Source organism: Hyperoodon ampullatus (genome assembly GCF_949752795.1).
Source record: "Hyperoodon ampullatus genome assembly, chromosome: 9".
Classification (NCBI taxonomy): Eukaryota; Metazoa; Chordata; class Mammalia; order Artiodactyla; family Ziphiidae; genus Hyperoodon; species Hyperoodon ampullatus.
This window is the reverse complement of record NC_136922.1, coordinates 58,992,219-59,063,407: the sequence shown is the minus strand read 5'-3', so window position 1 is coordinate 59,063,407 and position 71,189 is coordinate 58,992,219. Positions and strand designations below refer to the sequence as shown.

Sequence of the window (71,189 nt, the reverse complement as noted above, 5' to 3'; positions counted from 1 at the left end):
AACCTGGTTTCTTCTTAGCAACCCTCCCTTTCCAATCACTAGTTAAAAAATTAAAGGAAAAACACACCGAGATGTTCCAGTCCCATTTTATGCCACTTTTGAAACCAAATCACTTCTTTTCTGCACTTTCATCCGCTCCCCTTAAGCCCCTGCCCCACCCGGCTTAACAAGGCCTTAGCGCCCGGCCCCCGCCCCGCCCCCTCCCCCCCACGGGAGCGCGGGCCTCGTGGTCAGCGCATCCGCGGGGAGAAACAAAGGCCGCGGCGTGGGGGCTCAAGGGCACTGCGCCACGGGGCCCGCGCCTCCCCCGACCAGGCGGCGGCCACGTAACGAAGCGCCCGCCGCAGCCTCCGGACATCGGGCCGCGCGGATACGGGAGAATGCACCGCCCTCCCTGGAGGCCCAAGTCGCCGACCGAGGCCGGGAGGGGAAGGAGAGCCCCTCTTCTTGATCCGGGATGGGGGAGGGGAGAAAGAAATGCGCTTTGTCTAGAAATAAGGCAGTTGTCGCCACAGCTTTCAACCTTGGGGAGAAGAGTCTCGTCCCGTAAACCAACTACAGACGCCGGCCCAGCGCCAGGCCCGCCGCGGGGTCTCTGTTCGTCTCTCCTTTCCTTCCCACCAGCTCCTGATTCAGGGTCGGGCGGGGAAGGGATGGGAAGCGGGGAACTGGGGGCCTCTGGGGCGCATGTGGTATCTTAAGCAACACCACCGAGTGAAAGCTAGAGAAAAAGAAAGACACCGACTTCACCGCCTCCGAGCTGCTCCGGGTCCCGGGTCTGCACCGTCTCCGGCCCTGCGCGCCTCAAGCTCCAGCCACATCCGAAGGGGAGGGGGCTGGGGAGCTGCGCGCGGGGCCGCCGCTGGGGGGAGGGGAAGGTGGCACCGCCCACGCCCGGCGGCCGCGAGGGGCGGGGTGGGCGCGCGCCCCGCGGCTGGGAGGGATCGTGCGCCGCGCAGTGCCCGCCGGGAGCCCGAGCCCGGGAGGGAGAGGGAGAGCGGGCGGCGACGGTGGCGCTTACCGTTCGTGGTGTGGCGCCTGGTGGTCCTCGGAGGGGAGGGGAGGGAGAGGGAAGGGGTGGGTGAGGGCCGTGACCGAAGTCTCTTCGGCGGAGGTTTTTCCTGCTTTGCAGCAGTAGTGGCTGGCGCCAAAACAGGACTCCGCCCACTTCCTTGCCCCTGGGGTTGGGTGCCTCCGAACGCTGGGGGTAGGTGTGTGTGGGGGGGAATCGGGAAATAAAAACGAGCGCCCCTTTCGACTACCCGCGAGGTCGACCCCAAAAGCGTTGGCCAGGGTTAGGTTGGTGGAGCGTGAAGTGTTAATTTTTTGACTAGAAGTTGCTTCGGGTGTTTCCGGAAGGGGCCGAGTTGGTCCTCCGCGCAGAGGAGGAAGGGTGGGGGAAGGAAAAGGCAGTAGAGAAAGCTACTAGGTCTTTTTAAGACGGGGGTGGGGTGAGATTATCAAAGCGTTGCTATAAGGACCACCTCCGGGGTTGAGGGGGCTGGACCTCTGGGCTGAAGATTAAGCTCCTCCCAACAGCGTTAATTTTAAAATGCGCGACCGTTTCTCACCTGCCCTGCGCTAAGGCGGGGGCTGGACCCAGTTCCGAGAGTCAAATACGCAGAACTCGAGCCTTCCACATTCACAGAGCCCTTTTACGCAACTGACGTCAAGCACCACTACTGGCCGCAAGGGGGAGGGGCACGTACTTGGCGCAAGGAGGTCGTAGAGCGTTCCCGCCATTGGCGGCGGTTAGGGCGTTTACGCAACGGCCTGACGTAGGGGCGGACGCGTTAGTCGGGGGGAAGGTTCTAGAAAAGCGGCGGCAGCGGCTCTAGCGGCAGTAGCAGCAGCGCCGGGTCCAGAGTGGAGGTGCTCCTAGCGGTGTTGTTTCTCGACCAGCGGCAGTTTTCACTACAGCGCCAGGACGAGTCCGGTTCGTGTTCGTCCGCGGAGATCTCTCTCATCTCGCTCGGCTGCGGGAAATCGGGCTGAAGCGACTGAGTCCGCGATGGAGGTAACGGGTTTGAAATCAATGAGTTGTTGGAAAGGGCATGGCGAGGCCGTTGGCTTCTCATTGGAAGTCGGCCATCCGCCTCCGTGGGAGAGCGGCAGCGAAATTGGGCCACTTCAGAAGCGGCTGGTCTCAGGATATTTTTGAAGAGGGGTCGTTTAGTGTAGGCCTGAAGGTACAGCGCTTTCCCCACCCTCAGTCTCCCGGCGCCATTTCCCTTTGCTGGGGGTGGGGGATGGGGAGCTTCCACATGGCGGACGCAGCCCCACTTTAGTGAAAATGGGGCGCGGAGGCAGGAATTCCTACTCCCTTTTTACAGCACGCTGGTTTGGGGACCCCGGCGTCTCCGCGCTTGAGCATTTCGGCGGGCTTCGGGTCCTCGCGAGCGGGACTGCGGAGCTTCCCCTCCCCCCTCCCGGGAACCGGATTTGGCGGCCGCCATTTTCATTTCTCTCCTTCCTCGCAGTGTTTTCCTTTTAACTCTCTAAGTTCAACTAGTTTTACTCTTTTAACAAAGAATAGAAGTGGTTAACTTTTTTTTTTCGGACTGTTTTCATGCCGTTTCGAGGTGGACTCCGAGTGTCTTGTGAGCTCGGGTCTTTAAAGTCTTGCGCACCTCATTAGAGGCTCGCTCCCTTCCCCTCGATGAAATGGCGCCATTGCGTTCTGGAGCCGCACCGAAGGGCGGGGGGAGGGGGCGGCGTTCTCCAGGGCGGGTTCGCACGGCTTAGGAGGAGGTAAAACCGTATAGGGTGTCGGGCCCGGTTTAAGGCGAGCGGTAGTATGAAGACCACATTTTGTTTTCCAGCCTTTGTTTATTTGAGTAACGGTTTTATCTGGGTCTGCGGTAATTTTAAAAATGAAGTTGAATCGTAGGAAAGTTTAGAAGATTTAGAGCCATCGGCTTACTACCGACTATGTGGGAGGCCGTGGGGGAAGGAGGTCTGTGGGGGGGCGGCATTCCGGTTCAGAATCCTTTATTTTCCTGAAGGATTCTCTTTGAAACGTAGTATTTGTATTTTAAATATTATTTTTACTGGGAAATTTAATCTTTACTGGGCAAGACCACAGGTATTTATTAGTGATAAGCTAGAAATCATGATGAAAATGAAATAAAAATGACTTTATAGTTGTACACTGGTTAAAACATGGCTCAGTCCTTCAATGCGTGTATTGCTATATACAAAACTTGTAGGCTGGTCCGCTGTGTGTTTGAACTTTGTCACTTGCTTTTCTCGTTTATGTTTGCAATCATGGTTGATGATTACATTGATAAGCATAAGGTCTCAAGCGAAGGGGGTCTACCTGGGTATTTTCCTTGACCCTAAGCACGCTTATAAAATAACTTTGTTTGTAATCGATAGTGGACAGCGGGTAAGTTTGGAAAATGAGGTAAGTAATGAGTTTTTGCCTTTGTTAGTGATTTGTAAAAGTTGTTGTCGATGCATTTTTTAATCTATTTAATTTATTTCGGTTTTAAAAGGCCTATTAACTGACAATATTTGGAGTAAATAAAATTTGCTTAAGAGTCCAAATATTAGTATGCTAAGTAACCTCTATAATTGTTTTTTAATTGTCTCAGGAGCTAGTTTGATAATTTTTTCAAAATTTTCAGAATCCTGAGAAGTTAACTGTATAGGGGAAAAACTGAATTGCTTATCGCTGTATTTTCTGAGTTGGGAGAATGTCATGCATGGAGAGAGGAACTTCATAGAACTATGGGTTGAGAGTTGTAATGCTGTTTGATAAGTTGGTCACGGACATTGTGACTAACTTTCGTTTCTGAATATTCTTAGTTTTTTAACCTAGTCAACTGAAAACAATGACCCAGCCTGCTTTAACTCATAGCCCAAAATACAGAGCTGTTAATGCAACTTATTTGTTTGTAAGGATCGAGGTTTCAGCCCAGGCTCTTTTTCTTTTCACATGTGAAAGTTGTTTATGCTGTGTAATTTGCCAGAAGACCACTAAGTTCAACATGGTGAAGTGTAAATTGTAGTACTTTGTAGCTACGGGATAGTCACAGTGGTCATTTAAATATTTTTATGGTTTTGAAAAGTGAGATGATCACAGTGTCTTACTATGTTTCTGCTTTAATGCTCAGTAACGGTTCAGATTGTTTCTGTGTTGTCTACATGTCAAAAACTAGCTATGTTAAAACTTTTTAAAGTTTTATACCGTTAATTATGAAAGTTATTCTGCCTTGATCAGAAGAGAGGTAAATTTTAAGGATATTTTGGTACATATATTGAACACAATGTTTTCTGTAATGGAGAGTTGATATATGGGGAGAGAATACTAGGTTTTTGAAAATTGCGTTACATTAGAATCACCACCAGAGGGAGCAATGAAGGGAAACTCACTTTTCAAATAACTGAATCCTGAAATAAATGGCAACTCTTGGTTATAAAAAGGCAACAATTTTTATATTTTAAAATTTTATATTTAAACGGAATATTTTAAAGTTCTCTGTTCTGGGTTATAGGATTGGATTCAGATTTTGATAAGAATGTTAGCTTTTCAGTCACCAGGGAGTAGATTTGCTCCTTTTTCTTCAGAAAGTTTTTTTTTAACTAAGTTATGCTAGATTTGTTTAAAATAATTTAATGTGAAGTAAATTTAGATCAAGCGTTAATGATTTTGAAACGTGTGTAGTTCAGCTGAGGCAATTTTTTTGGTGTAACACAACTAATGCAGTTTAACATATGGTTTAAATTTGATGTAAGTTTTTTTTTTCCCCCCCCAGAAAACTTTAGAAACTGTTCCTTTGGAGAGGAAAAAGGTACTCTGCCAGCAGGTCACCTCATATTTAAGAATTTAATTTCCTGCATACAAAGAGAAAATGTAAATAAAAATTGAAATGATGTTTTCCTTTCCAGAGAGAAAAGGAACAATTCCGTAAACTCTTTATTGGTGGCTTGAGCTTTGAAACTACAGAAGAAAGTTTGAGGAACTACTACGAGCAATGGGGAAAACTTACAGATTGTGTGGTACGTTAAGTGTGGAAGTGCTTAGGGATAGTAGTCCTTTAAGTGTTGGGTTTCTCTGTTTAAAATGAGTGAATCATGGAGAAAATCACTTTAAAATTCATGTTCATTATTTTAAAATGCTGTAAGTGATGAGATTAAATAGTAACATCACTCCTTTGGATTTAAAGGTAATGAGGGATCCTGCAAGCAAAAGATCAAGAGGATTTGGTTTTGTAACTTTTTCATCCATGGCTGAGGTTGATGCTGCCATGGCTGCAAGACCTCATTCAATTGATGGGAGAGTGGTTGAGCCAAAACGTGCTGTTGCAAGAGAGGTGAGCAAATACATAACTTGTTTGTTCAAACAGTTTTGAGGAAAATTCCATTTCGCTCTTGCTCAAGATTAGAAAGTAACTTTTGAAAGAACAAAGTTATCTGTATTTAGCTCAAAGTGGTTTTGTTTCTTTATCAGAGCTTCGTTGGGTTTCTGTACTTATAATTTCTTAGGCTAAGTTGTTTCAAAGACTAGGTTCTTATTCATAAGGTGCCTTAGTATTTGGTCATAGGATAAGGAGCCATGTATGTTACTCAGGTAGTGTGCCTTCGTTCATGTTTGTGGTTTCTTCAGTCAGGATGATTTTTTCTGTTTCAGGAATCTGGAAAGCCAGGGGCTCATGTAACTGTGAAGAAGCTGTTTGTAGGTGGAATTAAAGAAGATACTGAGGAACATCATCTTAGAGATTACTTTGAGGAATATGGAAAAATTGATACCATTGAGATAATTACCGATAGGCAGTCTGGAAAGAAAAGAGGCTTTGGGTTTGTTACTTTTGATGACCATGATCCTGTGGATAAGATTGTGTGTAAGTGTCCATAAGTGCTAGGGGTGTGGCTCTTTCACATTTTAAGTTTTGAGTATGTTAACACCTAAAACTTTGTTAAAAAGTAAAGTTTAACTTGTAACTTAGTTAATATTATAGGATGCTGACTTAATGGATTCTGAACTTTTCATTACAGTGCAGAAATACCATACTATCAATGGTCATAATGCAGAAGTAAGGAAGGCTTTATCTAGACAAGAAATGCAGGAAGTCCAAAGTTCTAGAAGTGGAAGAGGAGGTAACTTCAATTCCATTTTTTTCTTAAGATTTATTTGTATAAGTGTTTGTTATTAACCAGGGTATTTATTGTAGGCAACTTTGGTTTTGGAGATTCTCGTGGTGGTGGTGGAAATTTTGGACCAGGACCAGGAAGTAACTTCAGAGGAGGATCTGGTAAGTCTGCCTTCTAAGTTTAGAAGGGTGAATGTGCTTGAAAACTATGAGTGAGTTTTAATTAGAATCTAGGAAATCCAGCCTAATTTTTACAAAGTTATTCTTAAGATCTAATGTAGGTTCTGTCCTGATGGGATATTCTGATTTGGCTAGGCAAGAGGTAACATTTTAAAAGTCCTGTAGTTACAGTCAAGGACAAATAATTGCATAGATCCTTTATGGTTTTCAGTTTCTGGAAAAGTTAAGATAGTGCAGCCATCTTAAATTTATGAGGTATTCCTGAATAGTTGGTGGAAATATTGTAGAGGCTTATATGTGTAAGTTTGAGGAGGTCTGTGTCTTTGTTTTTTTGCTTTGGGCTTTATATGTAGGTTAATCTGAATTAATGTAGTGTGGTGCCGGCAGGAAAACTGCCTTTGTCCATTGTCATTCCTTTTTATAAATTAATATCTTAAGTGGAGGTTTGCCAAGTCCAAGCCCCAAATCAGGCAGTTATCCTGATGATGAAATTGAATCACATACTTTAGTGTATTTTTAACACTAAAATACAGCATAAAATACACAGTAACACCAGTGTACAGCATAAAGGGAATGAGTTCCTAATAACTCTTATTCATAGATACTAATAGATAATGTGGAGGAAGGGAGGGTAAGGAATTGAGTGGCATGAACCACAGGAATATAATCTTTTTTTTTTTTTTCCTGCCCTTAACAGATGGATATGGAAGTGGTCGTGGATTTGGGGATGGCTATAATGGGTATGGAGGAGGACCTGGAGGTCAGTTTCTTCTACGCGTCTTAAGATTTAATCCCACTGTGTGTTGTCCGTTTTTGAGTGTATACATGAAATTTTTCTTAATGTTTTACCTTTTGCAAAGGGATTAGGTGATAATGGTTCAGTTATTTGGATTTTTATTCTGATGTGCATCTTACCTGTTGTAAATTATAAAAGGAAAAATATGGTTGTAGGTGTTTGTGTACTCTGGCAAAATCAGTTGGGTAGATTTTAAATGAGAATTTAAAAATGCCATTTAAAGCTGTCCTGTTGTTTTTCAAGCAAGAGGATTGAAGATAGATGTGATATTTTGTATACTGTTTTCCTGAAAAAGTATAGAAAAGTGGTTATGAGCAAGATCAACATGTAAGGGGAATGTATATAAGAGCCCTGTGTTATCTTAGCTCTTACCAAGATGAGTCCAGGAGGATAATGTTCCAAAAGTCCCCGAAGGAACTTTTCCAAAACATACACAAGTGTGCTCCTGTGTCTACCTAAGGTGGTGAGCCACTGTTAAATATCAAGTGATATGTTTTGTTGAGGTACGGAAAAGAGTGATACTTGCTGACAAATGTCTTAATAGAAAGGAACAAGACATTTAAAACTGATCTAAATAATAGGCCTTATTTCTGGTTTTGCCCTCTTTAGGCATGACTTAGGAGTCACATAAGTCTCACTATTTCCAATATTGCTTTGAAATCCAAATATTGATTTGATTTGAGAAAGATGAGTTTTTGTACTTACTGTGCAAGCAATCTGAGAATACCAATTTAAGTTTAACTACATGCAAGTTTGCTAATTTCTGGTCCTCCCCCCATTTCTACTCAGGAGAAGGGTGGTGGGCATTTTATTTAAGAGACATGGTAATTCACAAGGAAACATGAGTTGGGAACTTAATCTTTTGGACCAGCAGGAAGATGTGGTACTTCTACTTTGTTCTATTAGTCTACACATCTTGTCTGCCCCACCCCACCTACATCCTTACACAAAACATAAAAAGGATTTCAGGATACCTTCCAGAGAATCCATGATGTGTCTTTAGTTTTAGGGGAGACTTGTGGCATTACAGGTATTTGTTTCTAAAGGTTTTATCCAGTTGTTAGTGGGTAGGCATTCCCCACCCCCAACCGTTTACAAAGTTTGGATATCAGAATGTGCCCTTGAGGATTTTAGAGATTTTGTAGAACGAATATCTTACTTAAAAAATACGTGTTTTGGAAAGCTGGAAGTGGGTGTTCAAATGGCATTGAAAATATTAAGTAATTACTTAAAGGCTTATTTTATAATAGGTGGCAATTTTGGAGGTAGCCCTGGTTATGGAGGAGGAAGAGGAGGATATGGTGGTGGAGGACCTGGATATGGCAACCAGGGTGGGGGCTACGGAGGTGGTTATGACAACTATGGAGGAGGTAATAAATTCACCTGCATCTTTATGTGGGAATATGGATTGGAATTAATGATTTTCAACACGTGAGATTTTTCATTTCATTGTTGTTGATGGTTGTCTTTTTTTTTAAAAAAAATGTAGAATTGTAGATAGGTGTTTTGCATTTATTCTGATTTGTGGGGAATTTTAAGTACTTAGCATGTATCACTGGTTTAATATTTGGTTGTGTTATGGGGTTTATTGTACAGAAATTTACAAATTTTTTACAGGAAATTATGGAAGTGGAAATTATAATGATTTTGGAAATTATAACCAGCAACCTTCTAACTATGGTCCAATGAAGAGTGGAAACTTTGGTGGTAGCAGAAACATGGGAGGACCATATGGTGGAGGTAATTTATTCGATTTTTCAAATTTGTGATGAAAATATTAAGTGTTGCATGACTTCAAAGAAAGATAACTTTCAAGTTTATTTATGCTTTGGTAACACTTCCCATCAAATACAGTGTTATTAAGAGTAAAAATTTTGGGAAAATAAAAATGTAACATCACTGGGGGGGATTGTTGTGGTGGGGGTGGGATGTTCAGTGATATAAAATATTTTGGGGTTAGTGAAGTGGATTAGATGTTTTCAGTGGCTTTGGCTGATTAAGAAAAAGCCAGATAAAATTGCTGAGCATATTGCAAGTGGTATAAATTTTGTATGACTCTCAGAAAGCTAATTTAGTAAATCTCAACTTTTTGTTCAGATCATTGTTGAGAGTCGTTAGTGGGACAGAAGTATAGATTCTTTGTGTTTCTTATGCTGGGTATACTTCCTTGAAACATCTTTTAAATGATCATGGAAGAGAGCTCTCTAAAGGAGTAACAGTAGTAAAATGTTTTCAAGTTTAAAGGAAAAAAATTGAAAAATCTGTGAATCTGGATAATTTAATCTTCTGAGTTAACGAGGCTAAGGAGAAACAAGTAATGGTCTCTGATCTGCATGTTTTAAGGAGTGTATGGCTGTAAAATAAAATCAGCTGTAGAACTTGGGAAATCAAAATAAGTTTGCTTTCTCTTGTTCCAATAATTCTAGGAAACTATGGTCCAGGAGGCAGTGGAGGAAGTGGGGGTTATGGAGGGAGAAGCCGATATTGAGCTTCTTCCTATTTACCATGGGTAAGTAGCTTTTAAGTTTCACGTTATTAATGTCTTGGGAGACCTAGCTGCCAGGAGTTAAAGCTTTTTAGGATCATGTTATCTTTCCTTAAAATCTGGTTAGATGGATAATTTCATAACCTATTTTTTTTTTACTCTTTACTTCTGTTGAAACAGGCTTCACTGTATAAATAGGAGAGGATGAGAGCCCAGAGGTAACAGAACAGCTTCAGGTTATCGAAATAACAATGTTAAGGAAACTCTTATCTCAGTCATGCATAAATATGCAGTGATATGGCAGAAGACACCAGAGCAGATGCAGAGAGCCATTTTGTGAATGGATTGGATTATTTAATAACATTACCTTACTGTGGAGGAAGGATTGTAAAAAAAAAAAAAAAAAATGCCTTTGAGACAGTTTCTTAGCTTTTTAATTGTTGTTTCTTTCTAGTGGTCTTTGTAAGAGTGTAGAAGCATTCCTTCTTTGATAATGTTAAATTTGTAAGTTTCAGGTGACATGTGAAACCTTTTTTAAGATTTTTCTCAAAGTTTTGAAAAGCTATTAGCCAGGATCATGGTGTAATAAGACTTAACGTTTTTCCTTTAAAAAAAATTTAAGTGCGTGTGTAGAGTTAAGAAGCTGTTGTACATTTATGATTTAATAAAATAATTCTAAAGGAAATTGTGTAATTATAGACTTTTTATTTTAAATAAGTTAAGGAGTGGGTAGTATAATTAAGGTCCGTTGCAAAGCTGTTGTTATATTTGTGTAAGATAAATGCTGGTCAGATATAAGTGTGTTGTCTGCAATTCATCAGGATTAAATTATCTAGATAACTTAAGGGATATCTCTGCAAGGAGAAACACCTTTTTAGATCTTTTAGATGCTGCTTCTTCAATGCAAGGAAAGGAAATAACCCCAGCGAGGTACTCTTCAGGGATACAGGTCTAGTACAAGAGAACTCTTGACGGCTACTAAGTTCAGCCAGTCTTAAGAAACTGTGCTGTTTCTACAAAGCTTTAACTACAGTAGTTTATAAGGATGCCAACGAAAGCTGAGGGTGTAGAGCAAAATAGTTCTAAGCTTCAGTTAAACTTCTTTAGGTAAGATCTCATTTACTTTTCCTTTCTTAATTTTCCTCCCCAAAAGATAAACTAATACTCTTTAATGGTCTTTCAGTATAGTGGTTCTCATGTAGTTTAACATAGCTATAAATTGAGTTTAACAATTTATAAACTCAAGAGAATAATTTTATAAACCCTGTTTTCCAATCTGTCATTTACTTAAATTATTTTGGTTGTTTTTTTCCCCCTTTTTTTCCTTCTTTCCCATCCCCCTCCCCCTCCATGAAGATTCAGGTGCTTAACATATCATTTTTTTCCCTGCTGGAATTTTAGCATTGATATGAACCATGGACAAGTATATTCTGCTGCCACAAAGACTGTAAAGTGCTTCATTTCAACAGCTGAGGCAAGCCAAGTGATCATTAATAAAGCTTTTCTTGGTTCCTTCAGTGGTGTTGGTAGTGAAATGGTAGGTAAAAGTTAGGCTGCAAGTTGAATGAATCATGAAATTTCCCATCGTTACACCCTTGTGTATTCACATTTCTTGGATCAAGTGTTTTGAGTGAAGTAGGGGTTTTTTTTTTATTAAAAATAAAGACGTGTTGTTCTGTTATTTTGATACGGTTCTAGCTTTACATGCTTATCAGGATCAGGCTAAGGAGAAGGTAGGGCAAGATGGTTAAATCTACTTTCAGATAATTTATATTTATGAATAAAAGTGTCTACATTATAAATCTTGTATGTATCCAATTCTAAATACTTAGGTTTAAATGTGGTAATTCTTTCCCAATCCTTAACCTATAGGAGAGACATAGGTTGGCTGCTGAAGTTTCATTTCTTAGATGTCATCAGAGATTGATTGCCTGGCTTTATTGCCTTTTCAGGAATGTGATAATCAGGGCATATTCTACTGTATGCACCTGTGAGTCTTCTTTGATCCTAAGACCACCACTGAAATTATTTAGGTTCTTTGGACAAACATGATAAACTTCTTCAGATACTTTTTTTTTCCTTTGGCAGGAAGGTGTCTTGCTGCAGGTAACTAATGAAGAAGTGGTCAACCACAGAATCTTCAAGAAATAAGAAATTCTGTACCATCTGAAAGTAGTTCTTGTTGGTGCCTTCATTTTAAAAAGCACTCTTTAAGATTAAAGGGAAATGTTTTCTGATAAAATAACAGACTTCATTTAGTACAGGTTCTTAATATAAAACAATTACAAATTGAGTATTGTTTGTAACGGAGTAACATCAGATCAGCTAGAGAGAGAAATGTATCGTGTTTTGAATTAGGTTTTGTGAGTAGACAGATTAAAATTCTATTTTAAATATAAAGTTTATTAAAATAAATACTTTTGTATTCAAATACTTGGTGTAATGTTTACACATAAAATGTGAATCTTGTTCTATGAACATTAAGTTGTCTAAAGGATTGCCATCCACTAGATTTCTAAAGCAGTTTCACAAAGCAATGCATATTGCCATTTTCCTTTCAATATGGATAGACAAACGAGAAAAGCACTGTGGACATTATTGGCTGTCCCTAATAAAATGCCATTCTTTATACACTGTATATTCAGCGTTTGAATAATGCTACAGATTTCTGGCTTTGCCTTGTATGTTTAACATTGCTGGTGGTGTTTTTAAAGTCATTACAGATTCTAACCAGCTAAAGTGGTCCAACCAAGTTTAAGTGGCTATGCAAAAGGCACTGAGACAAAATCTGTCATTTCTCTCAAATGTGAATTAGCTCTGTTTCGTTATACACTTAGTATCAGGTGGTTGTCTTAAAGGGTTAAACATGGTGGATAAAATTTAATAGCAAGCAGTGAGTTTCTTACTTGGATGTTCACCTGAAATGAAAAACCAGAAAAATAGGGGACAAAGAGTAAAGGTTGACTTGTTCTAACTATTTCTTTTGGTTTTGATATGAGGTATCTCACAGGTAAGTCAAACTAATGAAGGCTAACGGAAGATGAGCTTTGCGTCCATTGTCAGCTATAAATTTGTTAACGTTTGGCTGTGGATTTACTAGGAAAAAATAATTCTTAATGTCTTAAAAATGTCTAGCTCTACAAAGAAGTTAACTTTTGAAGATAAATCAAGTTGGTATAATACAACCCTAAAATACCCAGCGTTTAACACCAGCACAAATAGGGGAAGACATCTGTATTACGTATTAATGGGCAAAATGACCTAGCTTATTGAAACATGCAATAGGTAATGTTGAGTATTTTGTGTGTGTGTGTATGTTGTGTGTGTTGAGCTGCTAATTTTCTTTTTAAGGACGTTTTTGTTGTAAAAGGGAATATTTTAAAGAACTTACATTTTCACTTCACTGTTTTTGTAGGTCAGCAATTTGGAAGCAGCTTAGCTGTGCGATTTCTAGCTGAAGCTTAGGGTTGTATGTAAGTCAGGGAAAACATGACTGGGGCTGGAATATTTGAATCCAAAATGGCCTACTGACAGGACTGAAGGTTGGTACTGGCTATTTCCTTTACCCATAGTGAAGCAACAAAAGAATCCTCAAAATACAACCAGTGTTTTTTGTAAGTTATCTTGTGATCACAGTGTGGGAGGGGAGGGTTTTACTCACATGACGACCAAAAAGCAAGAGTTATTGGGAGCCATCTTGGGGGATGGTTCCCATACCTGGAGTGTTTTCCTCTTTGGTAAAAGTTTTTGAAACTAGATCTTCTGTGTGGTTTTCAATATTGCGATTAAGTGGGTGAGTATGTTAAAGTTGGTCTGAAGTGATTCTTAATATTTAAAAGTACTGAGGCAATTAAGGGAGGCTTTAAAAGAATCATGTCTTGGTTCCTTAGTAATGACAATTACTAGTTCAAACGTGTGTGTGGATATGTGGTGCCTTTGCAGAAGGTAGAAAACATCACTAATCTCAGTATACCCAAAGTGCGTGTGTACGTTGTGGCTTAGTTATATTTTAAATCAGTCTAAAGTTTGGAACAAATATTCTCAGGTGGTATACCCAATGTTTTGTTTTGTTTTGTTTTTGCGGTACACGGGCCTCACTGTTGTGGCCTCTCCCGTTGCGGAGCACAGGCTCTGGACGCGCAGGCTCAGAGGCCATGGTTCACGGGCCCGGCCGCTCTGTGGCATGTGGGACCTTCCTGGACCAGGGAACAAACCCGTGTCCCCTGCATCAGCAGGCGGACTCTCAACCACTGCGCCACCAGGGAAGTCCCCCTACCCAGTGATTTCAATGTTGCTCTGCTATTACTGCAACTAAAGTATTTAAGTGAAAAATACTTAAATTATTAAGCACTAATATGTACTCCATAGGATGACTTTGTTGTTCACTTTGTTGTTCTGGCAGCTGGGCTGACTTCTTAACTGCTCCTGTATTCTAAAGGTCAGTGCTGAACTGGAGCCAGCCTAGAAATGGAACCCAGATAGACAAATGTTACTGAGCACACGTTGCTTGAAGATTACACGCAATAGTTCTAATTTCCCTGTGAGGATTTCATCATGGCCTGTTGTTAGCTATCAAAAGGAAATAAGGTTTTAATAGGAAAAGGACAAATGAGATGCTGAGCGCCTGTCGGAACCAGATTTTAATTTTCAACTGATGTAATTCTATGACAAAGGGGTGATTTCAGGAGTAACTATTTTCTATAGGTAAGGAAAGTGAGACTACTTTTATGTTGGGAGTAGTTAAAAATGAAATGTAAGTTTGGGCCAGTCCACTGAAATAGGGAAAATGATGCCTAGCAAAAAACATGCTTCAAAGAGGCTGAAGGCCAATTATACAGACTACCAGATTTATAGGTGTAAACACTGCTGATCTTACCTAGTTCTGTGGGTCCTTTTGCGGCTACAGTCTGTATTTAAAACCCCAAATACCTGGAGACAGTTGGGAACTTAAGTTTATCATCCCCCTAACCTTGATTGCTGGAACTGTTTCTCAATTCAAGTAAGTCTTGACTGTTTATCCATGTCTTGTTCAGATTAGCTTAATATTGAAGGAATGGGCCAGATAGCTAACAGCTGTTCAACAGTCACAGTAAAATTAAAATGCATATGGCTTTCATTAGAACTTGACATTTTGATCTGTTTATAAAAGCTTGAGAATCAGATTTTCTCAACACACCACCTATTCCTTTCAACCGATATAAAACCTGGCATTTTTTTTTTAAAAAGACTATTGAACTAACAGAAATAGTCAATCTTGGTGTATCTTAATCTGTAAGTGCTTAGGCTAAAATAGTGGTGTGAAATTTTCACTGCTGACATCAATGATGGAGAGTAAGCAGCTTCAGCACTACTGAAGAGCAGTGTGGTATTTGTACAAAGTGTCAAGAAACTGGCTGGTGAAAGCTGCATTTGTTGACCTTTGGTCACAGTGCACCAAATATCTCATGGATCTCAAAATTTCAGTTGCTGTGAATGTTTTGAATCCCAGCTGTTTCTGCCGTGCGCCTCTTTTTTGCCCATTTGATGTTCTTGATATTTTCAGGGATTGGGGAGAATGCTGAGCCTGACAAGAGCAAGCACTGAAATTGAGCATTCGGGATACCTGCAGTTTCAAAACTTACAATTGGTTGTGGCATTTTACATTGTATGTAGACTTGAAAGAACGTGCCTTGAAGCTCTGTATTTAAGAAGCTAAGACATTTGAGGTGGGCTTCCTTGCAAAAAGCCAGGCTGTCACCATTGAAAAAGTGGTTATTGCACAAAACTGGTCAGAAGAGTGAAACTTGCATCTAGAAGCCTTTTGCTACTACATGGGGCTTGAAACAAATTCCTAGCTCCAATTTAAAGTATAAAGGTTTACTATAAAAACCCACACCCTACATTTCTGTAACCCAAAATAACTTTGACTTGTGACATTTGTTTTTGGGCAATTATTCTAACCGCAGAAAACATCTAACACCCCTGATTCTACTAATTTTGAAATTAGACTAACAGTATTCATGTTAATGTTCTCAAACCTTGACAGGGCAGTTGTCTTCAGAAAATTCTTGAGGTTTCATTTCAAGTGCCATTTCTATTGTCCTTTTTATCAAATGGCTGTCTTTTTGCCTCTTTAAATATCTTTCATTTTGCTTCAGTATTTTCATTTCTTTGCAAAGTCTGTGCTTCTCATCCCTTAGTGGTGGTCTGCGTTCTTGTATGGCCTCCTGTACATGCTTGATTAAATCCATATTTAAGCAAGTTGGGGTTTTTTTGGTGTGAGCTGTCAGTGTTCCAGATGTGGAGCTATGCCTACAGGCTGGCTTTACTGCCAGGGAATTAGTCGTATTTCTGTATATGCAGGCAACTCTAGTTATGGGAGGGAGGGAGGCTCTTTGTCCTCAGGTGTTAAAGCCTAATGCAGTAATGTTTTGTTTGGGCATCCTGGTGTGTAGAGCTTGGTCTGTTTCATGTCATGTTTTATGTGTTAGGTCTAAGGGGGGGAATTTTGCTTGTCAGTTCAGTGTTGACTATATTCGGTTTGACTTGAGTTAACACTATGCTGCCTGATTTGCTAGATACTCACCTGGTGTTTTTAAATGTGGGTATTTTGAAAGAGAAGTTTGCTTAGGATTTCTGTGTAAAAGGGGAGAGAGTACTTTATAAAATCAAATACAAAATTTATTTCCACAGAAAAAGCTACTACATAAGTTTCCATCAATTAAGCTAAAACAGTTCTTGAAAACTCTCATGTTTTGAAATGTGTTTGCTCTTTTTGAAGGGACCATCTGACTAAGAAATGGCTAGTGAAAAGACAGTTATCAAGTTTTCACGTCACCCTATTTCTACATACTATTAGGAGTTCTTGAAACATTGGCTTCAGCCCCCCAGTCTGATATTGAAGTCCTAAACTGGTCCATATAAGCTTCAAAATGTAGCCTTAACTGAGTGATTCAAGTAACAGTAGATAACACTTGAGCTAAACTTTGAAGCAGATTCTTTTAATCAGTTTCTGAACATTACGACTTTATGCATATGGATGGAATCCATCTTCAATTTCTTCTCTCACTTTTTCGTTTTCCTTTTTGGTTTTCCTTTTTTTGGCCTGGGGTCACCAATTCCTTGGGTACAATCAAAACACTTCCATCACGGCTGCACTGAAGAGCATACTGGTTTGGATTGACTGGCCTACCTTCATCATCTCTTAACCTACTAAAAACATCATGATAGAGATCGTGCAGTTTCTGTTTCATTATATTTATAGCTTTGTGACACTGGGATCGCTCTCTCTTAAGAGTTTCCTTCTTTGCTTGCAAGTTACATACGTCATCTTCCAGATTCAAAATTACATCCAGTTTGCGCCTACGGCAGTTCTGAGCAGCAACTTTATTCCTCCCTCTTCGTCTAATATCACGGATGAGCGACACTTGAAAATCTGTCAGATAGTACCTGCTTAGCATGCTGTTGAAAGAATCTACAGGCATCTGGACAATTTCATCCACAGAAAAAGGGATGTGCAGAGCTTTAGCACGCCGTTCATCACGGCTTAAGTTTCTGTCTGTGTCATTGAGGTGCCCACGCCTTATTTTCTGTGACTTCCCAGGCCATGAAAAAGATTCATAAGTGGATTCTAGTGCACTTGGCTGTAAGTGGTAAGTGTGGTTATGTAATACGGGTTGAAATGCAAGGTCCCCATGAAAATGAGAGTCACTACTGTGATCCATGTGACAAAGTTTAGTGGGCTCTGGGTAGCAGCCTCCTACAGCCCCTTTTAAGTCACGGTGGGAAAGAGACTCAAGGTCACTACTAGAACGTGAAGCACCTTCACATATAGAGCGTGAGGAGTTAGACTTGGTGACAGAGGTGCTATTGTGGCTTGAGTTTAAGGAAAGCCCAGAATCAGAATCTGGTTCTTCAAAAAGCTGAGAAACTTCCATTGGATCAAAACCTTCTTCTGTGGCCAAAGACATTAAATTTATGTCATCAAATATGTTTATATCAAGGTCATACAGAAGGTCTTGGTTTGTTAGATTCCTCATCTGATTGTCAAATGGAAGAAATCCTGTCAAATTAGTTCCAGAAAGGGTCTGTTCAGGATTGCTAAGAGGAGAATTTAACTGCAGAAATAGTTCTTGTGGCTGTGAAGTCCTTGCTACTGGATCCCTTCTAAATGTATTGTCAGGACACAACAACATGGCCTCATGGAGATTTACATCGTGACTTACAGCCTGGCTAAAATTTGCATTATAATGTGTAGGAGGATTCATGCCATCATTGATACTTCCTGGGAGAGGACTGTCTCCCAGTGAGATGCCCTGAAAAAGGAAAGGGAAAAAAGTATAAATAACATATAAATAACAAAACTAGTACCTAATACAATACTTCTTGTTCCTCTCTTGTGTTAATTCCTCTGTGTAAGTAAGGATATGCTGTTGGCTACAAATAACTTCCCTTAGTTAAATAATGCAGGCAGTAGAATACATTATGTGAGCCCAGGTGAGAATATGCTATGTCTGGGAAAGATCTGTTCTTTGAACATCATGGGAAATCAGAAAGATGATGTTAGTGTGAAATTTTTGTTATTCAAAAATTCAAATATCTTTCCCTAGCTGTTGGCAATCTAAGTCCACCTTGTGGACTGTCATGGATAATCACAGCAATAGTGAAACAGTCTTACTGTGGGGGGAGAGGTGTCTTAAAGCAAATTGGACCAGCATAAAGTGTAATGCTGCCAGAAAAACTAAGGTGTGCCTTAGTTTGTCAAGTTACGTAGTGCCATTTTGATTCAATATGGATTTTATGAATTTGATTATATCTTTGTGATTATTTGGAAGGGGGAACTATACATATTTGGTTAATTCTCCAATGAAGTATTTCTATAAAAAGTAAATCCTAAGTCTGTGCTTAAATAATGCACTAGAAACCGTTATCTAAGTATTAAACTGCTGTGTATCCCAGGTAATAAGGTTGTGTTTATTCACAGAGAGGTCACTGCAGATATTTTTCCTGCAAGGATAAAAGCCAAGATTCCCATTACCTCCAGTGGATTTTCAGGCTGTGATGAAAGCAACTGAAATAAGTCTTCCAGAGAGAAAGATGTGTCTGTTCCATTTCGATGTCTCTAGAAAAAGAAGGTGCATCATTCATTTAAATTACTGAAGTGGTTGACTGAGGCTTTTAGGCTTAATCTGGAAAGGGTAATAACCAGGTGTTAAATCCATGCTGGATTTTTATCTCTAGTTTGAAATTTTTACGTTCTGTTCCTTTTTTAGTACTCAGTATTTTAACATCCTGCTGTAAACAACCTTCAACTTGATGACTCCTCCATTCCTGCCCTAACTTCTTCATCTTATGTTTTTAGCTTATATGCTTAGTTCCACCTTACTTTGTTCCTCTCCAGCCAACTTTCCAAATTGATTACAAGATGTTGCAGTTTTCAGTCAAATACATATTTAGAGTTACCAAAGTTCTATCAACTTCTTGTTATTGCTTTGTCTCCTGCCTTAAGGGTTTAGTTTGTTGAAATAATTACTTTGATAGTTCTCTAGAGTGGCTCCATGAACTCTTTAGTCTTTGTAATCTCTTAAGTTTATCAAGCTTAATGTTTTCCCTCAGCCCTGTCTTACAGCATTTATTACTACTGATACGTTTGCTATCAGTCTGTCATTTTATAACAGCTAATCTTTTTTTCCCTTGGGTAGTTTTAAAGATTTTTTTCTTAGTCTTTGTTGGCCTGCCATTTCACTGTGATATGTCTGGGATTTATTTACTCTGCTTGCGACTCTGTGTATTCCTCAAATCTGAGCCATAAGATCATTTTAATTTTGGATATATTCTGCCATAAACTCTTTGAATACTGCTGCTTCTTCATACTTCCCAGCCTCTCCTGGGACTCCTATAACTGTCTTTTCTTTTTATATGTAAAGGTGAGCTCATCTTTGTTGAAAACAGTTTCTATAGGAATGACACATACCAAGGGTTTACGAACTAGGTTTTATACTTTTCTCTGCAAGGGCCAGTTTTTGTATCATTTTCTAGACCTTTTCTTGACTCAGGATTCCTGATGGTGATGGTAATCTGAATCCACACCATTTAGTGTTCTGATTTCTAAAGGTTGGACGGACAGCTTCCTTGCTATGTCTCCTCGCTGGTGGCTAGAATTGTTCTATTCCTCATTTCCTGAACCAGAAGAGCCTTTCAACATTGAGCTTTAAAGCAGGGAACTCTTCAACTCCAGCCTCTGTCACGGCATCTGGATACAGTTCTTCTTGGAGACTCTTCAGCCTTGGTGCCTGATTGTCTTAAAATTCTGGATTTTGAGTTCCCTCTTTGCTGCTTGTATCTGTAGAGTTCTGTGTCTTGCTTTTGAGTTCAGTTATACATTTGAAGATATTATCCATTCTGTCTTATCCAGGATTTCTGTATCTGATGTGTCAAAGGGATGTCTTTACATGTTAGCAAGTTCATATTCCTGACTTGTGCTGTGTGTAACTCCCATCCCCAACTTTTTTGAAGATTCAGATCAGCTGGACTGATTTTGTATATATGGGTATAAATATACTTGGTTCCTTTTTCTGCAAAATACCTGGGTTCTATGAAGCCATGTTTTCAAGGCTTCTGTCTATTCTTGTGGATGCTATATAGGACTTATTTAAGGTAAACTGGTGAATATAAGATTTCTTGTTCTTCTTTAACTGGCAAATGACACATTCTTAGTGGGTAGCAGACTTCCTCACCAGTTGGATTATTTAAAATGATTCCTAGTTAAGAAATTCCATAAACTTGATTCATCAGTCCTGGCCAACCATTGACCAAAATCTGCCTGATGGTCACAAGTGTGTCAGAATGAATAACAACAACAGCACAAATCTGCATTCCTGCAAAAACAATCCTTAACTGGGTAAATAACACTTTGCAGAAAAGGAACCCTTAATATGTAGAACATAGAAATATTATGTTCTTATGTATGAAGATCATTCTGCTTAAAATGAATTATGGACTGGTCCTTCAAGCTAGTCAAAGATGTGTTTCATTAGATACCCGTTTCCTCCTCTTCAGTGCCCGTGGAGATAGAGGTTTGTGGAGCTAGCCCCCTGGGTGACACAGGAGACAGAGGCAAGAGATGGGAGGGTGCAAGGTGTGATAGAGTCCCTTAGCTCATCGAGCTGTATTTCTCCCCAGGTTCCTTTCTGCTCTTGAGGGTGGTGTTGGCTTCAGGGCGGGGGGCTTCCCTCTTCCTTCGTGTTTCCCTTAAACCTGCCTTCACCTCTTTAAAAAAAATCCCCTCATTCACTTCTCTTCAGAATCTCATGGGCTGATGCCTTCTACCTGAGGGCTTTAACTGTGGACAGCATTCTGTTTGCAGTCATCCTTCCTAAATCTTCACATAAAATAGAAACAGTTCTATTTTCCGTCAAGAATTCACTGCGTTTTGAACAGAGATCACTAGGAGTATTAAAAAAATATGGTGGACACATTTAATTTTATACCTTTTAAAAGATGAAACAATATATAAATTCAACTTGTCTTTAGTGAGAAGAAAGTATCTTCAGAGCAGTATATATATATACACCTATATATACTGTGTATTTAGTCTTCATTAACAGCTAGCTAAGTCCAGGCTTGCAGTGGGGCTAGAAAGAACTTAACTGTTAAAGAGTAAATTATGCCAGTCATCCTAGGTATTTTCATATGCCAGTGATTCATTTTGGTCACAGACAACTCCCTACTAAGTAACATCTCAGTAAGAGAGCAGACACGTTGTTAGATGCTCCTACAAGAAATGTATAATTGTCATGCCATGCTCTAAATGATGTGTTTCTAGAAGGTTTTGTTCAAATTGATGTTTGTCTCAAGTCAAATTTTAAATTCTCTGAGGAAAGCTCCCTACTTCATCTGTCGCTTCATTATTATTTAACGAGTGCCTGTTATCTAGCAGTGACAGTAACTACCTTAGTTACTATAGGTAATTCAAAAAAGTAGAGAACACAGTTGCTACTTTTCTGGGAAGTCTGGTGAAGACATACCCAGGAGAAAAGTGAACCAAGAGCATAGATCTATACACAATGAAGTGGTAAAGAGACTGGTAAAAACATCTTTTGCCTCAAAAAAGATAACTTGGGAGGCACTCAGGAAAGTGAGCTGAAATGTCTCCTTCAAAACAAATACGGTTCTTTCAGTGTTCACTGGCACTGATGTGTGTGTGTGAGCAGGTGGTAAAGCCACAGGAAGGTACATGAATTACAAGGAAAATACAAGGCCTGGGGAGAACAACAGTGGGTAAGAGCAGAGGCAGGTGGAAACACCTGCATTTCACAGTGAAATGCCAGGCTGCAATGGGATCCTCAACTGTAGGTCATAAAAGTGCTGAACGGCCTGAGAGGTAAAGTGAAAATGGGAGCGTTCCTTGGGGTGAGCTCCCCACTGTGAGACTAGCAAAAAGGGACTTAGAAACCACATAGAAACATGGTTTGTTTAGGGAACACAGCAGATGTGCATCCAGAGCTTGCCTGAAAAATAAGGGCAAGAGGCCAAGCAAGGGCTTGTTACAGAAGCGATTGGACTGATAAAGGAGGTGAGGTGCAGGTTTCCAGGACCAGCACGTGGTTGTGGAGGTGGAGGTGCAGGTGCATGTGTCCTTGTGAAGAGAAGGGCAGGTGAAGGACTCCCAGCTGGGCGGTGGGGTCTCCAAAGAACCTGTGAAATGAAAGAGCCCATCCAACAGAGAAGCAGTTTTAAATAACGTCCTTCGGTCCAGGGAAAACAGTTTCAGGCTGGCACCAGTCAAGGAACACCTTTCCTGAGCTCTTAACCACCCATCACACCCTCAGCTCCAGAGAAGACAGCTGGGTGTACAAGCAAGGGAGGAAGAACTGGGGAAATAGAAGCTGGCCACACACACCCCTTTCCACTCAGCCAGGCTTTGAGGCTGCAGCAGGGATAGGAGGAGGACAAACTAAATTTCAGTTCAGAGTTTTTGAGAATTACACTGGCTATATTTATCAGCTGCTGCACTGACAAGATGACCGGAGAGAAATTTTTGTCTGATTATCTAGAAGTCACAGGGTCTGTCCCAGGAAGAACGAGTTCCCTAGAACAGGTTAGAACAGGCTGGAGGGGGTGGGGGCGTGGGGGGTGGGCAAAAGGAGCAGATGTGTTTTCTGACTTCACTGTCAATGATGTTGGTGTGATGTTACATAGGTAAGGCCACGATGATGGGCTGTCTGAGAAGGGCCAAGGCATGGTACTCTCTACCCTCCCAACAGTGTTCAAGTCCCAGCTCCAAATGCCACCTAGGGCAATTCAGGGCTGAGAGACCCAGCAGGGCAAGACTTGCAAGGGTGCCACCTTCCAAGGGAAGTGTCAGGTTAAAGGTCTCCAGACCCACCTGGAGCATTTGTTTGCCAGGCTTGTGGGCTAGGACCTCAGAGCAGAATTATGTTCCAGATTATGTTCCAAGTGAAAGAAGGGAGGAAGCACACGCTACAGGAGGAATCCATCCCTTGAGCCAAGCTTCTGGAGTTCATCTTTCTACATACCCTTTTCACTGCTTATGAGTGTGGTTATAGAGAGGAGCCAAGGAGGTTATCCTACTGGGCCTGGTCAAAGATGCAAAGTGGGCTCCGGGACTGCCCCTTCAGCATGGCGTACCAGGAGACTGAGTGAGGACTTGCGCCCGAGTCCCAGATGGACTGAGGGTGATACGCCTGCAGAGTCCTCTGGCTTACCCTGCCAGACTTAGCCAACCTGGCTGCTGCTGCAAATGGTTGGTTGGTTGAGGATTCCCGGGTTCAGGATGCCAGCCATCTCTTTATCCCTTGCAAACACAACAAAACCCGCTAGCAAGTTCCTGGATGGTTGTCTGAGTTTAACCAGATACAATGTTCTGTGGGCTGATTCCTTTGTCAACCAAATAACCACATCCACAATTTTTAAAAAACATGTATTTTCATATATCAGATTTACTTAACGGTAAGGCACACATACACAAAATTCATTCTCAACACAAACTATCAAAAGCCGTAAAATCTACCTTAAAGGCAAAATGATACGGCCAGGATATTCTGACTTGCTTACCTCGTTTCTAGGTTCAGAGGTCCTTTCTGCCTTCCAGGCAGGTTTATCTGCTACTTTATTTTCATCTTCATTCTGCTGTAGTGATTTCTCCCTCTGGGTTGATGCTGTTTGCTCATTTTCCTCATGCTGGGAACTGTGATCCACAGCTCTTAGTACCTCATTCTCCTATAAAAGGACCCCAAAATGTGCTAAGTACAAATCCGCATTTCATCAATTAAGTCAAATCTTTAAAACTGTTTTGTACTTACTGCTCAGTGATCAGGAAAACCCACAAGTCAAAAGCTAAGACTGGCATTTCATTATCAAACATTTAATTCTGAAACAAAGGTCAGTTTTGTGTCCTGTCCTTTTTAAGAACTCACTGTGAGACAGGGTGTTCTGATCTGGATAATTTAAAAATTATATGCATTTATAAAGCCCCTGGACTTCAGGGTGGGTTAGAAGAGCTGACTTCACTTTATACATTTCTGTGCTGTTTGAATATTTTACAACAAACATGTATTTCTTTTACAATCAGGAAAAAGGTAAATATATTATTATTTTGAAAAAAGTTAACAATAAAGCTTAAACTAACATCTCTGATATTTTCAACTATGCTTATTTATGCAGATGAGTCCTTCCACCTTTAACTGAGGAGACGAAAGGCAAGAGAATTTTTCTGAACATTCAAATAGTTATCATTTAGCATATACTGTATATTCTGATACTTTCAATTATGATATTAAAAGTTCTCTGTATGTTTCCCCTGTAACATAACATCAAGGCCTCTTAAATCCTTTCAAAGGATCTATTTTTAATTTCTCTCTTCCAGCAACAAAACACCACTGGACTAACTCAAGGACAGCACCACTGCCCCCCACTCTAAACCACAGAAATGTTCATCTTCAAAAAAAAAAAGAAAGTGAAGGTCAAAGAAATGGAAATCCACAGATGCCAGAAACAAGGAGAGAAATCAAAGCAAGAGCAGAAAAGGAAGTTGATGTGCTGGTGGCCCACTTGCTTTTACCTGCTCCTCTGTTCACTGTACCAAACTATACAACAAACTCGGCCTCCCTCTTGACACTGTGGATGCTAGTCTTCCTGCCTCAAATGATCTCTCCGTTCAAGTACTTGATCACAAGGAGCTCGTGTGCTCAAGCACATTGCTTCTGCTCTTTTCTGCGTCAACAGTTGTTTCTTGTCTATCGGCTAATTCCCATCAGCCTACTAACACACAGTAACACCTCCCATCTTGAAAAGTCCCTCCCACATTACTCTTTAGATGCCATCCCATTTTTCTGCGCTGCTGGAGAGCAAAATCCTCTCGAGAGTCATCCGGACTCAGTGCATTCTCTCTTGAACCTATTTCAGTGAGGGTTTGTCTCCACCCCTCCACTGAAGCAGCACATCAGTGCCCCCAAGGCTACAGTTCTCCATCTTCAACCTATTTGACCCATCAGCAACATTTCACTGACTTTACTCCCTTTTTTCTGGAAACAGGTTCTTCACCTGGCATCCAAGTGCCTTCTCTCTCTACCTTCCTGCCTCACCAACTACTTCTCCTTTGCTGATTCTTCATCTTCACCATATAAACATGGCAAATGCCCCAACGCTCAGCCTTAGGCACAGCAAGCACTCTCAACTTTCCAATTTCCCCGTTCCTGCTGCTTGTAAGGTGCTCCCTCTGCTCACCTCCCCCCATCTCCACCCCTCCCAGCGCCCCCGCACCCCTTCCTTCAAGTCCCTATTCAAATATCACCATCTCACTTTTCTTTCCTAAGTACTCTCTATAAAAAAGCACCCGCCGGGGCTTCCCTGGCGGCACGGTGGTCGAGAGTCCGCCTGCCGATGCAGCGCTGGGACACGGGTTCGTGCCCTGGTCTGGGAAGATCCCGCATGCCGCGGAGCGGCTGGGCCCGTGAGCCATGGCCGCTGAGCCTGCACGTCGCAACGGGAGAGGTCACAACAGTGAGAGGCCCGCGTACCGCAAAAAAAAAAAAAGCAACCCCCTCCCATTAATATCAGTCTCTTTTATCTTGCTTTATTTTTTCCCCCATAGCAATTTATAGCGCCAGCTGATATATTTATTTGTTTGTTGTCTAGTATGCAAATTCCCTGAGGGCAGGGACTCTGCTTGGTTCCTGCTGTATGCCCACTGCCTACCCCTGAGCCTGGCACACAGTAGACCCTTAATAATAGTTGTTGACTAGATGAACTCCCAAACACAACACCCTAAGACTTTGGTGGGGATTTCTGATGGGTGACATAAGTCTTGCTCTTTCCTGCAATTAAAACACTGATTCCTACCTAAATTCAGGGAAGGAAGGAAAAGGTAGACTGGTCATCACTCTTTTAACCTCAGTCTTTTGCCAAGGGAAGGTTTCTTTTGTTAAACCTTAAAATCTAATTCAAAATTCTAGATTCCTGAGGCAGCTAACTTTGTTTACAAATAAATTTGCTGTTGCTGGGCACTGGAACTTCTTATCTCTAAATCACAGGATCTATTTTAGAACCATGAAGCAGGGTCCCCTTAATCTGTAATATTTGAGTTAACACATGTGGAGACATACATGAACTTGCAAACATAAGAATGTTATCTATAAATACATAAATAAACAATAACGGAACAGGTGGCTAATACACAACTAGATCAAACCCATAAGGAAACCGATCAAACTTTTAGAGTGTATGAGTGTTTGGTAACAAAAGTATGCAAGATGGGCCTGCCTAAAAAGGGAAGAGGAGAACGGAAGGTAGAGAAATTCTGTACGACTACAAATCACATGGCAAGAAGCAGAAAATAGGTTAAAGGACTTGCCTGGTGGCAAGTGGTAATGAATCCACCTGCCAATGCAGGGGACACGGGTTCGAGCCCTGGTCCAGGAAGATCCCACATGCCGCGGAACAACTAAGACAGTGCTCCACAACTACTGAGCCTGAGCTCTAGAGCCCATGTGCCACAACTACTGAAGCCCACACACCCTAGAGCCTGCATGCCGCAACTAGTGAGCCCATGCACCACAACTGCTGAAGCCAACATGCCTAGAGCCCATGCTCCACAACAAGAGAAGCCACTGCAAAATGAGAAGCCCACGCACCGCAATGAACTGTAGCAGCCCCCGCTCACCACAACTAGAGAGAAAAGCCGGCGTGCAGCAACGAAGGCCCAACGCAGCCGAAAAATAAATTAAAATTTTAAAAAATCATAAATGAACGCTAAAACTAGGGAATAAAAATTTGATGAAAATAAGATAAACAGTCTCAAAGCGTCACTCCACAGATTACTTTTTAAACACAAAGAGAAAAATAACACTTTAGGAGAAACCTGGCAAACACCATCTAAACCAAGTGGTCAAATCTATCATCACAATATGGCGATAAACCAAGATGCCTCCTGATACGATATGAAGGATACAATACCACGTCTGTGGTATTCATAATCTCAATGTAATGAGGAAACATCAGATAAATCAAAACTGGGGGCCACTTCACAAAATAACTGATTGATGCTCTTCCAAAACTTAAAGGTCAAGAACTGAAATACCTTTTCCAAATTAAAGATGACTTACAAGATTTGAGAACTAAATGCAATGTGTGATCCTGGGTTAGATGCAGACCCAGGAGAAAAAGTAGTTACACAGGACGTTACTGGGGCAATAGGTAAAATTTGGATATGGACAACAGATTATAGTCTTAAACTTATGTTAAATTTTCCTGATTTTGATTAATTGGTTATAGAAAAAAAATCATTTTGTAGGAAATACTATACACAATAGCTTCAATTCATCCTTAAATGTTTCAGAATGAAAGAATTAAGATGTGTATATAGATGTAATTATAAATAGGTAACTCAAACGGGGCAAAATGTAAACAATAGGTAAATCTAAGTAAGGGATATACACTATTCTTGCAACTTTAAAGTTTGAAATTATATCTGATTAAAGCTATCCCAAAAATCCCTACATAGCAAAATCACTTTGGCCAGGGCAACAGCAAAAGGTAGACTCAGGAAAACTATTCTTCCATTATAATTTCTGTTAATCTGTATTTTTCTCCCGAAGTATATATAGTCATATCAACTGCTTTACTGATTATTTTCACCTCTTCCTTCCCAGCATTTAAATTCATTTCATTTTCTTGTCCAGTTGCTTTGATCATGCTTCCAGAATACTCTTCAATAACAATGGTGATACCTGACGTAAAAGAGAACACTCTGTCGCCCCTCTATTCTCAATAGTCTACTACTTCACTACTTCACTTCTGACACCAGATGTGTGGGTTTTCCATACACCTAGCAATTCTGTGACACCAGCTGGGTGTCCTATAATTTAACTCAGTTCTGACACCATCTAATTGGAGATAATATCAGATCCCACAGCTTAAGGGCTCGGTCTCAAAGACGCCGCCTCCCCCTTCAGAGGTCAATTCCAAGTCCAGGTTGTCACCTGTGCCTCCCACCAAGTGCCTATAAATAGAAGGTCCCCACAATCCCTCCTCCTCCAGTTTAGTTTGCTAGAGTGGCCCACAGATCTCAGGAAAACAGGTTACTTACTAGATTACCATCTTATTACAAAAGGACAAAACTCAGAAACAAACAGATGCCTAAGAGCAAGGATTGTGGGAAGGGGCACAGAGCCTCCATGCCTTGCACCACTCTCCCAGCACCTCCATGTGTTCCCCAACCTGAAAGATCTCCAAACCCCGCCCTTCTGGTTTTTTATGGAGGCTTCATTACACAGGCATGGTTGATCAAATCATTGGCTATTAGTGACTTCACTCAGTCTTCAGTTGCTTCCCCAGAGGTCTGGGAGGTGGGGTTTAAAATTCCAACCCTCTCATCACTTGGTTGGTTCCCCTGGCAACCAGCCCCCATCCTTAGGGGGCTCTCCAAAAGTCACCTCATTAACATAAGTCAGGTGTGGTTAGAAGGGGCATGTTATGAATACGAAGACACTCCTTTCACTTTTATGGCTCTGGAGCTATTTCAGTAATATTGTAACAAGAGTTGCTCCCGGGCTTCCCTGGTGGCGCAGTGGTTGAGAGTCTGCCTGCCGATGCAGGGACACGGGTTCCAGCCCTGGTCCGGGAAGACCCCACATACCGCGGAGCAACTAGGCCCGTGAGCCACAACTACTGAGCCTGCGCGTCTGGAGCCTGTGCTCCGCAACAAGAGAGGCCGCGACAGTGAGAGGCCCGCGCACCGCGATGAAGAGTGGCCCCCGCTCGCCGCAACTAGAGAAAGCCCTCGCACAGCAACGAAGACCCAACACAGCAAAAATAAATAAAAATTAAAAAAAAAAAAAGAGTTGCTCCCATTGCTCTTAATGCTTAGGAAATTCCAAGGTCTTTGGTAGTTCTGCCAAATGGGGATTTAGGGGGAGATGAGGACCAAATACACACTAAATCACATTACCACACCTGACATTCTTTATTTTTATTTTAATGTTTCACCAATAAGGATAACATGCAGTTTTATTTGAGATTCAGCAGTCTTTTTTTAAAGTCGTTCATTCAATCAATACATATTAAGTGCCAAATATTGGGTTGGCCAAAAGTTTGTTCGGGTCTTTCTGTAAGATGTTATGGAAAAATCCAAACAAACTTTTTGGCCAGCCCAATACTATGCTACTGATAGATGCTGGAGATACAATAGTGAAAAGAGAATTCTAGACTGCCCCTTCAGAGCTTACATTCTAAAGGGAGAGGGAGCTCAAAATACAAGTGAACTAAGAAAATTACTGCAAGTTATGGCAAGTGAAAGAGAGAAGAGGGGGCCCTCCTTTAGAAAGACTGGTTAGGGAAGGCCTCTCAGGGGAGGTGCTATTTTAGCTGAGATCTAAAAAAAGAAAGAGTTGTGTACAGAGGAGAGAAATGAATACATTCCTGTTACCATAACATATTTGATTAGTTTCTTAATGATGGATATTTAGATGTTTCCAATCATTTTTTTTTTTTTTTTTTTTTTTTCGGTATGCGGGCCTCTCACCGTTGTGGCCTCTCCCGTCCCGGAGCACAGGCTCCGGACGCGCAGGCTCAGCGGCCATGGCTCACGGGCCCAGCCGCTCCGCGGCACGTGGGATCCTCCCGGACCGGGGCACGAACCCGCGTCCCCCGCATCGGCAGGCGGACTCTCAACCACCGCGCCACCAGGGAAGCCCCCAATCATTTCTTAAAAAAAAGATATTAAAATGTCCTCACACATACTTCTTTGCACTCACATGCAAGTAGAATAAATTCCTAGAATGTATGCTAGGTCAACAGATAACTTGTATTTTTCATTTGATGGATTCTACCCAATGGCCCTCCAAAAATGTTTGTGGTAATTTACAATAATCCTACTAACAAAAGTGCCAATGTGATAGATGAAAACTGGCACCTCGTTGTAGTTTTAATTTCTATTTCTCTTATTATGAATGAGGTTGAACATCTTTCACAAGTTGGAAAGCATTTTTATTTCCTTTTCTGTGAACTATTTGTGGTCTTAGTCTTGATCAATAGTAGCATAAAATTTTTACTCACCTTCTCCCATTCAGTCTCTGATGGATGCACATATGAAACAAGTGGTGACTATGAAGACAGGAGGGGAGAGAATGCCCGAGTACGCCTAAGGATGGAGGCATGAGGAGCAAAAGGGCCAAGGGAGGAAAGTCACAGTCAGAGCAGGAATCTCAGCTTCCTCTGCAGCCACACAGCAAGGGGCAGAAGAGGCAGCGTGACAGCTGGGGCAAGTCACCCCAGTGCTGAAAGCCTGGTTTCAGAAGAGGGCCCTTTCTGACCCTCCAAGCGTCCGTGAATAAGTGGCTATATGATATATCACCCAAACCAGTCCATTTCTGAGAAGGTAAGAGGGTGCTATTAACAATTAAGCCGGACAACAGGCATAAACCAAGACCGTCCCAATGGCCACCCTATCTACGAGGGCACAGGGGAAGAAGACTGCGTGACTATCAAGAATGTTGATGGAAGAATAAAAAGCACTGACTGAATGCCAAAGCCCTGGGGAAGACAGATACTTTAACTTGCACAGCCTTAGTTATTCAGTGAGTATTTTTTTTAGCTAGTCCTTCACTTATTCATTCAACGATCATTTACTGAGAGCCTACCATAAAGCTAACAGAAACAGGTGTAGTAAGAAGTGATGGACGAGAATTTCCCCAGGTCAGTGTAACGCACATGGTGCTGTGCAACCCAGACAGCCCTCGAGGATGGACTCTTGGTGGCTGCTCGGGACATGCGGGCAGACAGCCCTCAGCTGGGCCTTTACGGAATGCCTCACCTACCCAGGGCCACCTCACCTAGGGCCACCTCACCTAGGGCCACACACTTCCCAGGGCACCTACATCCAAGGACTGAGCAGGGAGGGCCCAAAGGCCTGGCCACCTCGGCCCATCATAGGATAACTGTGATATGCCACTTTAGCCCCAGAGCTCCTGGCTTTGTCAGCCTGCTCCACAGCTTCACTTCTGCTTCTGTCCAATGTGCTTTCTTATACTTCCTTCCACAGCTGTAAATCCCAAAGGTATTCCCTTAGAAACATCCTGCCCACTAAACTTGGGCTCAGAGTCCCCTTCCCAGAGAACCCAATTTGTGACAGTTAGCAATCTGCAGCGGGGAGAGGGGTGCAGACACCAGGATCTCAAGGCAGGGAGGGGTGGAGGGTCCAACATGATAATATTTCTATTTAGAAAGTGAAAATGGCCTATTGCACTTCTAGTATAATTTGCACAGTCTGCAAGGCCCCACGAAAGCCTCGTGGCTAGGAAGGCTCAGGTCCAAAACAGGCTGAGCAAAAGAGGCCCATCCTACTCATACCAGCTATGTGACCTTGGGCCATTTTGACCCTCAGTTTCCTTGTCTGTGATGTGAAAGGGTAATATTTCGAATTCACATTTTAAGGAATTAGTTGAGAAAAAGCACTTTATACATTTCAAGATGCTGTATAGACATTAATCACTACTCCTTTCTACTGCTTTTTGATTCTGAAGAGTTGCAATTAACGACTAACTGGTGACAACTCAATCAAAACCCCAAGAGAAAGTGAGTCCAGCCCCTAATCGCCAGTAATTACTACCTCTTTGCTCTCTTCTTTTCCCGTCTTCCTCAACTCAATGACATGGAGCTGAAATAGACATGTGTTTTACAAGCACTGTTGTATACACTGGAGATTTATGGCCCATGCCCTTAAAGAATGGGTTAGCTAAACCCATTATTAAGTTACTTTTTTTTTTTTTTTTTTTTTTTTTTGCGGTACGCGGGCCTCTCACTGTTGCGGCCTCTCACGTTGCGGAGCACAGGCTCCGGACGCGCAGGCCCAGCGGCCATGGCTCACGGGCCCAGCCACTCCGCAGCATGTGGGATCCTCCCGGACCGGGGCACGAACCCATGTCCCCTGCATCGGCAGGCGGACTCTCAACCACTGTGCCACCAGGGAAGCCCTAAGTTACTTTTTATTTGTGTGTACGTAGGTGATTTTTACTCTCGTGGGGCTGGGACTCAATTAAAAAAAAAGGAGAAAAAGAAAGTTTCCATGCTCACCACAGGAAGCCATCGTAAACTTGTGAGCTGGGGTGCTTCATCACAACTAAACACCCAGGGACTTGTACTGAACTGACAGCTGCTGGTAAGGCAGGCCCTGCCCACCACAGCCCTGGCTGTTGGGAGCTGACCCACCCCATCCTCTGCATGGATACAGAACCTTCTCTGTTTGGGCCCCTTAGCTAAAACTGGGTTCTTCTGTCTCTAAAATCCCATGGCTTCTAGGGTTTCTCCTATGATATTTCTTCTACTCTATGTAAAATTACAATTATTTGGGTCTCTTCTTTCCTACTGGGCTGTAAACAGCTTTAATTTTTTTTTATTTTATTGGGTTGACCAAAAAGTTCATTTGCTTTTAGGTAAAAATAAAACACACTTCATTTTCACCAAGAACTTTATCGAACAACATATTTATTAACCAAACGAACTTTCTGGCCAACCCAATATATTATAGTTGATTAACAATGTTGTGTTCGTTTCAGGTGTACAGCAGAGTGATTCAGTTATACATATACATGTATCTATTCTTTTTCAAATTCTTTTCCCACTTAGGTTACTACAGAATATTAAGCAGAGCTCCCTGTGCTATACAGTAGGTCCTTGTTGGTCATCTATTTAAAATATAGCAGGGTGCACATGTCAATCCCAAACTTTAGCTGTACAATTCTGACAAATGCAGGCACCCATTTAACTTCCACCTCAACTGTGAGGTAGAACATTTCTACCTCCCCAGAAAGTTCTCTGCTGTTCTTATATTTTTACCTTAGCATTACCTGTTCTAGAACTTAAGCACGAGTTAACTTTAAACTGCACTTATTTGCAAGTTAGTTCTGCATTCATAATTAGTTTGGGGGGCAAGCTAGTTCCCCACCCCCAGCAAGGAACTAGAGAGATCTGGCTTTAACTTTAAAACAACAGCTGGCATCCCGCAGTGAGACACTGAGCGAGGAGGCTGGAGCTGCTGCTGGACTGTGCGCTTGAGGGATCTTGCTTCCCAGGCAGGAGGTCGGGCCCGAGCTCCTGTGGTGGGAGCTCCGAGTCCAAACTGCTGGACTAACAGAGAACCTCAGACCCCAGGGAATATCAGTTGGAGTGAGGCCTCCCGGAGGTCCTCATCTCAGCACCAAGACCCAGTTCTATCCAACTGCCTACAAACTCCAGTGCTGGAAGTCTCAGGCCAAACAACCAGTAAGACAGGAATACAGCACCACCATCAAAAAAAAAGAAAAAAGAAATGACAAAAAAATTTGTCACAGATGAAAGAGCAAGGTAAAAACCTATAAGACCAAATAAATGAAGACAAATAGGCAACCTACCTGAAAAAGAATTCAGAGTAATGATAGTAAAGATGATCCAAAATCTCGGAAACAGAATGGAGAAAATACAAGAAACATTTAACAAGGATCTAGAAGAACTAAAGAGCAAACAAACAGTGATGAACAACAGAATTACTGAAATTAAAAATACTCTAGAAGGAATCAATAACAGAATAACTGAGGCAGAAGAATGGATAAGTGAGCTGGAAGATAAAATGGTGGAAATAACTGCCAGGGAGCAGAATAAAGAAAAAAGAATGAAAAGAATTGAGGACAGTCTCAGAGACCTCTGGGACAACATTAAATGCACCAACATTCGAATTATAGGGGTCCCAGAAGAAGAAGAGAGAAAGAAAGGGTCTGAGAAAATATTTGAAGAGATTATAGTTGAAAATTTCCTTAACATGGAAAAGGAAATAGTCAATCAAGTCCAGGAAGCACAGAGAATACAATACAAGATAAACCGAAAGAGAAACACACTGAGACACATATTAATCAAACTATCAAAAATTAAATACAAAGAAAAAATATTGAAATCAGCAAGGGAAAAGCAACAAATAACATACAAGGGGATCCCCATAAGGTTAACAGCTGACTTTTCAGCAGAATATCCACAAGCCAGAAGTGAGTGGCAGACCATATCTAAAGTGATAAAAGGGAAAAAGCTACAACCAAGATTACTCTACCCAGCAAGGATCTCATTCAGATTGCAGGGAGAAATCAAAACCTTTACAGATAAGCAAAAGTTAAGAGAATTCAGCACCAAAAAACCAGCTTTACAGCAAATGCTAAGGAACTTCTCTAGGCAGGAAACACAAGAGAAGGAAAAGACTTACAATAACAACCCAAAACAATTAAGAAAATGTAATAGGAACATACATATTGATAACTACCCTAAATGTAAATGGATTAAATGCTCCAACCAAAAGACAAAGAATGGCTGAATGGATATAAAAACAAGACCCATACATATGCTGTCTACAAGAGACCCACTTCAGACCTAGGGACACATACAGACTGAAAGTGAGGGGATGGAAAAAGATACTCCATGCAAATGGAAATCAAAAGAAAGCTGGAGTAGCAATTCTCATATCAAACAAAATAGACTTTAAAATAAAGACTATTACAAGAGACAAAGAAGGACACTACATAATGATCAAGGGATCAATCCAAGAAGAAGATATGACAATTGTAAATATATATGCACCCAACATAGGAGCACCTCAATACATAAGGCAAATACTAACAGCCATAAAAGGGGAAATCGACAGTAACACAATCATAGTAGGGGACTTTAACACCCCACTTTCACCAATGGACAGATCGCCCAAAATGAAAATAAATATGCAAACACTAGCTTTAAATGACACATTAAACAAGATGGACTTAATTGATATTTATAAGACATGTCATCCAAAAACAAAAGAATACACTTTCTTCTCATGTGCTCATGAAACATTCTCGAGGATAGACCGTATCTTGGGTCACAAATCAAGCCTTAGTAAATTTAAGAAAACTGAAATCGTATCAAGTATCTTTTCCGACCACAATGCTATGAGACTAGATATCAATTACGGGAAAAAAAATAAAAAAATACAAACACATGGAGGCTAAACAATAAGCTACTAAATAACCAAGAGATCAATGAATGAAGAAATCAAAACATACCTAGAAACAAATGACAATGAAAACATGACGACCCAAAACCTATGGGATGCAGCAATGGCAGTTCTAAGAGGGAAGTTTAAAGCAATACAATCCTACCTCAAGAAACAAGAAAAATCGCAAATAAACAACCTAACCATACACCTAAAGCAATTAGAGAAAGAAGAACCAAAAACCCCCAAAGTTAGAAGGAGAGAAATCATAAAGATCAGATCAGAAATAAATGAAAAAAAAATGAAAGAAACAATAGCAAAGATCAATAAAACTAAAAGCTGGTTCTTTGAGAAGATAAACAAAACTGATAAACCATCAGCCAGACTCATGAAGAAAAAAAGGGAGAAGACCCAAATCAATAGAATTAGAAATGAAAAAGGAGAAGGAACAACTGACACTGCAGAAATACAAAGGATCATGAGAGATTACTACAAGCAACTATATGCCAATAAAATGGACAACCTGGAAGAAATGGACAAATTCTTAGAAAAGCACAACCTTCTGAGACTGAACCAGGAAGAAATAGAAAATATAAACAGACCAATCACAAGCACTGAAATTGAAACTGTGATTAAAAATCTTCCAACAAACAAAAGTCCAGGACCAGATGACTTCACAGGCAAATACTATCAAACATTTAGAGAAGAGCTAACACCCGTCCTTCTAAAACTCTTCCAAAATACAGCAGAGGGAGGAACACTCCCAAACTCATTCTATGAGGCCACCATCACCCTGATACCAAAACCAGACAAAGATGTCACACAAAAAGAAAACTACAGGCCAATATCTCTGATGAACATAGATGCAGAAATCCTGAACAAAATACTAGCAAACAGAATCCAACAGCACATGAAAAGGATCATACACCATGATCAAGTGGGATTTATCCCAGGAATGCAAGGATTCTTCAATATATGCAAATCAATCAATGTGATACACCATATTAACAAACTGAAGGATAAAACCGTATGATAATCTCAATAGACGCAGAAAAAGCTTTTGACAAAATTCAACACCCATTTATGATTAAAAACTCTCCAGAAAGTAGGCATAGAGGGAACCTACCTCAACATAATAAAGGCCATATATGACAAACCCAGAGCCAGCATCGTTCTCAGTGGTGAAAGACTGAAACCATTTCCTCTAAGATCAGGAACAAGACAAGGTTGCCCACTCTCGCCACTGTTATTCAACATAGCTTTGGAAGTTTTAGCCACAGAAATCAGAGAAGAAAAAGAAGTAAAAGGAATCCAAATTGGAAAAGAAGAAGTAAAACTGTCACTGTTTGCAGATGACATACTATACAGAGAATCCTAAAGATGCTACCAGAAAACTACAAGAGCCAATGAATGAATTTGGTAGAGTAGCAGGATACAGAATTAATGCACAGAAATCTCTTGCATTCCTATACACTAATGATGAAAAATCTGAAAGAGAAATTAAGGAAACACTCCCATTTACCACTGCAACAAAAAGAATAAAATACCTAGGAATAAACCTACCTAAGGAGACAAAAGACCTGTATGCAGAAAACTATAAGACACTGATGAAAGAAATTAAAGATGACACAAACAGATGGAGAGATATACTATGTTCTTGGATTGGAAGAATCAACATTGTGAAAATGACTATACTACCCAAAGCAATCTACAAGTTCAGTGCAATCCGTAACAAACTACCAATGGCATTTTTCACAGAACTACAACAAAAAATTTCACAATTTGTGTGGGAACACAAAAGACCCCAAACAGACAAAACAATCTTGAAAAAGAAAAACGGAGCTGGAGGAATCAGACTCCCTGACTTCAGACTATACTACAAAGCTACAGTAATCAAGACAGTATGGTACTGGCACAAAAAGAGAAATATAGATCAATGGAACAGGATAGAAAGCCCAGAGATAAACCCATGCACATACAGTCACCTTATCTTTGATAAAGGAGGCAAGAGTATACAATGGAGAAAAGGCAGCCTCTTCAGTAAGTGGTGGTGGGAAAACTGGACAGCTACATGTAAAAGAATGAAATTAGAATACTCCCTAACACCATACACAAAAATAAACTCAAAATGGATTAAAGACCTAAATGTAAGGCCAGACACTATAAAACTCTTAGAGGAAAACATAGGCAGAACACTCTGTGACATAAATCACAGCAAGATCCTTTTTGACCCACCTCCTAGAGAAATGGAAATAAAAACAAAAATAAACAAATGGGACCTAATGAAACTTAAAAGTTTTTGCACAGCAAAGGAAACCATTAAAAAGATGAAAAGAAAACCCTCAGAATGGGAGAAAATATTTGCAAAGGAATAAATGGACAAAGGATTAATCTCCAAAATATATAAACAGCTCATGTAGCTCAATATTAAAAAACCAAACAACCCAATCCAAAAATGGGCAGAAGACCGAAATAGTCATTACTCCAAAGAAGACATACAGATGGCCAAGAAGCACATGAAAAGCTGCTCAACATCACTAATTATTAGAGAAATGCAAATCATAACTACAGTGAGGTATCACCTCACACCAGTTAGAATGGGCATCATCAGAAAATCTACAAACAACAAATGCTGGAAAGGGTGTGGAGGAAAGGGAACACTCTTGCACTGTTGGTGGGAATGTAAACTGATACAGCCACTATGGAGAACAGTATGGAGGTTCCTTAAAAACCTAAAAATAGAATTACCATATGACCCAGGAATCCCACTACTGGGCATATACCCAGAGAAAACCGTAATTCAAAAAGAGTCATGTACCAGAATGTTCATTGCACCTCTATTTACAATAGCCAGGTCATGGAAGCAACCTAAATGCCCATCGACAGACGAATGGATAAAGAAGGTGTGGTACATATATGCAATGGAATATTACTCAGCCATAAAAAGGAATGAAATTGGGTCATTTGTAGAGACCTGGATGAATCTAGAGACTGTCATACAGAGTGAAGTCAGAAAGAGAAAAACAAATACCGAATGCTAACACATATATATGGAATCTAAAAAAAAAAAAAAAAAAGGCTCTGAAGAACCTAGGGGCAGGACAGGAATAAAGACACAGACGCAGAGAATGGACTTGAGGACACGGGGATGGGGAAGGGTAAGCTGGGATGCAGTGAAAGAGTAGTAGTGACATATATGCACTACCAAATGTAAAATAGATAGCTAGTGGGAAGCAGCTGCATGGCACAGGGAGATCAGCTTGGTGCTTTGTGACCACCTAGAGGGGTGGGATAGGGAGGGTGGGAGGGAGATGCAAGAGGGAGGGGATATGGGGATATATGTATACATATAGCTGATTCCCTTTGTTGTACAGCAGAAACTAACACAACACTGTAAAGCAATTATACCCCAATAAAGATGTTAAAAAAAATAATAAAAGAAAACAACAGCTGGCAAACCAGGGCACTAGCCCAGGTCCTGCTGCCCAAGCAGGTAACCCTGGCCCAGTCCATGAGCTCTTCTGGGCCTTCAATTCATAGAAAGGCAGTTTTCAGCCAGGCACCCCCTCCATTCACACGTTGCTGGGTAGTCAAAGGCCCTGGGGGAGGAACACCATGGCTGAGGTCAAGCTTGGGCAGCGCAAGAATCACCTGGAGGTCTTCTAAACTGCAGAACCCAACCCAGGCCTCACCTGAGAGGCTCTGATTCAGCCAGTCAGGGGTGGGCCCTGAAATCTACATTGTAACAAGCAACCAGGTAATTGATACAGTCACTGGGATGAGAAACTCAGCTCTAAAGAAAGGCTGAGAAGGTCTTCCTTCAGATGAGCCTTCAGGCTTCTGCCTCCCCAACACGCCCAAGGCCTCCTTCATGACCTAGCAGTCTTCCGTTATGTCCTCTGGAAGACAGGACTTTCCTGGGGATTCAACCCCCAGCTCAGGGGCACTGTGAGCAAATCATCAGTTGAATATTTATTAACATGCCAGGAACGGTCCTAGTCCTTTAACATACAGCATTATCTAATCCTCAAACTCTCCCAGAAAGAGGTTAATATTCTCCTTTTACAATTTGGATACCACGGCCCATGGAGGTTGCCCAGGAAGAGACGGAGCTGGGATGGGGTGACGACTAGTTTTAGGTGTCAGCGTGGCCAGGCTATCGTACCTAGAAGTCAATCAAACACTAACCTAGGTGTTGCTGTGAAGGTATTTTGTAGATGTGGCTAACAGCTGCAACCAACCAGGTGACTTTCAGTAAAAGAGATTAACTTCTGTAATCTGAGTGGGCCTTATCCCATCCAATCAGTTGAAAGAAAGCCTTTAAGGGCAAAAGTGGGGTTTCCCTGAGGAAGAAATTCTGCCTCAAGCCTGCAGCATCAGCTCCTGCTGGTGGTTTCCAGCTGCCCTAGAGTCTGGATGTGCCCAGCCTCCACAAACACGCTAGCCAATTCCGTGAAATAAGTCTCTTAAAAACACACACACACACACACACACACACACACACACACACACACACACACGCTGCGTTCTCTAGAGAACGCTGGCTGATGCCAATGGGAAGCACCCAATCTCAAAAGGCCGTGCCTTGCTTCTAGCCACTGCCCATACTCTGCCAACCACCACCTGCAACTCAACCAAAAACCACCCAGCCATGTACCTGAGCCTCAGCCTGCTCCAGCTCTCCAGAAGTGTATTTGAATATTAATGCAGATCCTTAACTAGATTTTAAGAATAAATTATTCATATCGAAAGGCTGCCACAAATGGGAGAAGCTTGTTTTTACGTTTTAAGTTTTGTAGTGGGTGGGAGGGAGGTATGGTTTACTCAGGGCTTAAGAGCAGTGACCTGTGTATTCTGGGCAAGGTCACTAACTTGCTATATCACTTTAGGCAATCCTGAGTTTCACCACCTGATTAATTAGGATGCCAACCTGCAAGTCTGCTTGCCACTGCCCCATCCACTCAAATTGGCATTAAGTGGTCAGATGGCCCATCAGGATTTCGGATATGACCTACTTTCTGGTTGGGACTCTGGCCTTGAAGGTCCCAAGACGTATTCAGGCTCACAGCATCTTGGAAGTTCTGCAGAGCCAACGTGGAGGATGGATGAGGAGCGCTCAACAGACGCTGGCTGAACCAGCCTGTGCTCCCAACCCCGTCCCTGGGCGCCATTTGCAGGTTAAAAGCAAAGATCCAGTTTCCACACTCAAGACACCGCGGTTCAAAGTAGAGGATGCAAGTCCCACAGAAGAAATGTCACAAAGTGCAACAGGGCTCAAAGGAAGGGACAGGAAGTGCTTGTAGATGAGGTGATAGTGGAGAGAAGTCAGAGCTTAACAGTAAAAGACTTGAGAGGAATGAAAGGAGGCATTCTGGGCAAAGGCAACAAAGTAGAAGGCAGGAAAGCACTGCTGTCTGGGGAAAAGGAAGGGAGAAAGTTATAGCGGGAAAGTAGGCTACAGGTGGAGGATCAGAGGGAGATGGGCTCAGCTAGGGGAGCCACACCGGCCAAACGGGGAGCCTTGAATGACAAAATATCAAATTGGTAGGTAAGGGGGAGCTAGTGGAAGCTCCCCAGATGAAAATGGTAAGGACCAAGGCGTGCTTTGGAAACCTGCACGTGGCAACGGAACGCACAGGAATAAGTTGGGAAGGGGCATTAGAGAGGCCCTGCTGAATTAACAGCAGCTGCTAACATTATCCAGGGCTTACCATGTACCAACCCTGCTGAACCTGTGTGATCTCTTTTAACCCCCACGACAGCTCGTGAAGGTACCCTTACCATCCCATTTTACAGATATGAGAACCAAGGCACGGGGAGGTCAAGAACTGTGCTCTGGGTCACATAACAAGTCAGCGGTGAGCTGAGCCCTACAGCTACCCAAGCTGGTCTAACTCCAGGCCCGGCACACTGACCACTAGAACAGCCTGCCTGGGTCTGCACGCTGGTGCAGATTCTGAGTTGAGCTGAGAAGCAGGGGGAGCAAAGAGGAGACTCAATACACCGCAGACATGACCTCTCTGTAACCTACCGCTTCAGGTGAAGGGGGCTGACTGGAAGAAGTCTGGAATAAGGTTCCTGGGGGTTGTGGCACATCAAGCCAGCAAAAAACCCCGATTTCCTCATGAACTTATACCAAGTCCTTCTGCAAGTGCCACTACACATAGCCTAGCTGCTTCCAGGACGGCTGACTTAGTTTTCAACAACTGGAGCATACTTGATAAGCAAAGCTGAACACTCCAAGAGGTGCCAGGAAAGAGAGATGGTGACTGCATAACAGATTGGATTGAGTCCCTTGAAATTCATATGTTGAAGTCATAGCCCTCAGTACCCCAGAATGTGACCTTATTTGGAAACTGGGTCATTGCTGACGTGATTAGTTAGGATGAGTAGGGTGGGCCCCTGATCCTATATGACTGGTGTCCTATAAAGAGGGAAAGCTGGCTACAGACATGCGTACAGGGACAATGCCACATGCAGAAGGCAGAGACTGGGGTGATGCAGTAGAAACCAAGGGTTGCCAAAGACTGCCAGCAAACTGCCAGAAGCTAGGAGCGAAGGGAGCCTGCTGAGACCTTATCTCCAACTTTTTGCCCCCAGAACTGTGAGACAATATATTTCTGTTGTTTAAGCCACCTGGTTTGTGGTACTTTGTTGCAGCAGTCCTAGGACACTAATGCAGTGACCCATGCCATCCTTTCCAATAAGAAGACCATAGGTGCATCTTCACTGCATATTTTAGTAAGTAAAACAAAGTCTACTGTGAAACCTTGTACTGCAACGGATGTAATTACATATAAGACTATCTCTGTACCATGGCTGTGAGCTGAAAACTGGCAAGTGTTTGATATTTCATCTATCTCCAATTGCCCGGGCATCAGGGACTATCTTTGATTTTGAAACAAAAACCAACTTTTACTTTATCAATCAAGGACCTTCTTTCCCTTCCCTTTACTTTTATTTTTATTTATTTATTTACTTATTGATTGATTGATTGATTGCAGTACGCAGGCCTCTCACTGCTGTGGCCTCTCCCGTTGCGGAGCACAGGCTCCGGACGCGCAGGCTCAGCGGCCATGGCTCACGGGCCCAGCTGCTCCGCGGCATGTGGGATCCTCCCGGACCGGGGCACGAACCCGTGTCCCCTGCATCGGCAGGCGGACTCTCAACCACTGCGCCACCAGGGAAGCCCCCCTTTACTTTTAGAAGCAAATATTGACTGTATCAGATTCTTCCTGTGACCTGAAGAAACCAAGTCCAAAGGACGGTACATCTGAGGTCCTGCTGTACCCTCTCCCAGCAGAGGGTCCCCGTCTGTCCCAGGGCATGAAACCACATCAAGATGACCACAACCCCTCTCAGTTTCAAAGTGGCAACAGTTCTCTGAAATACGGATGCTGGCTTTTAGCAGTCACCCCATCTTCAAATATGCTAACACACACAATTCTGCAACAACTGTTCATTTCTTTGTTTAACCCATGCGTGAGTTTGAAGAACATGCGCTTCATGGGTTGGGAGCGAATGGCTGTGGTTAAGAAGGGAAGCTTGTCTACCCTGGGGAATTCCACATACTGTCTGCAGCTAATGATTAGCCCCACTAAGAAGTGAAACAAACCAAAGCAGTACTTCTTTTGATACTTGGAAAATCTCCTACTCCAAAATATTTCTGCACATGTACAAAAATTATGGAAAGTTACATTATAAAACTGGAATCTCCTACAACTCAAATGTAAGCCACCAGAATTACCTATTTTAAAACAAAACAAACCTATGATGTTCCTATGGGGCACAGCACTCACTCTCTTCGAAGTTAACATTTATTGAGCATTTAAGACGGGACAGGCACAGTTCTAAGCCTGTTGCATGGAATGAATTGTTTAATTCTCACAACAACCCCCTGTGGTAGGCACCATTATTATTCCCATCGTGCAGGTGCGAATGAAGCACAGACTGGTTAAGAAATGGCCCGAGGTCACACAGCAATGCGTGGTAGAGCTGGGATCCCAAACCAGGCAGTCTGGCTCCAACACACCCCACCCCCTTAACAAACAAACAACCAAGCCACACATATAGACAAACAAGACAAAAGGGAATAATGTGAGTGGGGACAGGTTAAGGAGGGTGGGCTGAGGATGGGAGCAAAAGAAGAGAACAACAATTACAGCCCAGGCACTGGGCTGGCACTTCGCACGTGCTTTTCCTACTTAACTGGCACAACACCCTTGAGGGTAAGCATTACTTTCCCACTCAACAGATGAAACACCGAGACCTGGGGAGATTAAAGTAACCTATATGAGGGCAGATTATTATGTGATGCCCCAACATGCAGCTTTGCTGGCTGCAAAAACCAGTGCTGTTTTTTCAGCTCATTTTCTCCAGAGTCATGGTTTCAAATTGTAACTTTGGCATTATGGATGGTACAATCTGCTTTTAAAAGTCAATCCAGCATTGGAGAGCAGTGGTGCTGGGGTCAGGAGTGGGGCGCATTGCCCCATTCCAGCTGCAAGCTTGCACAGAAAACCTGAGTACAGCGTAGATGCTTAATGTGCCAGCCTGGGAGCCAGGAAGTTCAGGGTCTAGACCCACTTCTGGCACTCATTAACTGTGTTGGTTTAGCCAAGCCCCCCAACCTCGCTGGGCCTCTATTTTCCTTAAATACGAATTGGATATAAGGATGCCTGGCCTGTGGACCGCATAAGGGCATGTAAAAGGTGTTACCAATAAAGGTGAATTGGCTGTGAAAACTGTAAGGTGCGCGACAGCTGATCATCGTCAGAATTAACAAAATCAGGTCATCCCAGCAGCTACCACGGTCCAGCAGGTCCACACATGCCAGCTGGGGAAGGCAACACCAGAAGAATGGCCCGGTGTGAACCTCACCCTCTCCCCTAGGAAATCTGGGCTCAGGGCATCCAAGGTCTGGCTGGGCCTAGGTCCTCAGAGCTTCCCCCAAGGCAGGCTTGCTGGTCTAACTAGGTATCAACCAGGAGAGGCTGGGCCGGGGAGGGAAGTCCTTGAAGAGCGAACAGCCTCATCTCCCTCCCTGCACATTTTGCAGGCCGGCTGGCATTCAGCTGTGATAAGGGCAGGGTGCCATCTGGGCCGGCAGCCCGCACTGGCTTTCATCCATGTATGTCGCAGCATCGGGAAAGGTAGCAGTGCAGCGCATACCACTCCTGCAGGGGATCCAGGTGAGACCACCCCACAGGGTAGAGAGAGAGTGGACGAGTGAGCTGAAAGAATCTTCCCCTCCTGGTGTTCTGAACAGAAAGGAGCCCACCGAGAATCTCACCAACCCCCTCGCCATTAGTTCCGGCCCCAGGAAGAGGAAGGGATCAGATCTGCATAACACTGAATCACCCAGCACTTCGGCACAATGACCCCTCCAGGAGAGGGTGGAGAAGCTCGTCTGGCAACTGCCTACACAAACAGGGCAATTCTGAAGAGCAGCAAACAAACCAGTCTGGCCCCAATTCCCATTTTGCATAAGACTGCAGTCCACAAAAAACAACGTCCAAGGAACTCTTGTTGATCACTACCGATTGTTAACACTAAGGTTTGGGCCAAGAGAGAATGAAAAAGGCCCCTTTGAGGGAACTTTGGATAAGGCCATTTTGTGGAAATTGCTGTGCTGCGTCTTTAGACTCCAACTTGCCGTTGGGAGCACCAGATGCTTCAGTCAACACATCTCGGTGAACTTTGTTTTAAAAGAAAGTTACACTGAAAGGTTTGAACCTACAAACCAAAGGGGACTTGTTAGTCACTAGGTGACTGTCAGGGTACCTGTTTTCTTTATGCTAAAAAGGGGTTACACAAGTTCCGGGGGAAGGAGGATTGTTAGGCGTGGGGGATGGTTAGGCACGAGCAGGTCCGTTTGTGCGCTAGCATTGACCACAGCTGCTTAATCCAGGGACGCATCAAAAAACGAACTGCAATGGGTTAAAATCCAGAGGGGGCCACCGTGGTGGGCTGGGTGCGTGGTTCTTAAGAGAAACGTGCATCCTCCCGGAGGCCAAGGCCTCCTTCAGTTCCAGAAAAAGACATCTCAGTTTACACGAGGTACCGAACGAAGAGAGTGGGCCAGAAAATTTCCAGCATACCGTCTCCCCTCCCCACCCCCGAACTACCCTTGATCGCCGTCAAACACAGGAAAGGTGTTCTCTAAAACCTAACGGATGATTTCACGCACTTCATTCCCAAAAGCCTATGAGCCACAGCGACAGCACTAAGAGGCTTCGTTCGGATTCACAAAAAAGATAGGCGCACAGTCGTCCGCAAACCCGCAACCCCCGGGGGCGGAGGGTGGAAGAACGCCGGGGTGCCCCCCCCAGGTCCCTCGCTACCCTCCAGGGCTCCCGGCCAGGTCCCCCAGCACCCCGCTCGCGTCCCGCTCTCCTGTTACCTCGCTCGCGTGTCCGCCGGCGTCCGATACTTGAGCCGTCGGTTCCGCGGGAGCCTTCTCCTCCTCCCCGGCGGCCAAGGGGCTACTCGGAGCCGCTCTGGGATTCCCGCCGCTACCCGGCGCAGCCTGGCTAACGCCGTTCACGCCGGCGCCCACTCCCCCGGCCGAAGAGGCGGCGGCGGCGCCGAGCAGCGCGTGGGCCCCGTCGGCGTCCCCGGCAGCCACGCTGTGCACCAGCCACGCGTCCACTCGGGTGCAGGGAATGAAGGGGACCCCAAGCGCGCGCACCTCCCGGAGCAGCCGGCCCTCCGGCGGCGCCACGGGGTCCCGCTCCCGGCCCTTGAGGTGTAGGAGCTCGGCGCGCACCCACCCTCCCGAGGCCGGGAAGGGGCTGAGCGCGTAGGCAGGGCTCGTCGGGCCGCCCGGGAGCAGAAGCTCATCTCCGAGCAGGGTCCGCGGCGGGAGCAGCAGGTAGAGGTCCAGGTCCAGGTCCAGGTCCAGGCGAAGCCCCGCCAAGCTCAGCAGGATGGTGAGGTGCAGGAGGCTGCCGCCGTCCGACCACCACGGCTTCAGGTACTTCATCCCCCGCCGCGCGCCCGGGGACGCCCCTGCCGGCGCCCGCGGGTCCCTGAGCGCCGGCCGCCGCTTGGGCACGTGCGGCCCCTGCGCGCCGCCGGCACCTGCCCGGAAGAGACAGAAACAATGGACCCGGGCGTGCAGCGGCCGTCGCGGGCCCCCGGAGCCGGGCACAAAAACAGTCCCACCGCAGCCGCCCAGGTGCCTGCGGCTCGGGAGAGGCGGAGGAGGAGGAGCCACCTGCGCGCAGAGCGAGCCAGCTTAGCCGCCCCGCTGCCCCGCAGCCCCGTGCTGCAACCAGGCCCCGCCCAGGGCCGCGGGCGCCGCCGCCGGGGACACGCCCACTGCCGCCCCAGGCCCGCGCGGGGCGGGGCTCCCGGGCTCAAAGGCTCTTTATTCGGGGGGAACGCAAAGCTTTCTGGGAGCAGAAGTTGTTCTGAGCGCCAAGTGGCCTCCAACCCTGTGGCCGTGGGCTGGGCGGTTGTGGCTGAATGCGCGGGGTGGGAGTAGGGGGTCCGGGGTAAAGGTGGGTGGGAATGGACAGGATGTGTAGACTTGGGGCGGGGTGGGGGGAGTCGAGGCACTGGGCAGCACGCAAAGGGCTTCCACCCCCACGAGAACACTGAGCTGGCACAGTGGGTTCACATCCCAGCGCTACTACCAGTCGTGTGACCTTGAATAAGTTACTTCTCTGTGCCTCAGTTCTCTTATCTGTAAAACGGGGATAGTAGTACCTGTCCAATAGGGATGTGGTGAAGTCAGAGGAAATATTATATGTAAAGCCCAGAGTTTGACATATAGATTCCACTGCTGCCGTAAGGATCAAACAGCACTGCTCTCTGTTCCCTCCCGCCTCCCCCCACTCCCGACCCTGTGCTCCAGCCTCACAGACTCCTCCCTGCGTCCTGGGCTACCCCTGCACGAGGCTATGACTTCCCTCATGGTCTCCTTTGCTCCTGAAGTGACGGTTAAGAGCACCAGCGTTAGAGTTATCGCGCATGATTTCAAATCCCCCTCCATTTCTTACTAGCCTGGAACCTTGGACAAATTGGTCACTCTCTGTGCCTCAGTTTCCTCACTATGAAACGGGACTAATAAGAAGAGCACCCCCTCAGCACACCTGTTGTGAGCCCCAAATGAGCTGTGTGTATACCACCAACTGCAGTACCTGGTAGGTAGGAAGCAGTCTCTGAGTATTACCCATTATTTGTATTACCTATCTTTGGGCTTAACCCAAAGATACATCCTCTGAATTTTCACCATTTGTGATTCTCTTCCCCCATCTGTTCTCCCACAGTGGTTTCTCCATATGCCAACATTGCAACACTTGGCACTTTTCACTTTGCATTGTAGTTGAAATTGTTCTGATTTGCCCATTATGAATTCTTGAGGGCAAAAAACCTGTTTGGCTCACCTTTGTGCCTGCGTGGTACCCAGCACTGGGCCTTGCCATTGTAGCTTTTACTAACTCTCATTTCCTTCCGGGGCGGGGTGGGGAGGGCAGAGAGGGAGAAGGTGGTGATGCCTACCTGAGGGTTGGCAGTTGTGTAAGAAGTTGAGCAAGACTTGTTTTTAAAGGCCCCTTCCTCCACCTGGTTTTCTCCTCTGTCTTGGGCCTACTGTAATGAGAACTTCACACCAGATGTCAATTTGCCCCGTGAGAACCAGGGGAGCTGAAGCAGACTTCTTCAAAGTCGCTTCTGCTTTAAGCCTTGGGGGTGGGGTTATGGGGTGGTGAAGAGGCTGGAAGACAGACACTGAGTGCAGGGTTAGTGAGATTTGGGACAGCAGCCCTGTTCACAGCATTTAGTCCCTGGACAGGGATTCAGGTTCTGGGCTCGGTTAACGTCTGCTGAATTCAGATATTTACCTCAGTTTTTACTGAGGACCCACTGAGCTGCCTGACACTGTGAAGGATAGGACATGATTTCATTAGGGATGGAAAGAATGTTCTCAAATGCCTAAATATTTTGGAGATATAAATGACTATACAAGAAGTGCCGTAAACCAGGTGAGAACAGAGATGGTACCTTCTTTAAGGTGGTATCTCCTAGAACCTCGCACGCAGTCGGAGCTCAAGACATATTTTTTTCAGTTGAATTGAGGCATTTACACTTGAGATGTGCTTTGAGGGATCCGAATAGACTAGGAACAGGAAGGACCTTCAAACTTCCTTCCTAATGTACTTGGCGAAGAGGCTGACCCTCCACCTTTAAAATGTGAGCTGATAATCATAGTATCTGTCACACTGCTCAATTCAAATGTGTGGATTATGGACTGGTGAGAAGGGGGGCCCAGAAAGGACCTTGAGGCCAAATATGAAACAGGAGACTCATAATCAGTCCTACACACCTTTGACCTTCAACATAACAAAAGGTCCCATTTTTAGGAAGGCAGAGAGACTGGAGTGAGAATGGGATTTTTTGTTTGGTTGGGGTTTCTTTTTTGTTTTTTTTTCTAGAATACCTCCACCATTGCCTTGTAAAAGTCTTGAAAAGTCATCTATGTTTATTAAAATCCTTAAATCAGTGCTACTCAAAGGATAGTCCAAAACTGGGATCAGTCCACAAACTGTTTGTTTCTGGTCCAGATGAGGAGAGTAATAGAATTGAGAGTGTTTAGAAATGTTTGTAGTAATTTGACATTGTTGTAACAACCAAGCCATGATCAGTGGGTTTGCTTTTGTATACTTTTGTTACTTCATTTTTCTAGAAATTAATTTTTTTTAATTGTACGGAAGTACTGACCTACAACAAATTGGGGGAAAAAAGCTGGTCCTTCACCAGGATTAGTTTAAGAAGCACTTAATGCATTCTTGTGAGGTAGGCAGGTTCCAAGATGACTTCTAGTCCCCCCCTTTCCTCGAGTGTGGGCTGGACCTGGTGACTTGCTTCTAACAAATAGAATATGGCAAAAGTGATGGGATGTCATTTCCAAGATTAGGTTACAAAAAAGCTCAGTGTCTTCTGTCTTGCTTACTATCCTAGTCAGGCTGCTATAACAAAATACCATAGAACTGGGTGGCTTATAAACAGCAGAAATTTATTGCTTATAGTTCTGAAGGCTGGAAGTACAAGGTCAGGGTGCCGGCACAGTTAGGTTCTGGTGAGAGCCCTTGTCTGGGTTGTAGACTGCTGGCTTCTGATTGTATCCTCACAGAGCGGAGGGGGCAAGGGAGCTCTCTCAGCTGCTTTCTTAAGGGCACTTAGCCCATTCATGATGGCTCTGTACTCATCACCTAATCACCTTCCAAAGGTCCCACCCTGTAATACCATCATCTTGGAGGTTAGGTGTCAACACATGAATTTTGGGGGATAAAAGCATTCAGACCATAGCACTACCTTCTCTCTCCATCTCTTGCTCTCTCCCTCTTGGAGAGGGCTGCCATGTTGTGAGGATCCCTATATAGAAGCTCATGTGGCAAGGCACTGGTGTCTTCAGCCAACAGCCAGTGAGAACCTGAGGCCTGCTACAGCCATTTGAGCGAGCTTAAAGCAGATCCTTCCCTGGCTGAGGTTTGAGATGATGGTAGCCCTAGCCAACTCCTTGATCGCAGCCTTGTGAAAGACCCAAGCCAAAGGATGTATCTAAGCTGCACATGGATTCCTGACCCAGAAATGACTCTAAGATAATAAATGTTTCAAGCCACTAAGTTGTGGAGTTAATTTGTTACACAGCCTAGTTAACGAATAACCTGTGTCAGAAGTGGACATCAGACAAGTGGAAGGAAAAACTAAAGATGCAACTGCAGTTGTGTAGTATGGTTAGTGATATTCTCCATGAATAATTTATAACTGTGAAGTAACATTACAGTAGTACATTCTGGGCCCTTCATGCAATAATCTGGCTTACCCCTATAAATATAAGATTGTAACTTGGCATGAAAGATATCAGTAAAACATTGGCACTGTCAGCTGGTGTGAGGTGAGCACAAGTATCAGTATCTTCTCCCACGGCAATTTCTTTTATCTATCCAAAATAAGCAAGAAAGAAAACAGGTCCGAATATTGGCATCCTTCTTTTAGAAAGTTTCTGCTAATATTAGCTACAAGAAATTTAAACTCGTGGTAGAAATTCCAGGGTTAAGCAAAAAAAAAAAAAAAAAAAAAAAAAATCCAGGATTAATAGCGTATTAAAAATCTAAGACATAAATTAAGATATGTCATATTATCTAGGAGGAAGAATTAAGCATAGCTAGTCACTAGAATTTAAATGACTCTGCAACTGTTGAGACATTTTGCCAAAGGCTTCTGCAAAATCGGTTCATGAATGGCCTAATTTGCAATCTAATATCTACCAGTCTTGGTGATGATGAATCAACTGATACTTCATGAAGAGGAACAGTTTATCCTCATTCTCTTATTAGTCTATAATCTTCTGAAAGCAGCTCTGGACTTTGGGATGGTGATGATCACCATCTGTATGTTCACACATGGCATTCATTGAAGGAGCTGCGATGTACTGAACACTGCTCTGTGCTGGGACCTTTCCAGGCACAATCTCATTTACCACTCACAGCAACTCCATGAAATAGGTATTACCTCCATTTTTTATTATCTAGATAAGGACACTGAGGTTCAGGGTCATGACACCCTGTGCCCACAGACATGCCAGTGGTAAATGGCAGAGTCAGAATTCAAATGCACAGTCTCTCCACTTTCCACTGCAGTTCACACCTCCTCTGGGCTGTCTGGCTTGTTTATTCATGACTCAACCTCCTGCTCCTGCAGGAGAGAATGCCCTTCCTCAATCACTGCATTCTTCCCACAGCTTTTGAAAGCTTAAAATCTGCTCACAGTTTATCTTCTCTGCAGAGTTTCAGGGGAAATGAAGTATTGGTTTTGTCTCTCTGTACGATGCTCCACCTTCTTGATCTTCTACACAAAAATAACCATCTCTGTATTTAGAGCACCCTGTGTGGTTTGTCTCTTTGGTGATCCCTGCACAGTTTTGACTCCTATGGATCCATGTCAGCCTCAATTACCATCAGTGACAAAGCAGGCACCCATTTGGTGACAGTCATTGGGATACAAAGACATGTAAGACAAGAGCTTACAGTCTTATTAGGGAAGCAGGATGTGCACAGGGTGAAATGCATGCCACTGATCTGGGGGCATAAGGCTCCTCATGTGAGAAGTATGTTTAAGGCCAGGCCTGTGCCAGGGAACTCACAAGCTAAACAGCTTTGCTGCCCCCCACCTAGTCTCTGTGGTGTGAATTCTTACATTCAGGTCAAGGTTCCAAAGTCTGCAGTTGCTCTGTGTGTGTGTGTGTGTGTGTGTGTGTGTGTAAGGGAATTGCAGGGACAGAAAGGAAATGAGGAAGAGAGGTCTAGGGGACATTGGAGTGAGGCCAGTCGGCAGGGAATGAGAAATCTACAACAAGTTTGCAGTAGAGAAATTTGGGAGCAAAGGGGAACTGCCACTGCCAACCCTCGTCCTGTCTATCACATCCAGGATGCTGGACCCCTAAGCTATCGTGGGCCTGTTCTGTTTAACCACAAACCTAGTCAGCGTGGTGAACCACTATAATAAACAACTCCCAGATTCAGTGGCTTAACCCGATGAAAGTTTACTTTCTTATTTCACAGTCCAGAAGAGGGGTTAGGATCAGGGGAGTCTGTGCTCTTTGGGGTCGTTTGAGGACACAGGCCCTCTTCTTATGTGGCTCTGTCCTCCTCTGGGTCCTCAGCATCCTCTCCATTCAGCTGGCATATGGAGAAAGAGAGTAAAGAGCAAGCAGAGGAGGATTTTATGGGCCAAACCCAGAAGTGGCCCCCGTGACTTCTGCTCACATGCCACTGGCCAAAACTTGGCCATGTGGCCTCACCTAAGTGCAACGGAGGCTTGGAAGGTGGGCCTAACTGTCCTCCCAAGACCAAAGGGAAAGGGTGGATACCTGTCTTTGGCACATCTGTCCCTTGGTCTTATTTTGCATTCTATTCATTCAGAAACCATTTACTCAGCACTACTGGGTATCTAGCTCTTTTTGACTAAAAATATCATTTTAGCCACTCATAGGCAATTGACACACAAATGCAAAACTAGAATGGCTTGTTCAAGGTAGAGAAGCACTTCACACTGACAGTCTGAGTGTTTAAGAAATGCTGACTGAAACAACATGGATGGACCTAGAGATTATCATACTAAGTGAAGCAAGTCAGACAGAGAAAGACAAATATTATATGATATCACTTATATGTGGAACCTAAAATATGACACAAATGAACTTATCTACGAAACAGAAACAGACTCACATAGAGAACAGACTTTTGGTTGCCAAGGGGGAGGGGGTTTGGGGTTAGCAGATGCAAACTATCAATATTATACATAGAACGGATAAACAACAAGGTCCTACTGTATAGCACAGGGAACTACATTCAATATCCTGTGACAAACCATCATGGAAAAGAATATGAAAAAGAATGTATATATATGTATGAATCACTTTGCCGTATAGCAGAAATTAACACAACATTGTAAATCAACTATACTTCAATAAAATTAAATTAAAAAGAAAACAGAAATGATGCCTGATGAGGATGGTCAAAGCCGATGGTGCATACGCGGTGAGAGCTTGGGATTCCACAGTCTAGTCCCAGCTTGGCCCAAGCAAGTCATTTTGGGAAGGGCACCTACATCTCTGGACGCTGTGCCTCTCACCTGCACAGTCAGAACTTGAACTGGACAGGTTTCTAAGTTCCCTTCTCACCTTGAGTGTCCCTGAAAGTCTTGGTGACCACTGATGACTTATGTTAGATTACTACCAAATTCGGGCACTCGGCGGTGACCACTGCGCAGACCGGACTTTGGCTTGCTCGCAACTCATTCTGCTTCCTCTGCAACCGTGTCTGACAAACCCGATATGGGTTAGATTGAGAAATTCAGTAAGTCGAAGTTGAAGAAAACAGAAACGCAAGAGAAAAATCCACTGCCTTCAAAAGAAACGACTGAACAGGAGAAGCAAGCAGGTGAGTCGTAAATGAGGCGTGCGCTGCCAATACGCACTGTACGTTCCACAAGCATTGCCTCCTTATTTTACTTTTAGCTGTTTAACTTTGTAAGATGCAAAGAGGTTGGATCAAGTTTAAATGACTGTGCTGTCCCTTTTCACATCAAAGAATGGAAAACTACTAACAACAAAGGCCGCGCCTGCCTCTCCCGTCCGCCTGCCTGTCTGGCTGGCAGGGAAGGAAAAGAACTTGCATGTTGGCGAAGGAGGAGGCTGGGTGGGACGACAGTGAAATCTAGAGTAAAGAGCAAGCTGGTCCACAGTGTCCTGCGGGCTGTAAAATGCAGTTTAATCAGAGTGCCATTTGTTGTTGTTCAAATGATTTTAATTATTGGAATGCACAATTTTTTAAAATATGCAAATAAAAAGTTTTAAAACCTGAAAAAAAAATTACTACCAGGTCTGTGTTCTCACTTAACTATGAGGCTATCAGACCTAAAGCACCACCACACAACTTTAGAAAAGAAAGCAAAAGATAATACACTCCACTCTTAACCATCTCCAACTAGAAGAAGAATCTGAAAGGCATCTCTCTCTGACAAGTTTGCATCTTTGTGATGCATCTTCCTTACTTTTTTTGCACATGCCCCATCTGATGACATTTTGAAAGTCTAACACTCCCATTGATCTTCACTCTCCAACTTTACACTATTTGATGATAGGGAAACAGCACATAAGTTGGGTTGTGGGGAAAATCACTGATCATTCACAAAGTAGAAAACCCAAGCAACCACCATTGAGAATTAATATAAGTGCAGTTTACAGAGGACTGATGTATTGCTCCTTTGCTATAAGAAATTCGTTTTGAAGCCAGTGACCCTGATCATTATTTAATAAGTTTGACGGTTTTTTAAAATTATCTAACGGAGGTTTAGTTTAGCACCTGAACTCTCTCATTTGCTTAATCATCTCCCTTAAGCATATTTGTATTTTTGATAGCAGCTATAATGTTCTCTTTACTAATTCACATCATTAACCAATTCCTGCCTAACTGTTTCTTTGTCCCTGCTGGTTTTCTCTAATTCCTAGTTTTATCTTCCTGAATTCTGGAATCGCTATCTGATCTTAACTCAGCAGCAGCTTTCTGATTGCCAAACTATTGATACAAGAACAGAAGGCAGGGCTTCCTGGGCCATCTAGATCTGCTTCTAAGCCCCTGCCAACCTCTGCCTGCCTTCGCCCACCTTTTAAAAAGGTATATACTAGTCATAGTTTCTGCTTGCTGACCAAATGTTGTCTATGATATTGTAGTAGGTTGGATAGACACCCCCTGATTTCATGTCACCACACAAAACCTCAGACTGTGACCTTTTTTGGAAATAGGGTCTTTGCAGATGTAACTAAGGTAAGGATTGAGGTGACATCATACTGAATTAGCATGAGCCCTGAATCCAATGCGAGTGTCCTTTTAAGAGACAGACAAGGACACACACACCTATAGAGAAGGAGGTGATGCGAAGACAAGAGGCAGAGATTGGAGTTAATGCTGAACAAGCCACCAGAAGCTGCAAGAAACCAGGAAGCATTCTCCCCTTGAGCCTTCAGAGGGAGCACAGCCCTGCCCGCAGTTTGATTTCAGACTTTCTGGTCCCTGGAACTGTGAGAGAACGCATTTCTGTTGTTTTAAGCCACCAAGTTTTTGTGTGGTAATTTGTTATGGCATTTCTAGGAATGTAATACACATATTTTACAATTTTCCTTCTCTTTTTGTTTTGTTCTTGTTATTTAGAAGAACGATTTTTGTCCCTGCGTAAAGACGGGGATACTCTGGGTACTGTCATGTTCATGGCAACCTCAGAGGCAGGACAGAGGAAGGAGCGTCGCTGAAACAGGAGTTACGACATTAGCACTCAGGAGGCCTGTTCAGGGAAGGGCAGATGGGTGGGTGGCTCGTCTTGGAAACCACCTGAACCCTGGGCCTCATCCTTGTGTCTTACCTTCAAGTCTCCATCTGCACTGACTCTTGTCCTGTTCCCCACCTCTCACCTGCTGGGAGGCCCCAGCAAAACGCTGCATCAGGCTTTTGTAAGAGAAGTTGATAAAAACTTATCTGTGACTTCCTTCCTACAAACTTGAAATAATTTTCAGTTTTCCTCCTGATGATAGAAGTAGTAAGTGCTCCTTGTAAAACAACACCAACAGATAAGAGAGAAAGGAAATAGAAACTTGAAATCACCTAGAATTTCCCCACCCAAGATAACTACTTTTCTAACGTAGTATACACACCTGTATTTATATTATTTTATAAAAATAATTTTTTAATTTATATAATACCATGTAATTTATATAACAATTTTTATAAAAATAATTTGTTTTTGTAACAAATTGTTTTGTAACTGCTTTTTAAAAACCACTATAAGCAAATATAGTTCCACATTGTCATCTTTATAAGCTGCAAAATATCCCAGAACACAGATGTGCCTTGATTTAGTTAAAGAGTTTACTACTGATAAATGTTTAGGTTGTTGTCATATATTTTCACTATTATAAACAACTTTACAATAAACTTCTTTTAGACATAATTTTGGGCACATATCTGATTATTTATATAGCATAAATTCCCCAAAAATTTTGAGTGAAAGAATATAAACTTTTGGAGGAGTTAGATATAGTCAGCCAATTACTCTCCAGAAAGGACCATGTATGATGAGTTTCAGTCCTTTTCATCAGTATACCCTAATTTTGAGTTACAGTAAATATTCCCTAATTTTCTGAATAAAACTATCATAACCTTGCTGTTACTAACATCTAGATTAGAAAGGCTCTTAAAAAAAAGGGTTTCATACAGTAATTGGAATTTTTTTGGCGCGCATTTTCCTTCAGTTGTCTCCTTTCTCCCTTTCTGTCTTATTTCTGTTTGAAAGTGCTTTGTGATCACAGTGTGTTATTTACTACTTTGTGACTCTTACAAGCATCAATTAACCATGAACATGACTCACCCTGATGTATGTCTTTCTTAATTCAGTGGTAAGTGCACCCAATTCCATTGCACTACATATCTCCAAACCTTCAGGTTTGAGTTAGGAAGAAACAGTATCTGGATCTGTTTCCTACAGAAGTGTCAATATTTGCTAAAACAAAGAGCTGGAACTACCCCCAATGGAGCGCCATCTGTCCCTGTCTTTGAGAGGCTGCAGGAAAATCCTTTCACAGCCAAGAGATGGTTATTTGGCATAACTGATACTGAAATTCAGCAAGGTGGCTTTCAGAGGTGAAACAGGCTGATGTAAAGAGAGACTTTGCTGTGTGAAAACGGGAAGTTTAGAAATGTGTTTCATTTTTGAATCTATAAACTAAGGATTATTTACTTTACCAAAATAATTCCCATAGGAATCTTTTAATCAGCAGGATCACCTAGCTGATTTAAACATTCCGGTCATGAACATGTTATTTTCTTGTACAGCTTTTCAGGAAGTAAGCAGCTGGTAAGATGAGACACAGCTTCCTTCTCAGAGTCTCATTATTTCAACTATGATGTTTCTTAAGCAGATAAGCTCCCTACTTTGTTCTACCACATGTGGAAGCTCAGTTCTGTTGCAGTTTTAGGGTGGAGGCATAAGACACAGAGTCCAGCTTCTGAAGTATGGTTAGTTGCCTGACTTGGGTTCCAAATGAAACCTGGTCACCTGGCTTCCTTTGGAGAAAACCCAGATTCCTTTGAACAGCAACCTGAAGAATAATTGAAGAGATCATCTCAGGTCGGAATGAAATTCTTCAAAATACGTTCGACGGCTTTCAGGGCCCAGTCCTCCTCCTCCAGAGTACTGCTCAGTGGGATGTTTGCCACTTAGAATTTCAGTCCATCTGTGTATTGTCCAGCTCTCCCCTGAGAACACATTCATTTGGGAACCTCGAACATTCCATAACATTCTTATGATTCCCCACTTTATCCAGCTATGTCACTTCTTCCAAGTTTATTTCCAGCAGATGCTGCCAGCCCTCAGTGGGACCTTCACCTAATCTCATTCTTCTCAGGAAAAGAGCAGTCACCCCAGCCCCAAGAGGGCTGTAGGCCACCTCCTCTAGCTGTCTCTGCTGTAGGCTGGAATGAACCAGGAGAACAGCTCTTCCCACACTGCTCTGCATCTTGGACATCTTGGCCCAGGTTAACTAGATCCAGCTAAACCAGAGGGTCTTGGCCACTATGGAAACATATATTTCAGCCCCCAAAGATACAAGGGTATGTTTCTCTAATGGCTTTTTATATGGACTAAATTTATGCTTTCATTCAATAAATACTTAGTGAAAATTACTATGCATCAGGCATTGTTCTGAGAACATGTTTCTGTGAATAAAACAAAGCCCCAGGTTTAATGGAGTCTGTAATCCACTGGGGGCAGACAGACAATAAATAATTTATCAGAGGGTGATACATGCTAAGAAAAATAAATAAATAAAGCAGGGAAAAAGGGTTGAAGGGGAGGAGAGTGATGGTGGGTGTACGGTGCACACACCCGTGTTACATAAGGAGGGAGACATGGAAAGTCTGACCTGCAGGAGGTGAGGGAGAGCGCCAGGCAGTTCAGTGGGGAAAAGCATAACCCAGCTAGTGAGAATAGCAAGTTCAAAGGTCCTGAGGCAGAAGAGCACCAACTGTGTTCAAGGAATAAGGGGAGGCCATGTGGTAGAAGGGAGAGCAGTATCCGGTGCCAGCTCACGCTGGACATCATAGCATGGTGAAGATATTGTATTTTACTCTGAGTGGGATGGGGAGCCAGCAGAAGATTTTGAACAAGAAATTAATACATGTAAGACACTTCAAACACTGTGCACAGTAAGTACTGAAAATTCTAGCTTTTGCTTTTACTTTTCCTGACTCTAAAGGTAACTAACCTCCATTCTGCGTTATGAGAATGATAATTTTTAGCCTAAAATATGGCACAAAGGAGAGAAGTCCTGATCTGACAGATCAGATTTGTGGTTACCAGTGGCCAGGGGTGAGGGGAGGAGGAATTGGAGGAAGATGGTCAAAAGGTACAAACTTCCAGTTATAAGAGAAATAAGCACTAGGGATGTAATGTACCACATGATCAATATAATGAGCACTGCTGTGTGTTATAGATGAAAATTGTTAAGAGAGTAAAGCCTACGAGTTCTCATCACAAGGAAAAATTTTTTTCTATTTCTTTAATTTTGTATCCATATGAGATGTTTACTAAACATATTGAGATAATCACTTCACCATGTAAGTAAATCAAATCATTATGCTATATATCTTAAGCTTATCTGTATAAGTTCTGTATTTCACTTATACCTCAATAAAACTGGAAGAAAAAACCGCATTAATATTGAAAAATCCTGATCTTACAAACTTTAGGTCCAATTTTAACATCCTACATTTACAAAGAGGATTGATGATTAGAAAATTACCTCATGTACAGGACTAGGTTCTTTTCATCTGCTGCTTGGCAAATTATTTTTTCTTTCTTTTTTTAAATTAATTAATTTATTTATTAATTTTTGGCTGCGTTGGGTCTTTGTTGCTGCGCACGGGCTTTCTCTAGTTGCGGCGAGCGGGGACCACTCTTCGTGGCAGTGTGTGGGCTTCTCATTGCAGTGGCTTCTCTTCTTGTGGAGAACGGGCTCTAAGGGTGTGGGCTTCAGTAGTTTTGGCATGTGGGCTCAGTAGTTGTGGTTCGTGGGCTCTAGAGCGCAGGCTCAGTAGTTGTGGCGCACGAACTTAGTTGCTCCGCGGCATGTGGGATCTTCCCAGACCAGGGATTGAACCCATGTCCCCTGCATTGGCAGGCGAATTCTTTTTTCTTTTTTTTTTCAAAAAGCAGAAAAATCATTCTTATTTTTAATGCAAATGCAGCATATTATAACTCTCCGTTCTACACCTTATTTTTCTTACTTATTGATGTGTCTCAGCGTCCTTCCCTATTAGTACCTTTTTTTTTTTATACAGCAGGTTGTTATTAGTCATCCATTTTACACATATCAGTGTATACATGTCAATCACAATCTCTCAATTCATCCCACCCACCCCACCCCCGCCGCTTTCCCCCCTTGGTGTCCATACGTTTGTTCTCTACATCTGTGTCTCAATTTCTGCCCTGCAAACCAGTTCATCTGTACCACTTTTCTAGGTTGCACATATATGCGTTAATATACGATATTTGTTTTTCTCTTTCTGACTTACTTCACTCTGTATGACAGTCTCCAGATCCATCCACGTCTCAACAAATGACCCAATTTCGTTCCTTTTTATGGCTAGTAATATTCCATTGTATATATGTACCACATATTCTTTATCCATTCGTTTGTCGATGGGCATTTAAGTTGCCTCCATGACCTGGCTATTGTAAATAGTGCTGCAATGAACATTGGGGTGCATGTGTCTTTTTGAATTGTGGTATTCTCTGGGTATATGCCCAGTAGTGGGATTGCTGGATCATATGGTAATTCTATTTTTAGTTTTTTAAGGAGCCTCCATACTGTTCTCCATAGTGACTGTATCAGTTTACATTCCCAAAAACAGTGCAAGAGGGTTCCCTTTTCCCCACACCCTCTCCAGCATTTGTTGTTTGTAGATTTTCTGATGAAGCCCATTCTAACTGGTGTAAGGTGATATCTCACTGTAGTTTTTATTTGCATTTCTCTAATAATTAGTGATGTTGAGCAGCTTTTCATGTGCTTCTTGGCCATCTGTATGTCTTCTTTGGAGAAATGTCTATTTAGGTCTTTTGCCCATTTTTGGATTGGGTTTTTTTTTTTAATATTGAGCTGCATGAGCTGTTTATATACTTTGGAGATTAATCCTGTGTCCACTGATTCATTTGCAAATATTTTCTCCCATTCTGAGGGTTGTCTTTCTGTCTTGTTTATGGTTTCCTTTGCTGTGCAAAAGCTTTGGAGTTTCATTAGGTCCCATTTGTTTATTTTTGTTTTTATTTCCATTACTCTAGGAGGTGGATCAAAAAAGATCTTGCTGTGATTTATGTCAAAGAGTGTTCTTCCTATGTTTTCCTCTAAGAGTCTTATAGTGTCCAGTCTTACATTTAGGTCTCTAATCCATTTTGAGTTTATTTTTGTGTATGGTGTTAGGGAGTGTTCTAATTTCATTCTTTTACATGTAGCTGTCCAGTTTTCCCAGTACCACTTATTGAAGAGACTGTCTTTTCTCCATTGTATATCCTTGCCTCCTTTGTCATAGATTAGTTGACCATAGGTGCATGGGTTTATCTCTGGGCTTTCTATCTTGTTCCACTGATCTATATTTCTGTTTTTGTGCCAGTACCATATTGTCTTGATTACTGTAGCTGTGTACTATAGTCTAAAGTCAGGGAGTCTGATTCCTCCAGCTCAATTTTTTTCCCTCAAGACTGCTTTGGATATTTGGGGTCTTTTGTGTCTCCATACAAATTTTAAGATTTTTTGTTCTACCTTTGTACAAAATGCCATTGGTAATTTGAAAGGGATTGCATTGAATCTGTAGATTGCTTTGGGTAGTATAGTCATTTTCACAATATTGATTCTACCAATCCAAGACCATGGTACATCTCTCCATCTGTTGGTATCATTTTTAATTTCTTTCATCAGTGTCTTATAGTTTTCTGCATACAGGTCTTTTGTCTCCTAGGTAGGTTTATTCCTAGGTATTTTATTATTTTTGTTGCAATGGTAAAAGGGAGTGTTTCCTTCATTTCTCGTTCAGATTTTTCATCATTAGTGTATAGGAATGCAAGAGGTTTCTATGCATTAATTTTGTATCCTGCAACTTTACCAAATTCATTGATTAGCTCTAGTAGTTTTCTGGTGGCATCTTTAGGATTCTCTATGTATAGTATCATGTCATCTGCAAACAGTGACAGTTTTACTTCTTCTTTTCCAATTTGTATTCCTTTTATTTCTTTTTCTTCTCTGATTGCCATGACTAGGACTTCCAAAACTATGTTAATAATAGTGGTGAGAGTGGACATCCTTGTCTTGTTCCTGATCTTAGAGGAAATGCTTTCAGTTTTTCACCATTGAGAATGATGTTTGCTGTGGGTTTGTCGTATATGGCCTTTATTATATTGAGGTAGGTTCCCTCTATGCCCACTTTCTGGAGAGTTTTTATCATAAATGGGTGTTGAATTTTGTCAAAAGCCTTTTCTGCATCTGTTGAGATGATCATATGGTTTATATTCTTCAATTTGTTAATATGGTGTATCACATTGATTGATTTCCATATATCGAAGAATCCTTGCATCCCTGGGATAAATCCCACTTGATCATGGTGTATGATCCTTGTAATATGTTGTTGGATTCTGTTTGCTAGTATTTTGTTGAGGACTTTTGCATCTATATTCATCAGTGATATTGGTCTGTAATTTTCTTTTTTTGTAGTATCTTTGTCTGGTTTTGGTATCAGGGTGATGGTGGCTTCATAGAATGAGTTTGGGAGTGTTCCTTCCTCTGAAACTTTTTGGGAGAGTCTGAGAAGGATGGGTGTTAGCTCTTTCCTAAATGTTTGATAGAATTCACCTGTGAAGCCATCTGGTCCTGGACTTTTGTTTGTTGGAAGATTTTTAATCACAGTTTCAATTTCATTACTTGTGATTGGTCTGTTCACATTTTCTACTTCTTCCTGGTTCAGTCTTGGAAGGTTATACCTTTCTAAGAATTTGTCCATTTCTTCCAGGTTGTCCATTTTATTGGCATACAGTTGCTTGCAGTAGTCTCTTAGGATGCTTTGTATTTCTGCAGTGTCTGTTGTAACTTCTCCTTTTTCATTTCTGATTTATTGATTTGAGTCCTCTCGCTCTTTTTCTCGATGAGTCTGGCTAATGGTTTATCAATTTTGTTTATCTTCTCAAAGAACCAGCTTTTAGTTTTGTTGATCTTTGCTATTGTTTTCTTTGTTCCTATTTCATTTATTTCTGCTCTGCTCTTTATGATTTCTTTCCTTCTGCTAACTTTGGGTTTTGTTTGTTCTTCTTTCTCTAGTTCCTTTAGGTGTAAGGTTAGATTATCTATTTGAGATTTTTCTTGTTTCTTGAGGTAGGCTTGTATAGCTATAAACTTCCCTCTTAGAACTGCTTTTGCTGCATCCCACAGGTTTTGGATTGTCGTGTTTTGTCATTTGTCTCTAGGTATTTTTTTATTTCCCCTTTGATTTCTTCAGTGATATCTTGGTTAGTTAGTAATGTAGTGTTTAGCCTCCATGTGTTTGTGGTTTTTATATTTTTTCCCCTGTAATTCATTTCTAATCTCATAGTATTGTGGTCAGAAAAGATGCTTGATATGATTTCAATTTTCTTAAATTTACTGAGCTTGATTTGTGACACAAGATGTGATCTCTCCTGGAGAATGTTCTGTGCGCACTTGAGAAGAAAGTGTAATCTGCTGTTTTTGGATGGAATGTCCTATAAATATCAATTAAATCTATCTGGTTTATTGTGTCATTTAAAGCTTGTGTTTCCTTATTTATTTTCATTTTGGATGATCTGTCCATTGGTGTAAGTGAGGTGTTAAAGTCCCCCACTACTATTGTGTTGCTGTCGATTTCCTCTTTTACAGCTGTTAGCAGTTGCCTTATGTATTGAGGTGCTCCTATGTTGGGTGCATATGTATTTATAATTGTTATATCTTCTTCTTGGATTGATCCCTTGATCATTTTGTAGTGTCCTTCCTTGTCTCATGTAACATTCTTTATTTTAAAGTCTATTTTATCTGATATGAGTATTGCTACTCCAGCTTTCTTTTGATTTCCTTTTGCATGGAATGTCTTTTTCCATCCCCTCACTTTCAGCCAGTATGTGTCCGTAGGTCTGAAGTGGGTCTCTTGTAGACAGCATATATATGGGTCTTGTTTTTGTATCCATTCAGCAAGCCTGTGTCTTTTGGTTCAGGCATTTAATCCATTCACGTTTAAGGTAATTATTGATATGTATGTTCCTATGACCATTTTCTTAATTGTTTTGGGTTTGGTTTTGTAGGTCTTTTTCTTCTCTTGTGTTTCCCACTTAGAGAAGTTCCTTTAGCATTTGTTGTACAGCTGGTTTGGTGTTGCTGAATTCTCTTAGCTTTTGCTTGTCTGTAAAGCTTTTGATTCCTCCCATCAAATCTGAATGAGATCCTTGCCGGGTAGAGTAATGGTTGTAGGTTCTTCCCTTTCATCACTTTAAGTATATCATGCCACTCCCTTCTGGCTTGTAGAGTTTCTGCTGAGAAATCAGCTGTTAATCTTATGGGAGTTCCCTTGTATGTTATTTGTTGTTTTTCCCTTGCTGCTTTCAATAATTTTTCTTTGTCTTTAATTTTTGCCAATTTGATTACTATGTGTCTCAACCTGTTTCTCCTTGGGTTTATCCTGTATGGGACTCGCCGCACTTCCTGGACTTGGGTGGCTATTTACTTTCCCATATTAAGGAAGTTTTCGACTATAATCTCTTATTTTCTTGGGTCCTTTCTCTCTCTCTTCTCCTTCTGGGACCCCTATAATGCGAATGTTGTTGCGTTTAATGTTGTCCCAGAGGTCTCTTAGGCTGTCTTCATTTCTTTGCATTCTTTTTTCTTCATTCTGTTCTGCAGCAGTGAATTCCACCATTCTGTCTTCCAAGTCACTTATCCATTCTTCTGCCTCAGTTATTCTGCTATTGATTCCTTTTAGTGTATTTTTCATTTCAGTTATTGTATTGTTCATCTCTGTTTGTTCTTTAATTCTTGTAGGGCTTTGTTAAACATTTCTTGCATCTTCTCGATCTTTGCCTCCATTCTTTTTCCCAGGTCCTGGATCATCTTCACTATCATTATTCTGAATTCTTCTTCTGGAAGGTTTCCTATCTCCACTTCATTTAGTTCTTTCTCTGGGGTTTTATCCTGTTCCTTCCTCTGGTACATAGCCCTCTGGCTTTTCATCTTGTCTCTCTTTCTGTGAATGTGGTTTTTGTTCCACAGGCTGCAGGATTGTAGTTCTTCTTGCTTCTGCTCTCTGCCCTCTGGTGGATGAGGCTATCTAAGAGGCTTGTGCAGGTTTCCTGATGGGAGAGACTGGTGGTGGGTAGAGCTGGCTGTTGCTCTGGTGGGCAGAGTTCAGTAAAACTTTAATCCGCTTGACTACTGATGGGTGGGGCTGGGTTCCCTCCCTGTTGGTTGTTTGGCCTGCGGCAACCCAACGCTGAAGCCTACCTGGGCTCTTTGGTGGAGCTAATGGCAGACTCTGGGAGGCCTCACGCTAAGGAGTACTTCCCAGAACTTCTGCTGCCAGTGTCCCTGTCCTCTCGGTGAGCCACAGCCACCCCCTGCCTCTGCAGGAGACCCTCCAACACTAGCAGGTAGGTCTGGTTCAGTCTCCCCTGGGTTCACTGCTCCTTCCCTTGGGTCCCGATGCACACACTACTTTGTGTGGGCAGGCAGATTCTTAACCACTGCGCCACCAGGGAAGTCTCCTTGGCAATTTATTTTCTAAAAAACTTCTTATTATGGACATTTTCAAACTTAATATAAAATTAGATAGAATACCCAGTTTCAAGCAATTATCAATTAATGGCTAATGTTGTTTCTTCTGTATTACTATTTTCCTCCCCCTCCTCACAATGAATTACTTTACAGCAAATCCCAGACTATCTTTTCATCTGTGAATGCCTCAGTATATAGCTCTGAAAATAAAATCTGTTTTGCTTTACCATAACACCCTTATCACACCTACAAATTTAATGGTAATTCCTTAAGATCATAAAAAATCCAGTCAGTCATCAGATTTTCCTGGTTTTCTCACTAATGCTTTTTAAAAATAGTTGATTTGTTTAAATTGGGATCCAAAGATGCACGTTGCATTTGGGTGTTAGGTCTTGTAAATCTTTTAAAATCTGACCATTCGTCCTTCCTGTTTGTTTTCTTGTCATTTATTTCTGAAGAAACTTGGTCTTTTGTTCCTTAGATGTCCCTCATTTTGGGTTTTGCTGAGTGCCTCCCCATGGAGTTGTGAATATGTTCCTCTTTCCCCTTGTTTTTCCTGTAAACTGGTAGTTGGCTCTAGAGGCATAACCAAGTTGGATTTTTTGGCAAGACTACCTCATGGGAGGTGCTGTGAACTTCCTGTTACACCCCATCAGGAGGTATGTCCTGCCTCGCTTTCTCTTTCTCTTATATTTGGTAAAATACACATAACATCAAATTTACCCTTTTAGCCACATTGAAGTGTACAATTCAGTGGTATTTAGTATATTCACCATGTTGTGCAACTACCACCACTATCTAATTCCGGAACTTTTCCATCACCTCAAAAAGAAACTCTGTACCCATTAAGTAGTCACTCCCCATCTCCCTCTCCCCAGCCCCTGGCAGCCATGAATCTACTTTTTGTCTCTCTGAATTTTTCATATAAATGGAATCATGTAATACGTGGCCTTTTGTATCTGGCTTCTTTCACTTAGTATAATGTTTTCAAGGTTCATGCATGTTTGTAGCATGTGTCAGTACTACATTCCTTTTTGAAAATAATTAATTAATTAATTATTGGCTGTGTTGGGTCTTTGTTGCTGCATGCGGGCTTTCTCTAGTTGCGGTGAGCACGGGCTCCTCCTTGTTATGGTGTGCGGGCTTCTCATTGCAGTGGCTTCTCTTGTTGCAGAGCACGGGCTCTAGGTGCGCGGGCTTCAGTAGCTGTGGCACACGGGCTCAGCAGTTGCAGCTCGTGGGCTCTAGAGCACAGGCTCAGTAGTTGTGGCACACGGACCTAGTTGCTCCACGGCATGTGGGATCTTCCTGGACCAGGGCTTGAACCCGTGTCCCTTGCATTGGCAGGCAGATTCCTAACCACTGCGCCACCAGGGAAGTCCCCGGCATTCCTTTTTATGGCTAAATAATATTCCATTGTGTGGAATTTTACTTATCTATTCCTCAGTTGATAGACATTTGGGTTGTTTCCACCTTTTGACTTCTGTGAACAGTGATGCTATGAACATTCATGTACCATTTTGCTGGAACACCTGTTTTAATCCCTAAGAGTGCTTCTCTTTTTGTGGTGTTAGGACTCATCGGTGGGTTCAGTTGGCCTCAGACTGATCCATATATGATAATGTTCCCTGTGGGTCTTTCATCTATTGATTTTAGCCACTATTGATGACCACTGCCTGTTCCAATAGGGTTCCAACAGCACACTTCTCATAGAGGTCGAGGTGGTCTAACCATTTTACTTTCAGTTAACATTAAAGCAGCACTGTTCTGGGCAACCAAGTTCATGCATTCCTATGAGGGGAAGAAAATGGGGGGCAGGAGGGCTGGTGACCAAAAAGTGTGAGAAAAACTGCATATGATGGATGTCTTTGCTGCAGACTGCAGTGCTCACTCACATGCTAAGGCCCCTGGGAAGCTGTGTAGTCAAAAAGCCTGATTAGCTTTAACTCTGTATTTCCCAAGTTTATTTGACTATAAATATTTTTTTCTCTATACTTATTCTAATTATCCACTGGAACATGCTTTGGAGAATATTGTTTTAGTGTCTAGGTTACTTAAACTACTACTAATTAATTTATACCTATGTTTCTTAGCTGTTTGGAACTGACCTGACAGCCCCCGGAAGCTTCTATTATCACTTAGCGGCCATAAGTTAACCATATTCTTGCAAAATCCCTGGACACCAGAGTTGGCAATATTTCTGGCAAAGCTTCACCTGGAAACTCTGAATTGAGATTATGTCCTTGGGAATGAATTTTTGAGTCAAAGAAGCAAATATCGGGACTTCCCTGGTGGTCCAGTGGCTAAGACTCCACGCTCCCGGTGCAGGGGGCCTGGGTTCGATCCCTAGTCAGGGAACTAGATCCCACATGCTGCAACTAAGAGTTCGCATGCCGCAACTAAGACCTGGCACAGCCAAATAAATACATAAATAAATATATTTAAAAGAAGCGAATATCAATTTCACCCATCACCTCAATCTTAAGTGTTTGATGGACACCTGTGATAAACCTTAGAGAAGCACCATACTGATGTGTAAGCCAGAGCTGCTTATCATTCCTCTCTGCTCTTCATTGCTTTACTCTGCACGGCCCCCAAACCATGCCAAGGTCCCCCTTCATGTTTCCCTGGGTCACACTGCTGGGGGCTCTGTCCCACCACCCCCACGTCAGCGTGGTTAGATAATGCTAAACACAGAGGTCACGTGGAGAGAGGGTCTGGCAGACTCCTTGGTTGACTTTCTAAGGTCAGGGATTTGACAGAATTCCTTTCCCGTGGCCACTTTAATGCATTTCACTTACTAGTTTGTTTTTTAAAGTTTTTAACCAGTCAAGCAGCCATGCAAAATGCTGTGATCTGCACCTTTGAGGCCAGAAGCATGGCACAAAGGTGGTGCCTGCCCTCACCATTTAGGTGGGCTCAGCAGGGTAGCAGAGGCTTGTGGGGAGTGGGAGGAGGCTGGTAGGAGGAAGAGTAGTGAGCAATCCAGTGCGGGGAAAGTGGAAACCCTGGGCCATTTCACTGTTAAAGAGAGGACCCAGCTCTGTGAAGTGTGTGCTGTAACTGGGGCTTCTAGGTAGAGGCGGTAATGAAGGTCAGCCGGAGTATAGCGTCGTTCCAGGTCAGAGATTTGCTGGGGATACAGGGGAAGGGGCCTGGCCAGAGTTGGGCAGGGTGCCAGCACCCTGGAAGTCATCTGCCTTGGTCCTGATGGGCTCAGGAGCTAAGCAGGGCCAAGTATGCTTGCAGGAGGCCTCACTGGCCTAACCTAAAAATTAACTTATACAACCTAACATCCAGCATCCTAGGACAGGCTGGCATTGAGAGGCAGGATAATGGAGCGGTTAAGAGCACAGATGTCAGTGCCAGACTTCCAGGGTTCAAATCCTAGCTCTGCGGCTCACTAGCTGTGTGACCTTGGGCAAGTCACTCCACCTCTCTGTGACCCCATCTTCCCAGGGAGGAATAAAAGTAATACCTACCTTATAGGGTTGTTTATGAAGATAAAAGGAGTTAAGATATGCAAAAGCACTTAGAACTGTGCCTGGCACCTAGTAAAGTGTTGAGATTTACCTGTTATGATTAAATGGTGGGCTTAGAGGACAGATCTGTAAGCTGCTGGGCACTGAGAGCTGTTGGGGTGCTGGGTAAGCAGTGGCTAGGAGGGGGGCTCCAGGGCAGGTGGGCAGGAGCAAAGGAGAGAGGGAAGGGACTCTGCCTGTGGGCAAGCCAGGGAGGGGAGAGCTGGATCTTGAACTCACCAGACACCCCACCGTTTTTGGAACAGGGAAGGTTGCAGAGCCCCGTTCCGTGCCAACAGGCCTAGATCACAGTTTGCTCCTGTCTCCCTAGGAAAAAGGGGGTCACGGCCATGTTCACATCCCTGTCCCTAGGTTACCTGAGTTCCCCTCCTGGCCTCCTTTTCCAGTGGTTCCCATGTGTCTCTCACTTGTTCTCTTTAGAACAGTCACAAAAGTTTCAACTAAACTTAGTATCAGGTTATAATTCTTTTTCCTGATGACTCAGCTTGGTTTTCCTTTTTATTTTCTGCATGAGAAAAGGGAAAACTTTTCCTAGGATCACTGAACACAGTCTTCCTTTCTCTTGATAATAGCCTGGTGAAGGTGGGTAGGGGGCAGTGCCCGGAAACTGCCAGGCAAGTAGAGCTGACTGTCCACACGTCACAGTGTCCAGAGGCTTCCGTGTCCCCGTGTCCCCTGCTACCTGGCCTGTTGGCACCGGCTCCAGGGGGCTCTGCGTGCTCACTGGCCCAGCTTTCAGAACCAGGTCCCCAACAGCCAGCCCGGTGGGGGCTCCAGCTCCATCCCCCCATGGTGACGTGGGATCTGTTTCATCTCAGTATATAATTAGCTAAAACTAGACCAAGTCACTGCTTTTAACAGCCCTTTTGCCTCCTGATCTTACCCACTCCCATTTTTGTTTTGGAAGGAGCTTCCTTTCCACTTCAGGGTCCAGAAATATATATTTGGTTTTGTTAAACATTGTTTTCTAAGAATATCAATGCGACCATCTTACTCTCTAACTTTGCCAGCACCCTCCCGCCTCTTTTTCTTACCTGTGCCATTTCCTCTCTAGGTCGTGTCCTCAGCCCTGTGTTTGGGCATGAAAGCATCCTGGACGTTGGGCATCTAGGTCTTCCCACCTCTCACCTCCACTTGTGTCCCTCTGTCTTCTCTCAGCACCACCTCTGGACCAGTTCGGTGGACCCCAGACCTTGGTTCAGACCTTTCTGTTTTGGGGTCACACAGCAGCTTGGTGTGTTAAGGGCAAACCTCACTGGCATCTAGGTTCCCCATACACTGCTTTGATGTTCCCTCGTCAGCAGCAGCCTCAGTCCCTGTGTCACACTGAGAGCCAGCCCCTATTTCATAATCACTATTAACTTTAAAAAGTAGGTCCATATTTGGCACTGCCCACTCAGCACGAGGTGCTGAAGTCTGCACTATTCACTGCTAAGTTCTTTGTGAGTCTGAGTCAGCTCCTTACTTTCCCTACTCCGTCTCTAAAGGTGGCCTCTGCTTCTCTCCCTGGCTTCACACTCTGGGTGAGGAGGAAGGAAGTGAGATGCTCCTAAGACCAAAGTCATGATTGCTCCCCTTTCCTGAGGGTCTCCAGACACAGGTTCAGGGCACGTGTAGGTAGTGTAGGTTTGTATGTTCTGAGGGGAGAAGTGATTCCACAACAGAAAGAAGTGGCCTCACAAGAATGAAAGGACAACTTCAAACATGCTGTCAGTAACTCATCAAATGACAGCAATGAAGTAACCCTTCAGGTCATGCCTGGCAGCCAACTGATCCTGGGCAGGGGAAACCAATGGCCAAAGAAAGGAGGAAGCACACCTGAGCCAACTTGCTCACGAGCTGCAATATGTAAATGTGGGTACAAAGTGGTTACTTAATTCCTGCACCTGTTCTGACTCAGCACACGCTTGAAGTATTTTTTCTTTTTTTAACATGTTTATTGGAGTATTATTGGTTTACAATGTTGTGTTAGTTTCTGCTGTATAACAAAATGAATCAGCTATACGTATACACACTTGAAGTACTGGGCCAGGATTTGACAGGATGCCAGTGCTGGCAGCACACGCAGAAAATTTCACGGTGACACCACCCAGATGGTGCCAGGAAAGGGACACAGAGCCCAGTGGGCTCTGCCTGCAGCTCTGGAGGAGAAGCCTTCCTCCTGCCTGCAGGAAAGACTTGGGCTGATGCCTGGCTTCCCTGGAGTAGCCTGCAAAATAAACTAGCATGGACCTGACATTTAAAAATTTGTCAGTTGTAGATTTTCAAAGTGTATCAATGGGGTTTGGGTTTCATGATTGCTGCTAAAATAATGTGAGCAACTTGCATGACTATATTCAATTTTCACTGATTTAACTACTGCTAAGAAAAGAAACTGCCAGATGGAAAAGACATCGGCATCACATTTCTCACGGTGTTCAAGTTGGCATCAGCATCGATCAAAACCTTGCGGTGGCCTCTCGTTTCCATCCGTGGTTTTAAAGTGACTGTACTTAGCTGACTTATTTGTGATCCCCTCTTCATTACTGTGTCTTGGACAGTATCAAAAAAGACCTGCCTGGGGCTTCCCTGGTGGCGCAGTGGTTGAGAGTCCGCCTGCCGATGCAGGGGACGTGGGTTCGTGCCCCGGTTCGGGAAGATCCCACATGCCGCGGAGCGGCTAGGCCCGTGAGCCATGGCCATGGAGCCTGCACCTCCGGAGCCTGTGCTCCGCAACAGGAGAGGCCACAACAGTGAGAGGCCCGCGTACAGCAAAAAACAAACAAACAAACAAAACACCTGCCTGTGGCTGTTTATATAAATCTTCAAGTTCAGTATCTTGTGAGCTTCCAGAACTTTTGTTGGCAGAATATGGTAGTGCTTTATAAATGCATGTGGGAGAAAACCGTGAAAAGATGGTAGACTCGTTTATAGAAGAGGTAGCAAACAATGACCTTTCTGGAACATAGAAAAAAAATGTATGCATCTGCTTTAAGCAGCTTTTTATTAGTGAAATGCATGGCTTGCTTTATAAATAGTAAAACCTAAGCCTTGGCAGCAGTTTTAATTCTCCAGGGAGCACAGATTTTGTTCAAAGGGCTAGGATGGTTCATGGTAAGATCAGAATGGGTTACGGAACAATTAGAGAGAAAATTCAACTCAAAATAAATGTCGACTGAGTGGTTCTAGGACTGAGCGCTGTTACTGGCAGGTGGGGTGTCTAACATTTGGATGCATTTGAATTATCCTCACAGA

The 71,189-nt window shown here is 42.9% G+C and overlaps 3 protein-coding genes and 1 long non-coding RNA gene across 9 annotated transcripts in view; 2 read left to right on the top strand and 2 right to left on the bottom strand.

Annotated features, from left to right (window-relative positions):
- The window catches only part of CBX3 (chromobox 3), a 9,583-nt gene extending 8,509 nt beyond the window's left edge, over positions 1–1,074 (bottom strand). The window contains exon 1 of one of the 4 annotated variants that reach the window (XM_079711289.1): positions 1,022–1,074. The gene's annotated coding sequence lies outside the window, so the exon portion shown is untranslated. Of the gene's footprint in view, positions 1–745; positions 848–1,021 lie in introns of those variants that run through there. The other 3 variants (XM_079711288.1, XM_079711290.1, XM_079711287.1) reach the window with 3 other exon arrangements.
- Positions 1,075–1,868: 794 nt separating this feature from the next.
- On the top strand, positions 1,869–12,324 carry HNRNPA2B1 (heterogeneous nuclear ribonucleoprotein A2/B1). Of its 3 annotated transcripts, XM_079711960.1 has the most exons (11): positions 1,869–2,017; positions 4,894–5,004; positions 5,172–5,318; positions 5,636–5,846; positions 6,001–6,102; positions 6,177–6,257; positions 6,973–7,035; positions 8,322–8,441; positions 8,689–8,811; positions 9,498–9,580; positions 9,737–10,241. In XM_079711960.1, exons 1-10 carry the CDS (start codon positions 2,012–2,014, stop codon positions 9,557–9,559), a joined length of 1,026 nt encoding a protein of 341 aa, XP_079568086.1. In that variant the 5' UTR covers positions 1,869–2,011; the 3' UTR covers positions 9,560–9,580; positions 9,737–10,241. The 3 variants fall into 3 exon arrangements, with proteins under 3 accessions (XP_079568086.1, XP_079568085.1, XP_079568084.1); XM_079711959.1 differs by lacking the exons at positions 8,322–8,441; positions 9,737–10,241 and adding an exon at positions 11,645–12,324; XM_079711958.1 differs by lacking the exon at positions 8,322–8,441.
- A 1,852-nt stretch (positions 12,325–14,176) lies between these two features.
- LOC307058123 lies at positions 14,177–24,658 on the top strand. The gene is made up of 5 exons (XR_013811086.1): positions 14,177–15,200; positions 17,040–17,187; positions 18,519–18,669; positions 24,221–24,255; positions 24,423–24,658. It is a non-coding gene; the product is annotated as an uncharacterized lncRNA (long non-coding RNA).
- Positions 16,516–46,023, bottom strand: NFE2L3 (NFE2 like bZIP transcription factor 3; the record flags this gene model as incomplete). Its single annotated transcript, XM_079711510.1, has 4 exons — positions 16,516–17,850; positions 18,573–18,656; positions 23,612–23,776; positions 45,442–46,023. 4 exons carry the CDS (start codon positions 46,021–46,023, stop codon positions 16,588–16,590), a joined length of 2,094 nt encoding a protein of 697 aa, XP_079567636.1. The 3' UTR covers positions 16,516–16,587.
- Between the last annotated feature and the right edge of the window lie 25,166 nt (positions 46,024–71,189).

What these genes read in the sequence shown, in the direction of transcription:
- HNRNPA2B1 (XM_079711960.1), top strand. An exon ending in TCCTGTGGATAAGATTGTGT is followed by an intron (nt 5,847 to 6,000) that starts GTAAGTGTCCAT and finishes TTTTCATTACAG; the next exon opens with TGCAGAAATACCATACTATC. An exon ending in TTCTAGAAGTGGAAGAGGAG is followed by an intron (nt 6,103 to 6,176) that starts GTAACTTCAATT and finishes TATTTATTGTAG; the next exon opens with GCAACTTTGGTTTTGGAGAT.